The sequence below is a fragment of the Grampus griseus genome, assembly GCF_964374135.1.
Source record: "Grampus griseus genome assembly, chromosome: 1".
NCBI lineage: Eukaryota > Metazoa > Chordata > Mammalia > Artiodactyla > Delphinidae > Grampus > Grampus griseus.
In genome coordinates this window covers 45781411-45853499 of record NC_139017.1, presented here as the reverse complement: position 1 = coordinate 45853499, position 72089 = coordinate 45781411, and the positions used below count along the sequence as shown (strand labels likewise).

The following is a 72089-nucleotide window of genomic DNA, read 5'->3' as shown; positions in this document are numbered from 1 at the left end:
AAAAAAACACTGCAGGGAAGAGACGCAGGAAATGCTAGCAAGCGCGTGTGGGTAGGCAGGACCCTGAGAAGGTAGTATCTGAGCACAGACCCAAAGGAAGCGAGAGTCAGCTACGGGGCTCCCTGGGGGAAAGTATTCCAAACAGAGGGAACAGGAGGTGTAAAGGCCCTAACACCGGAAATGCCTCGTTTATCTGAGGAACAGCAAGGAGGCCAGTGTGGCTGGAGCAGAGTGAAAGAAGCTAAGAGCAGTAGGAGGGAAGGACACAGAAGCCAAGTGGGGCCAGACTAGGTAGGCCTGCAACCCCAATAAGGCAGCCACTGGGCACATGAGGCTGCTGAGCGTATGAAATGTAGCTGGTCCAAACTGCCACGTGCTATGGGCGTGACGTAGTACAAAAAGAACAACGAAATACACATCAAAAATGAAAACAGTTTTGACACACTGGGTTAGATTATTAAAATTAATTTCACCTACTTCCTTTTCCTTTTAAATTTAGCTACCAGAAATTGTTAAATTACACATGTGGTGGTCCTGTGTAATTCATTATATTTCTATTGGACAGTGTTCATAGGCTGCAGGGTCTTTGCAGACCACTCCAACCATGGCTTTCACTGAGTGCGGAAAGAAGCCACAGCAGGGTTTTGAGCGTGGCAGGCATGATGTGACTTATGTCTCGTGGGATCTTTCTGACTACTGTGAGGACTACAGCCTGTAAGGGGCAAAGGAGAAGCAGGCGAGAGATGATGGTGGCTTGGACCGTGGTGATGGCAGTGGAAGCAGTTCTGACTGGTCATAGTCTACGTATATTTTGCAGGTAGAGTCAACAAGATTTTTTTGATGGACTGAATGAAGGACATAGAAGAGAGAAGTGAAGCATGACCATAGGCATTTTGGATGAGCAACGGGAAGGCTGGCATTCTCATAGCCAAGATGGGAGACTGAAGGAAGAAGATATTTGCATCGAAAAATCAGAAGTTCAGTTTTGGGCATGTTAAGTATGAAACGTCTATTAACATTCAAGTTGAAATGTTAAGTAGGCAGACAGACACATAGGACTGTACTTCAGGAGCTTGAGCTGGGCTTGAGAAAAATAACTGGGGGTCATCAGCATGTAGATTTTTTTCTAACTTTTCATTATGGAAAATTTCAAACATAAACACAACTAGAGAGAACAGCAGAATAAACCCCCAGGTATCCACCAGCCAGCTTCAACCATTATCAACTCATGGTCAGTCTTGTTTATCTCGCGGGATTACTCTGAAGTGAATTCTAGACAACATCCATACAGGTGGTATGTAAAGTCATGAGTTGGGAGAGGATCACGAAGACAAAGAAGAAGATAGACAGCAGGTGCCCCAGCCCTTCTAACATTCAGAAGTCAGGGAGACGAGATGCTGAGGAGGGACGGCCAATGAGACAGGTGGAAAACCAGAAATATATATCCTGGAAGTCAAGTGAAGAAAGAGCTTCAAGAAAAAGGGTATGACCAGCTGTGCCAATATCGCTGAAGCTACTTCGATGAAGACCAGGGAGGGGCCACTAGACTTAGTAATATGGAGGTCACCGCTGGCCTTGGCAAGAGCGCTGCTGTCCAGAGTGGCTGGGACTAGCCTGACTGGAGGGGTCTGACAGAGGAAGTGAAGGGAACAAGGACTGGAAACTCTTTGGGGCAGAGAAACGGGCAGCAGCTAGAAGAGGTGAGGTCAAAGAAGGCCTTTTTTAAGATGAGAAAAACAGCAGCATATGGAAATGATCCAGGAGAGAGGGGAGAAATGGTGATGCAAGAAGGAGAGGGAGGTGCTGGAGCGACGTCCTGAATACGTCTCAGGGTGAAATTTAGTGCAAACAAGAGGGGCTCCCACAGGACCATAAGTAGTGCAGACAGAAATACAATACATCCAGCTATTTTTAACTTTTTGTGTTTTGTAATGTATATAATGTATTAGCACGGCGATGCTGTATACATACACGCGCGCACACAAACACACAAGGAAACTTGTTCGAAAGTTTTAACCAACACCGGTGCATAATCAAAATAATTAAAGATTACGTAATTAGAAGAAAATAAAAACATAACACCGAACTCTAAACTATGTAGCCTTCAGTAACAGGACATGTATATCATGACATATTCATATATTCTGTATTATTATCTTAACTATATAATAAAAGACCTAGGAAAGGTGAAAGAATACTAGTCTTTGTATCTGGGAATATACTCATTTTTATTAACTAAGATTTTCTGTTAAAAGGCTCAGACACTATAATCCAGGAACTGCAATATAGCTGCATTTGCACTGGAAAAATACAATAAGAATCACGGACCACTCTCAAAATCAAAAGTCACAGTGTCCAAATAAGTCTGATTATTTATTCACAGAGAAATGCAAATCAGTGAAATGCCTTATTAACAAGACAGGCCTGAATTGTACCATTAGATTCTGCTACTGAGGCGGCAGTCACCCAGTACCGTACTGCTTGGCAAAAATACAGCAGGTCGAGAAAGCAGGCCTAATTAGGCAGGTAGCCTAATCATTATGGGCAAAAGCCCCAAAGCAACCGGAAGTCCACAAACACACAGAAACATCCGGCCTGCTCAAAGAACATGCCAGCACCATGGCATGCGCTGAGCTCTTTAACAGTTCTGAGCACCTTCCAGATGTTTTTACTCAACCCCTCTACAGTCTGCCAGTTAAGCAAGCTCTCCACGTGAACTCGCCTAGTTATGAAGGCTCAAGCCCAAGAGTGTCACATGGACACACGCAAAGTCACTTGGTGACACTGCTAGAATCCGTGGGCACACCTATGAAACAAGGACATGCCACAGAAACCACACCTGGCTTCGCCATCAGTACTGAGGACACCACTTATCAACCACATGAAAGGACAGCATGAGAACATGAATACCAAGCCCTAGGACGCGGCAAACGTGTCAGCACAGAAGTGATGGTCATGGTCACCCGACTTGGCTGGGATGAACATGGGGTGGGGGACAACAAGCAGACCCACAACAGCTCTCACGTGGTCAGACTGTAAGCTCCTTGAGAGCAGGGCCCAGCCTGTCTTTTCACGGCAGTATGCCCAGTGCCTGGTACAGTGCCTGACACATGGGAGGCTCCCGAGAAGTATTTATTGAAGGAAGGTAAAAACGACTAGTTACGTTAAACCACAAAGATGAGGAATAACGAAGAATGCTCAAAAATCACCAAATGGTTCAACAAAACTCAGGAAAGCTTTGGATGGCAGCTGAGTGGAGACAGAGAGGCGGCAGCTAAGTAAATCTAAAAGGTAGAATTGCAAAGCATCATTCTTTTCAGAATGAGCATAATCTTTATTAACAGAGACGCTGAGATCAATCATGAACTAAATGAAACACGGGGATCTTGTTTGGAGGCTGATTCAAACAAAACCAACTATTTAAAAAAAAAAAATGGCAACAAGCAAGGGAAACGTAACTGAATGGATGACTGGTGACATTAAGAGTAACGGTGCTTTTGCAGGGGGTGATACTACTACTGGGATTGTGTTTTTTAAAATGTATTTCGTTTTTAGCGATTCATCATGAAGTATTTAGGGATGAAATATGATGTCTTGGATCTGCTGTAAAATAATCCAAGAAGGGAGTAAGGAATAAGGTCGATGAATGTACAAATGAAACAAAAGGGGCATGTGTTGATTACAAGATAAAACTGAGTGACGGGAACACTGAAGTTTCTCCTACTCTCTCTACCGTCATAGATATGTGAAAATTTCCATAGTAAGAATTTTAGAAAGGAGAATAACCATAATCTCAAACTCCACTTAATTTCCTTGTTTCTGCCCCAGTGCAGGGAAATGTGGTATTCTGGGTCATACCTGGACATGGTCATTTCGGAGGAGACCTGCAGGACAGAGCTGACAGTCACTGTCATCATCTTCACCTGGGACTCACCTGCTTCAGCTCTGCTTCCACCCTGGGCCTGAGACGCCTCCAGGCTTCCTCTCATGCTGGTTTCTGCTCTCCCGACTCAATCTTACCTTCCCTGCCACTGGCTGGCTTCTTTCTTCCCCAGCCCCTGGCTTTACCCAGTGATGTGGGGCTGGTTACCCACCTCTTTGTACCAGGTCATTCTCCTCCTTTCTCATTGTCCTAAGGCCAACGGTGTCTCTCATTCCCACACGGTCAACCGTTCTACATCCTTTCTCCTTAACAGCACTCGCATAACCAGTCCGTCCAGGTATGTCCATCCTTTGCCCAGATTTGTCACACACGCTGCCGTGAGCTCCTCTCTTGCTCCACTTACCTCCTCAGATTCCTCCTGCACATTTCCAGGACACACACCAAACAGGGATGCGTCAGCCAGTTAAACATGTGTGTGCCTGCCATGTGCCGAGCACAGGACCCCACGCGGGGCCACGGCGGTGAACACGACACACACAGATGTGCTCACCTGAAGCTTATGATCTAGCACAGGTTCTACTAAAATTGGTTCAACTGCCCATACACCTTCCAGACCACACTGTGAATCCTTTATTTACCTCTGTATCCTCCAAGCTTCACACAATGCCCAACCCCGAAGAGACCCGTAATAAATCTGTAGTAAACGAGTGTTTCCCCAAGTCAGTGCACTTGTCTAAACATTCGCGTAAACCCGTGCAGTCTGGGGTCACCCTAAACGGAAAGGTATTTAGAAAGGATTTCTGATGAAGACCTTTTTACTTTTTTCTTTGATGAGGACAGTCACAGGCCCGGCCTCTGGGGAGAATGTGTGTAGGGGAGGTGAGAAGTAAGGCCCCTAGAGCCAGGCTTACCATTACTAGCTAAAAGCAGCTCTGGGTGTGCTTAGCTTCTGTCTCCTTTGCTATTCGGGGTCGTCTGCTCCCTCCTCTCGCTGCCAGCCTCCTCCCTTCCAGCTGCAATGGGAATAAACCTCAGTTACCAACCCCCTGCCCCCCTCCTGCATGGCTCTGAGCACGCGGTTTCCTCTTGCTACTTCCTACCTCAGCCCTGAGCAGAAGTGACCCAACTGCTCTTCTGCTACTGTTTTATAAAAGCGAGAGCTTGAAATTCATCCTGTTCCTACCCAGGAGTTTCACCGAGACTCCAGCATGAGGCCCGAGTCAAAAAAGGTAGAGACCAGGACACAAGGGGACTCTGTAAGGTTGGCTGTAAGAATCCTGAGTACTGATTCCAGCCCCAAGCCAACACAGACACACACCCCACAAACCCCAGGCTGCAGGGCCTTATTCCGACAGCGGATGAGTGCCAAGTTCAGGCAGACAAATCAGGCTGGGTTGCAGGCTCTCTCTGCAGATGCATCTCCAGGGCCTTGGAACTAAAGGGCATAGTGAGGCCAGAGGTGACAAGGCAAAGGTATCAAGGGAAATATGCTGCAGGACTTGGCAGAACCAACGAGCCTCTCCTTCTCCTCACCAGACACTGGGTTTGGGTTGGTCCATTCTCCTCTGAATAGGCCTGGGAAATGAGAGGGAGGGTGGCTTGTCACACCAAGGCCACAAGCCTTCCCTGATGAGGAATGTAGGTCTCCGGGCTCAAAGAAGTATACGTGTGAGGGACTGCGGGGACAGGCACCCTCCAGGCTTCAGGAAGACAGATGAAAATGAAAGGGGTTTCCCAGATCCAGGCTCACTATCTTTGGGCTGACTCTAAGAATCTACCATCTCAATTGCCACGTCATCCTGTCATAGGATCACAAAGGAAGGCCCAAGGCAGAATCTTCAAGAACCCTAGGAATCTGGCCATAGTAAGCATCCCCAGTGGTGATCCAAGCACTTTTCTGGTGGTCTAGGACAGAGATTAGCAATTTTTTTTCCTGAAGGGCAAGACAGTAAAGACTTTAGCCTTGTAGTCATACAGCCTCTGTTGCAACTACGCAACTATATCAATGTAGCATGAAAGCAGCCATAGATGTAAACAGTGAACATGTCTGTGTTCCAATAAAACTTTATTTACAAAAGCAGGCATCAGCCCATGCATGGGCTGTAGTTTTCCAACTCCTGGTCACTGGGAAAACCAGCTCTTCTAGCACTCCCAAGCTCCCAAAAGGAACAGGGGCCACCCTCTACTTGGAGGGCTCCCGCCCCCTCTGGAGACAGGGGCCTGCTCTAGGAACCAGGCCTCCATTCCCCCTACTCCCTCCCACAAGACTCCAAAGAAATCTGGGCTGCTGGTTTCAAAAGCCTCACCTGCATCGGAAACCTGAGCAAAAGTGGAAAAAACTTTGGAAATCATATCTGAAGGCTTTAGATCTGGAAGAAACTAGACCCTTAGACTAGACGCTAAGGCCTGGAAAAGGAAGTGACTTGTCCAAGATCAGGTAGTTGGCAAAGGCCTCCTGACTCTGTCCAGGGCTCTTATTCCTCTAGAGTGATGACTGGAAAGGAACCAGAACAAACAGCCTTGCTGGCGGAGGCTAAGGACCTCTGGCACATCTCTTTAGCACATCCCAGGGCCTCTCAGTAATTTATAAGTGAATGGTATAGCAAAGGTCAAGGAGAGAGCTTGGAGAGGTAAATGTATATATCTATCTTTCCAGGACATATCCTCCTGGACATAGCTACTAGCGAGAAGAAAACTTAAACAGAAACCTGAACTTCAAAATGGGGTGTGGTTTGGTAGAAGACGTAGGCGTTCATCAGCAGAAACTGGTCCAGCAGTCTGGGCGGGCCCTGGGATAATAAACAAGTACAAGGCATACAGCCTCACCCAATTCTAGGCCGATGCCCCAGGCCCTGGGATCTCTCTCTACACTACCTTCTCAACAACCTCATACCTTCAAGGCTTCATAATACAATTTCCTCCAAACGTCTTCCCAGAACTGACTTCCATCGCAAATTTCATTTGTCCCAGCATAAACATTTCCATCAAGACACTCTGCCTCTGTCTTGGGCAATATGTCTAAAAGCAAATCAAACATGACTACCCCAAATAAGTATGAACCCTGATGTTTCTATTTCTGTCAATCATTAAGGCTCAAAACGTCAGCGCCTTCTCTTCGCCATGTTCTGTCCCCAAGCCAAAGGGGCTCTCTGAACTACCTCTTCCTCTGCATTCTCCATTCTCACACGCTCCACCCTAATCCATCACCTCCAGTCTGGAATATTGCCAATCTCCTGCCTGGAGTCCCAGATTCTGGGCTTGTAACAATGCCAGCTGCTCTTCCCCCATATACCCATCCTCCTCTCATCTACCATGATCTCTTCAAGGTCAAAGCCCAGTCCTACTTACTTGTGTCTTCCCAGCTCCCAGAACCTTACCTGACATGGTAGGCACACAAAAAGTGCTGAATGAATGAGTTCTAACTTTCCTCAGGACCCACGACCACACCAGAAACCTCAGGGCCTTCCTATTTCCTACCACCACTGCAAGCCCAGACTGCCAGGTTCTGCAGGCCTTCCAGCATCTCACCCACCCTTCCCACCCCAGGTCTTACCATCCCAGGAACAAGCCTCCATCCAGCTGATCAATGCCTGACCCTCCTCATGTGCCAGTCATTCCTGTATCCACAGCTCTGCCCACGCTCTGCTCACCCTGCCCTGCAATGACGTCCATGCCCTTCCCCCTCCATCCAGTCCAACTCCTACGCAACTGCCAATTACTGAGCTCTGGGGGAGACAGGGGATGCAGGAAGGCGGAAGATGACAAAAAATGGGGAAGGGGGGTGCCTGATATGAACACGCTGGGGTCTCTGATCCCTAGAGCCATCACCCTCCCAATAGGTTGCAGACAATTAGAGAAGGAAGAGGCGGGAGGAGGAGCCAGATTTTTCCACTGAACGAAAGGCATGATTTTCATCACTGCTTCTGTTGCCCTGGCAACCAGGGACAGCCCAGTGGAGAGTACAGTAAAAGAACACCATGTTTATCTTTGCTGTCTGATCCACTTCCCTGTACACCCTTCCCTGACCATCCTCTAGCCCTTAGGCCTGCTCCAAATTTCTTAGAATGCTACCGCCATCCCATCCTTCTAGCCACTCTTGCCCAAAACCTCAAAGGCAGAGTTAATTTCTCACTCTCTTTATCCAACCTTATGTACCATGTATTCTTCCACTGCAACATTCTGGGGGTCATCTCACCACACCCATTTGCCGCGCCAGGGGACCTCAAGAACAAAAAACTGGCCTCAGAGCACAAGAATGGCATCCACTCCACCAGAAGGTGCACTGGGCAAGAACATGAGGAAGGCTGCCCAGCCAACCCCTCTTTCTCGGCCCCAGACAGCTGGGGTAGAGTGGGCCCCTGCTCTCCCATTTCCCCCTCCTGCAGTCGGAATCAGGAGAAGGAGCCAGGTTGAAGCTGAGGGCATAGAAGCGTCCACAGATCCTGACTTCCGCACGGACACAGTGTCTGTGTGACCTGAGAGTGGAGACACAGCACTCGCCCTGGGAGATTATATAAGCGTTATATAACATGGTGGCACCAATGAGCACATAGACGCAGTTGTTGAGTGCCAGGGACAGGCCGAGAGAACCAAACCCAAGGGGCCGGAGGTACAGCCCTCTCGCCACCGATGCCAAAGCAACGCCAGCCAGGCCCTGGCTGCCCCAGCCCTGTCTCTACCTGCTCTTTCCACCCCAGAGGACACAGAGGGAGACTTGCCTGGCTCTGCATTCTTCTTCCCACGCTGGGCAGCAGGGAGGGGCCACAGCACCATCACCACCCTGGCCCAAGGCAGCCTCTGTCCAGCTGCCCTTCTCACAGGGGAGCAGCAAGGGGGCCAAGGGCAGGGGAGGGGTGTGGGCCAGCAGCCCCCTGCTCTCTGTCCTTGCACCAGAATGTGTTTGTTTGGGGAACCAGTGCTGCAGCGGCTCCAGGATTGGCTGGGCCAGCCTTGCCTCTGCTCTGTCATTTGCCGTTCCTCTAAAAAACAAAACAAACAGAAAGGGAAAGAAAAAAAAAAAAATTAAGCACATTTGGCAAATGCCGAATCCCACATTTTGGTCTATGGCTACAAACAAAGCTGGAAGGAGGGGGTCCTAAGGACATCACCCTCTTTCCCTACCGCTCCCACCTCCCACCGTATCCTGTCCAACCCAGCACCTATGAACTTAGTCTGCAGGCCTGGAGACTCCCTTTCACCTCCGGACACCGCCCCCTCCACCCCCAAGACCTTCTCCCAGCCCCTATCTCTGCAACTGTCTCTGCTGCTGAAGCTTCTGCAATTCGACGGCAGCCCCCACCCCCAACCTCTGCAGAGCGCTCAATGCAAGCGGCTCCCAGATATGCACGAGAGAGCCAGGCGGCAGGCCTGGGGCAGTTCAACAAACTCCCCCACCCGCACCTCCACACCCACTTTATTAATTTGGGGGGGGGGACTGAACAGAGACATTGCCCAGTGGCATCTCCGGCTGCGCCTGCCTCGCCCGAGCTAAGCCTCTGGCCTTCCCGCCTCCTCCTCCACGCGCACCTCCGCGCCCCCTGAAGAAGGGGGCAGAAAGAAATACGCATTAATATCACGAGCCTCCGCGCACCATCGCTCGCCCCCTCAACCACCTGTCTCTGCGCTCTCCTCCCCCACTGCCTTCCTCAACTCCGGGCACCCCCTCTGCAGCACAGGGGCACCACGCCCACTGCGGAGCTGTGAAACGGAAGGTGAGGAGCGTGCAGGGGCTCCCGGGCCGGGCCCAGGGGGCTGCTCATCCACCTCCCCCGCCCTGCTGGCCCCGGCCCCAGAGCCCAGGGACCGGCCCGGGCTGCTCCCGGCCCGGATCCGCTCCCACCCACGCGGCGAGGGCAGCTGCGCGGGAAGGCCGCGCCGCAGCGGGGGTGGGGGACGACCCGAGCCCGGCGGGCCCGGGGCATCGTCCCCAAGGGGCCCACCCCTGCCCGGGGCTCTCGGAGACTTCCCGCAGGCCTGGCCGCGGCGCCCCCCCCCCCCCACATACACACACCCGCCCGGGGCCCCGCTCTTACCTCCGGCGTCCGCATCCCTCCCAGGGGACCGCACAACCTCCTCGGCGCCCCCTGAGCGCCCCGCGGGAGGCGCGAGATGCGCAGCCGCTGCGGACTCCGGCTCTGCCGTGGCCGCTTCCCGGGTGTGTGAGCTCAGCCCGCCCGCGCGCCCGCACTTCCCACGCTCGGCGCCCGGCGCCGCGCCACCCAGCGGCCACGGCCGGCACCGCACGCTGACGTCCGGGAAGATCTGCCGCAGCACCGCCGACTGGTTTGGAAATTCCCAGAATTTGACCGTGGGTTTGCAGTGGGGCGGAGGACCCCGCAGGCCGTTCTGACCTCCGGCCTTAGGGCGGAAAGGCTCCCACCCACCCCATCTCTGAGGGAGATTCCAGAGTCTTTGCATAAGTCCCTGAGTTTCCCCTCTGCTTCTCTGACCTTGCCTCCCTTATTTCTCTCAGGGCAGTGGAGACTGGTGAGGGTGGTGACTACTCATAAAATGGAGGTGGTGGGATCAAGGGTGGGCAAAGGGAGGGAAGCCCTGTGAGCTAGCATTTCAAGGTCTCCTTGGGCCTGTCTAGAGATCCGAGGTGTGTGCACCGGACAGTTCTTGAAAGAAATAAAAAAATAAAAAAAATAAAATAAACGACAGATGCCTCAACCCACCTGTAAATTCTAATTCGGGAGATTTGGAGTACTGTTTTTTAACATTTTCTCGGCCCTAGATCCTTCAGAGAATTGAAAGAGAGCTGGGCCCCTCTCCAGAAAAGTGCACATTCATGCATAAACATAATTTTGCACCGTCAGGGAATTCTCAGACTTCTCAAAGCTCCATGGACCCCAGCTTAAGGAATCCCTCTCTGCCGTACCCAAGATAGCAAGAGATGGAGCTGGTGATTCCCTGTGCCCGCTGCCATCTTTGCTCATGCTGTTTCTTCCTTCAGGAATACCTACTCCTACCACAGTCCCACATTTATGCCTATAGAAGTTCCACATCTCCTTTAAGACCAGCTTGAATACCACTTCCTCCCTGGTTTTCCCATTCAGAAGTGACCTTGGTCTTCTGGGAGCATGTTCTTTATGCCATTTATGGCTATTAACACTATTCATGTGGACCTGTAGTTATTTTTGTGGTTGGTTGTCCTATCGCTGCTTCTAGATTATAAACTCTTTTAAGAAGAGTTTCCGCTCTGCAACTACGAAGCTGAGGTGGCTTACATGGTATGCCCTTGACAAATAGCTCTTAAATAATCAAAGGGAAGCTGGGATGAGGGAACAAGAGGCCCACTGGAGACCCAGGAAGATGAATGCCCTTGCTCCAGAGGAACCGGATGCCCCTCATACTAGATGTTTCACCATCAACATACATCTGCACCTTGGCACCTGGCAAGCAGAATTCTCAAGTTGGCAGGATCTTTTCATCCATTTCTTCTCCTCTGGGCAAGGCAAACATAATTTAGAGGTCCCTAGGTGAAATTGGGTTACAAGCTCATACAGGATACCCCTGACAAATAGCAGACATTCTACCCCAAGTGTCCCCTTGTTGAATAAGGGACATCACAACCCACCAGTTGCACATGCCAGAAACAAGCTAGCATCATCCTTGACTCCTCCCCCCTCCCTTCCTTTCCTCCATACACATTCCCCATCGATCATCATGTCCTAAATTTATTTCAGAGATTGCCCTTCTCTCCATCCCCATGGCCCCATCCCAAGCTCAGACCACCATTATTTCTTGCTTGAATTTCTGCATCTGTCTCCATCCTAGCTGGCCTACCTGCCTCCAGTCTCACCAGGCTCTGATCCAGTCTCCACATCCCAGCCAGAAGGATCTTCCAAAAATATCAACCACTTCTCTGCTGAAAATGTGTAGGCAGCTCTGCTTTTACTAAGAATGAGGTCCCAACTCCTTCACCCAGCTCTCTCAGCCTCCAAGCTCTGGCCCTCAGCTAACCCTCTGGCCTCCTCTCTTGCCCCTTCCCTCTCTCCCTTTGTGCTTCACTTGTACCAAACAACAAGCTCTTTCCCACTATGAGGTGAGAACCCCCTTGCCTGATTTGTGAGGCTATGCCCTACTCATTCTTCTGGTTTCCCTTCTGTCTCTGTCTCCACGTATGTCACCTTGCCCTTCCCCAGCTGTAACATTCATCACAGAGATTGTTCCTCACTTAGATGATGTCCACTTACCCCGCCACAATAGGAGCGCTGCAGTAGTATCCTCAATGCCGGGCACGATACCTGATAGGAACACAAATGTTTACTGCTTACGAGAGGAATGAAAGCTTTGAACATGACACACACAGGGACTCTGGGACAGATACTGTGGTGCTGCAGGATCTGAAAGTCAGATGTGCTGGGGCCAGGCCCACTGCTTTTGAATAATAGCACCACTCACTGTTCTCTAGTGAATTCCAATCTTTCTGGGTCTTCGATTTCCTCAACTGAAAAATGGGGATAATAATACTCAGGGTGCTCTGAGGGTTGCCAGAGGTATATGTGGAAGCACTTTGTAATTTTGAAGTTCTCTCTATATAATAATAGTATTGTATTAACTTCGTTTAATCCCCACAGTAACATTTTGAGGAAGGTGGCTGACATTCCTTTTGTGGAAATTCCCAGAAATAACTCGAGCGCACTCTAAGAATGTCGACGAAATCACCAAACACGATGTTACAGACATAAAGAATGGAGGTGGTGCCTGGCACATAGTATGGACTCCATGTGTGTTAGTTCCCTAAGAAGTACACACGTCAGCATCAGGGCTTAGTCCCCGTGCTCCAGAGTCTTCTGATAACGCAGCGTTTGCCCTGAGCATGTTTGTTTCTCACTGTATCCAGTGCCCCAGGGAACATGCAGTGCATCTGCCCTTCACAGATCCATGTGTGTGGTTATGGGGTCTTTTCTCTTTAAAGATTAAATCATTTTTTCCCCTTTCTGTTCAACAAAGACAACAGCCTTTTGGTTTTTGATAAACGTTCCCTTCCTACTAGCAGGTAGATTTGCCCCAGGCACTAAGCGTTGTGCTTTTAAAACACACACAAGCCCAGCTGTCTGAATCTGCTATGCACTCCAGTCTTACTTCTCTTATCTCCTGCCCCCCAGGGGGCTTGAGTTTTCTCTGCCTTGCAGGCTGATAACATGTGGAAGGAGGAGAACAGTTTTAATTAACAGACTAATTAAGTGGTATAAGCCTTTAAATGCTGATTATAGGAAAGTCGTTCCCCACCCCCCCAAGTGATTGATTTATTTATTGCCCTTGTGCTGCATTATGGCAAAATAGTCAGCTTCTAATTATCTATCGGTTAGTTCAACAGGTCTTTTCCTTCTCTCCCTTTTCGTGTTTCCGCTTGCTAATGGTGGGCACAGGTAGAATGGGAGACCTCAGACCAGGTGATGAGCAGCTCTGAGCAGATGTAAGTGTTGGGATGCTACTGCCACCCCCATCTTGACAGTGCGAGCTAGAATGGGAATGGGAGGTAGGAGGAAAAAGAAGGCAAGAAAATCCTAGCCATACTTGTAGGTTTACCTCCCCATGACCCCTCCCTCATGACCCCTCCCCCTCATAGGCCATAACTCACACACATGTCTGTTGCATTCAAAAACAGTGCAGTATGGAGTTTTAGAGAATGCTCTGAAATCCGACTGCCTGGGTTCAAACCTTGGCTCTCCCACTGGCTAGCTATGTGGTCTAGGCAAGTCGCTTAACCTCACTGTGCCTCAGCCTCCTCGTTTACAAAGTGGGAAGATAATTGTTCCCCCCTAGGACTGTCACAAGGATTAAATGAAACAAGCCGGGTAAAGCACTTAGCCCACTACCTGGCACACGCTAAGCCCGCATACGTGAAATATGATCATCACTCCTACTGCCTGAAATTATTCAAATTACCTGCTACATAGAAGGAATTTGATAAATGTTTGTAGAATAAATGAATGACTATATCATAATTTTCAAATAGATTGTGAGTCCTTGAAGTTCAAAAGGGTGAAGAAAAGAGGAAATTGTCCATTAAATCATAATAAGAAGCTACCTTTAGTTTAGAGTGCTGATCACAGGTTGGGCTCTGAGCTAATTGCTTTCTGTACATTCTCTCATTTAATCCTTATGTAGGGCTTCCCTGGTGGTGCAGTGGTTGAGAGTCCACCTGCCGATGCAGGGAACACGGGTTCGTGCCCCGGTCCGGGAAGATCCCACGTGCCGCGGAGCGGCTGGGCCCGTGAGCTATGGCCGCTGAGCCTGCGCGTCCGGAGCCTGTGCTCCGCGAAGGGAGAGGCCACAGCAGTGAGAGGCCCGCGTACCGCGGGAAAAAAAAAAAAAAATCCTTATGTAACCTGATTTTTACCAGCCTTCTTAGAACATGTTTTCCTTAAACAGCCCAAGTCCCCGCACCAAATTCTGTGGGATGTCCCTGTTCCCCCCAAGGATTCTTGGGGGATGGGCTGACATTTTCATGTTCCCTTTTTCTTATGAATTCCTGCTCCAGCTGAATTCAAGGTCATTTTCCTGCCTCGTGATAGTGCATCCTCTCGTCCTATTATTCTCACAGCAAGTTAAACTCTTTCCTTCCTTCTGTCCTTAAAGCTCCCAGAACACAGGGTCATTTTGTGTGGAAGACTTTTACTGCAGGTCAGAGGCACGATAGGACAGTTATAGCACCACTTACAGCAAGCAATAGCTGGGAATCACCACAGTAAAGCTCCTCAACTGCCCCGCCCTCCCTGTTGCCCCGCCCTCCGTCCTGGCTGTTTTGCTACCCAGAATCCTGCCTGCAGCCATTTTTCCTTCCTGAGAGCATTCTCCTCCATTTCTCTACCGTTCCCCACCTTCCCCTGAAAATACCAGCTTTCTATAACTTTATCACACGAAGAAATTTAGCTCTTTGTGAACAAATGTCTCCAATCTGGGCTATTCTCAATCTGGGGTCAAAGGAGGAGCTAAGGAGATGGGTGTGTATAGAGTTGCTCAGCTGGTTTTCTCAGCCGCAAAAGTTTATCCCAGTGTTCTCCCCAGCAAATGAGCCGAGCGCCTCTGAGGTGAATCCTGCCTCCCTTAGAATGAAGAAATACGGCAGTAATATTTTTACATAAAAATTGTTTCTTCCTGTTAAACTTGTGGTCATGCTATGAGGTAGATATGATTAAACCCCATTTTTTTTTTTTTCCAGACAAGGAGCCTAGGAATGAAAGAGGTTTAAAAAAAAAAAAAAAAAAAAACCCACTCAAAGTCACATACCTTGTATCAGGGCTGGACTCCCAGGTCAGGCCTATCTGATTCTAAAGCCAGGAGGTGGACCACGACACCGTGTGGTCACTTAATGTAGCTCAAGCAGGTCTGAAGTGGTTCTACTCCTAGGGCGAAGCTTTCCCAGGAAATCTTTCTGTGAGGGAGGCCGTGTGGGTCATGGGAAGGTGAATTGATTGACTGGAGGCCAAAGCCATGAAAACAGATTTAGAGCTAGAAATAGCTACCTATCTATATAGGTTCATGTATGAGACCCAAGAGGAGTTGTTGCTATTAATCACCGCTGAATGATTACTATGATTGCCTCAATTTGTTGATGCTGCAATTGCTGAATTTTGCTGTGCTTTATTCAACCTTGGGTAGGGGCTCTCACTCCAGGAAGATAAAGAAGATTTTCTTCTGCTTGTGGAGTGCTGACTCCATACGTAAAACATCACGTCGGTAGCCCATTCTTGTCTGAGAAGTCTGGCCAGTAGCTGAGGCTCTTACAAAGAGTTCAATAAATAGCTTTGAAATGAATGAAAGAATGGCTCTTCACTAACTTTAATTTGTCAGTTCTCTTCCCAAGGCAGGAGGGGTGAGGCAGGCAGAACCAGAGGAAGGAGCATCCGTCCCAGCTGGGCAGCGGGCTGGGACACCAAAATTGTAATGTTGCAAGAACATCGCTGGAAGTGGGTTGAGGTCACAAAATGGATTTATCGGAACTCTTCCCAGAAAGAGTAATGAATGTAGTTAGAATTCTCTAACAGGCCACTGCAGGCAGGGGCGTACAGATTTTACCGCATAGCAGCAATGTGACCCTGGCTTTCTCATCCCCAAAGTGGGGATTTGGTGTTTATCACAGGGATTTCCCCCCCAATTAAGTGTGATAATGGAAAAATTCTAGCTTTTATCCTTACTTATTCTTCAGTCTATTATAATCTGGTTTCTACCCTTCCACACTCCACTGATTGCTTTCACCAAGGTTACCAATCACCCCTTTGTTGAAAATTCCATTTCTCTACCACTTGGTAGCATTTGACACTGTATAACAGATCTTCCTCCATGAACTATTCTCTTCCCTGGTTCCTTATGATGCCAGTCTCAAAGTTTTCATGTCTCCTTGACCACCCTTCTAAGTCTCCATTTGAGACATCTGTATCAGTTATCTGTTGCTACATAACAAATTACCTCTAAATTTAGCAGTGTAAAACAGCATTGATTATCTTACATAGCTTCTTAGGGTCAGGAATTTGGGAGCAGTTTTGCTGAGTTGTTCTGGCTCAAGATTTCTCATGAGATTGCAGTCTCATTCATTCATTCTTTCATTCATGAAGATTCTCTCCCAAGCTCTTCCAAGCTCGCTTGCATGGCTATGGGCAGGAAGTTTCAGTTCTTCACACATGGACCTCTGTGCAGGGTTGTTCGTGACATGGAGATGGCTTCCCCAGAGTGATTGATCCAAGAAGAATAAGCACATGTGGCCAAGACCTCAGGAGTGCCATACCATCACTTGTCACACAGACCAATACTAGTCCAATGTCGGGGAGGACCACACACCAGTATGAAGCTGAGGAGGCAGCACTGGGGGCCATCCTGGAGGCTGTCTACCATGGTAGCCCTCTTGGCTGACCCTAAAAAGTCAGTGCTCCCCAGGGTTCTATCCTCACACCCCCCTCTTCTCAGTCTCCACACACACCCTTGACACCGTGGTGCTCTCCTTCAAGTACTATCTAGATTTTAAAGTCACCCAAGTCTGCATCTCTAGCCAAGTTCCATCTCAGAAACTTCAGCTTGTACACTACCTATTGGATCCCAAAGGCACTGCTGAGCCCACAGATCCATACTGAACTCATCCTCGCCCCACGAGCCTGTTTCTCCTCCTGTGTTTCCATCTTGAGGATGACAACGTGGTCCACTCTGTTGCCAAAAGAGAAACAGAAAATCATTCTTCACTGCCCTTTTCCCTATCTCTCATATCCAATTGCTGCATTCTTTGTTTTTCATTATTTTCCCCATCTTTTGGCTTCGAAAAATGTCAACCCTCTAGAAAATTTAAGAGTAAAATGATCCCCTATTTACTAGATTACTTCATATAGGTTCACAATTGCTAATATTTCATGCCACATTTGCTTTCTCTCCCCTCCTCCTCTCTCCATAGATATATATTTTTTCATAATAATACAAAGATGCTATTTGCCCTATCACTCTTATTCTCTCACAGATGTACTGTGTGTGTGTGTGTGTGTGTAAAGTTTCCATGTAAATACGGTGGATTTGAAAGTAAGTTGCAGGGAAAAGAATCTGAAAAAGAGTGTATATATGTATATGTATAACTGAATCACTTTGCTGTACACCTGAAACTAACACATCTTTATAAATCAACTATATGCCAATAAAAATTAAACTAAAAAAAGAAAAGTGTAGATAATAAAAGAAAGTTGCAGATATTATGACACTTCATCCCTAAAGAGTTCTGCATGCATCTCCTAAGAATAAGGACATTCATTTCCCTACATAACCACGATGCCAATATTACACCTAAGATTACATCCTCCCATTCTGTCTCCAGTTTAGCCACTTTCCTTCAGGCCACATGTTTCCCTTATCTTCACTAGTGCAGTCACCTCCTAACTAGTTCCTCCTTTGATCCATGCCCCATACTTCTGCCAAAGTGAGCTTTCTAAAATGCAAATCTGATTGAGTCACTTCCCTTCTTCAAACTTGTCAATAGTTCCACATTACCTTCAAAATAAAGAATAGACCTCACATGGCATATAAAGTTTTCATCATCTAGATTCATTTAGAGCAGTACTGCCCAGTAGAAATATGAGTTACATAAGTAACTTTAAATTTACATTTTAAAAGTAGCCACATTTTAAAAAGTTAAAAAAAAAACAGGTGAAATGAATTTTAAAAATGCATTTGATTTAATCCAATATATTCAAAATCTTATCATAGCAACATAAACCCAATATAAAAAATTATTAATGAGATATCTTACTTTAAGAGTTAAAGTGAAATGTATTCCTACAAAAATAACAAGATTATATTTAACAAAAAAAACTATATTGTTCCAGTCTTAAAATATGAATTAATTAAAATTAAATAAAGTGGAAAGTTCTGTTCCTCATTCACACTGGCCACACCTTAAGTGCTCAGTAACCACATAGGCTAGTGTCTCCTGAAAGAGTGAATTCTAAAGCAGCAGTGTCATCCAGGATCTCCTGGGGGTCCCCAAGACATTCCCGAGGGGTAACTAAGGTCAAAATTATTTTCATAATAATATTAAATGTTATTTGCCCTCTTTCACTTTCATTATCCCACAAGTGTAGTACAGTGGAGTGTTCCAGAGGCCACAAGTCATGTACTATGACGACAGATTGAATAAAGAAACATATGAGAGTATCAGCAGTTTTCTATTAAGCCAGATATTGAAGAAATTTACCAAAATGTGAAACAATGCCTCATTTCTCCCTAATTGTTTTCTTTTTTTTTTTTTTGCGGTACGCAGGCCTCTCACCGTTGTGGCCTCTCCCGTTGCGGAGCACAGGCTCCGGACACGCAGGCTCAGCGGCCATGGCTCACGGGCCCAGCCGCTCCGCGGCATGTGGGATCTTCCCAGACCGGGGCACAAACCCGTGTCCCCTGCATCGGCAGGTGGACTCTCAACCACTGCGCCACCAGCGAAGCCCCTAATTTTTTTTTTTTTTTTGGAAAATATAATTATTTTTCATTAAAATGGGTGACATACATTCACTTAAAGAGGTAATTCTTATTTTTAAATGAGTTAATGAATAATTTGAAATGGTCTCAGTTTTACTTTCTGATACAGTAATTATTGATAGATATAATTCTCAAAATCAAAAGTCTTTGAACTTTTGATTACACCTCTCGATGGTGTAAGAGGGCTTTGAGAACAACTGGTCTTGAGCAGGCCTAACTCTCCAGCCTCATGGCTAGTGATTTCCTCTCCTCCCTCATATTTCTTGCATGAATGTCCAGTTCCAGACAAGATGAAGCAGACACACTTCTCCCTATTCCTCTGGCTAAATACTTCTAAAACCAGTGAACATCATATATAAAATAAAAATCTGAAAGGTAAAGAGAAGAAGGTTAGGGACCTCAGGACTCAAGGAGTGACATGTCATCAAGGTAGTATCAGCAGAGACCTAGGGGGGATGCTGAACTTCCACTCTGGTCCAGCAATAATGAGGCACCCAGCACTCCACAAGTGTCAACAGTTGAATGGGGATCCTGGACTTTTACCCGCACCTGGTGGTAACCAGGAGGTACGTCCCACCCAGTGCAGTATGAAAGGGGCCCTGCTGAAACAGATCCAGAGTTTCATAACACAATACCCAAAGTGTCCAGGACACAATTTAAAATCACCCGTAATGCCAAGAACCAGGAAAATCTCAACTTGAATGAGAAAAAATAATTAGCAGATGCCAACACTGAGATGACAGAGATGTTGGAATTATCTGACAAGGATTTAAAAACAACGATTATAAACACGCTTCAATGAGCAATCATAATATGCTTAAAATAAAGGAACAAATAGAAAGTCTCAGTATAGAAATAAAGTTACAAAGAAGAATCATATCCTTTGCTTGGGCCTTAAAAGAACCACTCACATTTCTGGAATGACCAGTCTCACTTTGTGCCTGGGCCAAGGTGCCTACCTCTCCCTGGAACATCCATATCTCCTCTTCTCCTTTTTAAATCCTGCTTGTCCCTCAGGGTCAGCTGAGATGTCACCTCCTCTGGGTAGCCTTGCATGACTTCCATGCCCTTCCTCCTCAAGGCTCCCTACACCACAGCACTCACACTCAATGCTAATTATTCTGTCATCTGTTCCTCCACACCCACCAAGTGTAAAGGCTTGACAGAGGGACTGTGTTTTATCCCAGGCCTTGCATAGTACCTGGCTTAAAATAAGCACTCAAAAAATTTTTGTTGAATAAATGAATAAATCAATGAATAAATGGAAACTCTGCAGTGGCCCTCTCTCTTCTAATGAATAAATCTAAACTCTGTGGTCTGGCATTAAATACTTTAGACAAATAGTGATACATATCTTTCTGGTACCCAGCTTCCCTCCATATATCCTACTTTTCTGCCACACTGGAAAACACAGTGTTTTGAAAGTACTTTTTACATATCTGTATCCCTATCTCCACATACACATATGTATGTACTTCTGTCAGCCTCAAATATCCTCACCCATTTTTTTTTTTAAAGAAGATGTTGGGGGTAGGAGTTTATTAATTAATTAATTTATTTTTGCTGTGTTGGGTCTTCATTTCTGTGCGAGGGCTTTCTCTAGTTGTGGCAAGCAGGGGAGACTCTTCATCGTGGTGCACGGGCCTCTCACTATCGCGGCCTCTCTTGTTGCGGAGCACAGGCTCCAGACGCACAGGTTCAGTAGTTGTGGCTCACGGGCCTAGTTGCTCCACGGCATGTGAGATCCTCCCAGACCAGGGCTCGAACCCGTGTCCCCTGCATTAGCAGGCAGATTCTCAACCACTGCGCCACCAGGGAAGCCCTCCTCACCCATTTTTGCCATCAAATTCTTATCCATGTTTACAACCCCACTCAGATATCACCTCTCCGTGACCCAGCCCCTGATCTCCCCCACTAGAAGGGGTTCTGCCCACCTCTGGATATTAGGCACCTCATTTAGTCTCTTGTGTTATTTCTCACTTTCTGCCTTGCATTCATTTTTGTTGGTTTGTTGGTTTTTTGGTTTGAATGCACTTGTAGTATTCTCTCCAAGATTTAAAAATCTGTGGGGTTGGGACTTCCCTGGCAATCCAGTGATTAAGACTTTCCTCTTCCACTGAGGTGTGGGTTTGATCTCTGGTGGGGAACTAGGATCCCGCGTGCGGCACAGCCAAAAAAAAAAAAAAATCTGTGGGTTCAGGTGAACTCATATTTTGTTCATCTTTGCCTCTGCCACTGAACCCCTAGCACAGTCCCCTGTTACTCTCTGAGTTTCCATTTCTTTTTCTGAGATCATGGTACCTACTTCATAGAATTTAATTTAATTTTTGATACAGCATCTCAATGTTGGTACAGTCAGTACTCAGTAAGGGTTAGCCATTATGATGATGATGATGATGATGATGATGATGATTTGAAGCAATAAATGATGGAGCAAGTCCTATTGGCTCTACCTTGAAAACATCTTTTGAATTCCACTTCATCTCCCCACTTCCACTATTATCGCCCTGATCCCAGCCATGACCATTCCTCTTGATACGATCACTATAGTCTACTTGGTCTCCCTGCTTCCCCTCTCTTGCCTGTCTACCTCTATTCTCTACTTAGCAGCCAGCACAATCCCTTTAAAATATAAATCAGATCATGTTACCTCTCTGCTCAAAATCCTCCAATGGTTTTCCCCATCTGCTAATAAAGCCCAAACTCCTGAGGCCTCAAAGGCCTGATGCGATTTGGCCTGTCACCACTCTTCCCCTCACTCCCTCTGACACAGCCTCAGCCGTCTTCTCGTCCTCCTTCACCTAGAGCTTCTTGCACTTGCCAGAGTTTGCATCACAGGCGCCTGCACTTGCCCTTCCCTCTGCATGGCCTGATCTCTCCCCCACTTCATTCTAATGAACTGTGTTTTCAATTCTTACCTCCTGGAGGGTAACAACCACATGTAGATATCAACCGTTACTCTCAATCTATTTTATACTTTCCATAGCTCTTAATACAACCTGAAAACATATGGATAGATTTGCTTAGATAAATGTGTTTGTTTCTCCTGCACTGGAATTGTAAGCTCCCTGAGGATTTGTTCACTGCTCTGTCCCCAGACTCTAGAATGGTATCTGGCACATGGTAAGTGTTCAGAAGACTTGCTGAATGACTGAATGCTGGCTGTGGGCTTCTTGGGTGTGGGCTGTAGGAATTAGAAGCAGCATCCCGTTGCATTAAATTGCTCAACTGCTACTGGGTTTATGTGAAGAGGAAAGGCGGGATTGTTCCACTTAGAGGAGTTGATGGGGGAGGGGGTGGGGGCAGACCTTTCACAGACAGGAGCACAGTAGCAAACCCCATGGAAGTGGAATTTCCTAACCAAAAGACACTTGCTTGTTTGGTCTGTTTTCTGTAACTTTTGCTAAATACTTTATACGTTTTTAATGCTAAAAAGCTGTGTAAAAAGCTGTGTCTCCTCTAGCATTCCTCACCCCGGTATGAATGTGTTTACTCCACATAGCATATCCTCCCATCCTCTGGCTGCCTAGGTCAGTAAATAAAATCGATGTACTATAATTTATAAGTAACACTGTTGAAACTCTGATCCCTCTGGAGGCTGTAATTTGCCCTTCCCACCCTGTCCCCATTCTCAGCCCACCCCCGTAGTAGCATTTGTGTGTATTCGTGCCGGAAAATTAAATGTTTCAAAGGTTTAAATTTTAAAGGTGTTTGCTATATATAACTGTTCTGCATTATTATAAAGCATTTTCAGCAAAAAAAAAAAGGGCCACTCCATCACCGACCTTTTTATCCAGGCTTAGGGGATCCTCCTCTTTATCCATTAAATGAAAATCTAGCAGAAGATACATCTAGGTATGCTTTTCCATAATGAACTGCGTAAGAGTCCAGGGTCAATTCTCCAGGGCTGACTTCAGGCACAGCAGAGTGAACTAAGGTCCCAGGACCTGCCTGGCTGCCCAGGCCTGGGAGAGCACCCATTGATGAAATGCTCCAGAGGTGAAGCCCCAGACCTATCCTGACACTGTCCTCTCCAGCTTCAGGACATCCAACTGGAGGAACCCTGAGGTCCCAGCAGAAGAGTGGGAAAAGCTTCGGATCAGGACACCTGAATTCTACATGATTTGGGCCAGCTACAGCCCCTCTCAGGGCCTTAGTTTGTCTTTAACTGTACCATAGGGAGTCTAGTTGAAAGTATCTTTCAAGTCTCCTCCAGCAGTGACCGTCTATATTTAAATGAGCTTCAGGTGTGGGGCTGCTTAAGGGCAGGGCAGTAGTGGAGAGAAACCCAACATGGAGGCAGTTGAACTGAAGCTGAGCGGTAGGACCCCAGCATGGCCAGCAGGTGGAGCCATTGCCACACTAGGATGCTCACACCAAAGGTGGGAAAGTTTGCTTTTCTAGAAACCAATGAGTCCTTCAGGGCAAGCTGTCCAGCATGAAAAAGAACCAGTCGCCACCCAACCCTCCCCCCTAACACACACACACACACACACACACACACACACACACACACACACACACACACACACACACACACACACACACACACACACACACACACACACACACACACACACACACACACACACACACACACACACACACACACACACACACACACACACACACACACACACACACACACACACACACACACACACACACACACACCTTCCTCCCAGAGCCTACACACTCTGACAAACTCGGGGCAATATACCCAGCCTCTGGGCCTGAGGCTGAAGGCGTTTCAAAGACCCAGCTGCCTTTTCTCCTCCTCCCTTGTTTCCTGGGAGTCTGTACCCTGTACCACCAGCCTGACCTGGCCAGACTCTCCTCCCGTCCCTCTCACGGCCGGATGTGTGACCAGACAGAGGCCAACCTGACTTCTCTTTCTGATTACCATCTTCCCTTTGACCAACCCCCAGCCATCACCTTCTAGGGAAACCTCAAGATTTCCTCCCTTTGCCTCCCCTGAGTCCTGGGGAGGAACCTCTGGTTAGAACAGTTGGAGAAAAGAAAGGGGGAAATGGGGGTAGGGCTGCTGAGGGAAAAGGTCTGGCTTTGGCCAGATAAGAATCGAAGGATCCTTTGTTTGGCCCCAACTGCTGCCACCACTGTTGACACACTTAGGAGCGTTTCCTGAAGCTTCTGATTGTCCAACAGCTCTCCCTCCCCCACTTCCTATGGTAGGGGCTGGGGGTGGGGTGTCTGGGCGCTGGGGGTAGGGGGGCTTACAGATGGTTTTGCAGTTAGGCTGCTGTCTTAAGGCAGAGGTGGAAAGCATCCCCTCCAGGAGTTGGCAGCCAGATCTCTAGAGAGAAGTTCCCATACTCTCCTTCACTGTTCTGCCCCCAGCTGGGGATGGGGATGGTGTGACTATAATAGAGGGTGCACAGGCCCGGGCTCCTTCTCTTTGTTTGGCATCTTTTACACATGGTGACCAAAATGTGCCTCTATTTCAGAAAGGTGTTCATGAAGGGTACAGCTCCTAAGTCCTCAGCACCCTCCAATCTGAAGACCCCGCTGCATTCTGCCTGCTTTTCTTTCTGCGACTAGAAACATCAGCTTCCCTGAGGGCATCCCTGTCTCCCCCCCAGAGAGGGGAGTAGTTAGTAGGCTTAGACAAAAAGCAGCATCCTGGTTGGTACCTGTGTCCCCTGAGCTGGTCCCACCTCTTCCCTGGCTAGCCCCTCCCTACCGGGTCCCTGCGTAGTCTGGCCAGGTCTCATGGGGAAACCGCTGCTCTGGTCTTCAGGCACACCCGGCTGGGACAGAACCACAGAACAGATATGTTTCAGTATCACTTTAATTACAGTATTTACACACACCATTTTTTATTCAGGAAAAAAAAAAATCCACCCCATCTTCCTAGCTCTGGAAAGTTCTATTTCCAACCGTCATTGAAACCAGGATCCCTTTTCACCCCTCTGGAATAAAACAGAAACAAAAACAGGACCTGGGTCACTCACAGAAAAGGTGGCTTGTGGTGAGGGTCCTCTGAAGACGTGCTGGGGCCCTGACCACATGGGTTGCAGAGCAGTAAAAGGATTAAGGGTTGGGAAGGCAGAGACAGAAAGGAGTCTGCTGGGAGGCTGAGGCCACAGCTCAACCCAGGAGTCAGGGAGAGGAGGGAGGAAGCCGTTGAGACAGAGGTTAAGGTCAGAACCTAGCCTCCGTGCACGAGTCTTCCTCAGAAGCACACAGGTCAAGAGGCACAGCTCAGAGATCTGGTCCCACGGTCCTGTCCACTCTGAGCCACAGGGAGAAGCAGCAGCCCAAGCAGAAGCTCTGCGTGGCCCCGCAGAGATAAGGGCCAAGCTATGTGCCCTCACCCATTTGTGTCCATGTGTGTGCACGTACCCCAAACACACAGACACAGGACATTGTTCTAAAACTTGGAGGTGGGGGCGGGCAGGGCCTGTGGAGCTCAGGGAACTTGGAGAGCAAGAGGGGAGCTGGTGACAGAATCCACAGTGCCTTAGAGGGGGAATGAGGGAGATGGTTTAAGACAACATGATTTTCTGGCTATATCATTACAAAGGAGCAGGTGAAAGGGGTTGCTTTGGTTTCCCTAAAGTAGAGAAAGAAAATATAACGAAGAAAGAGTAAAAGGCAAAGTCTCCTGGGAGGAAATGACAACCCAGAAAAGCCTGTGCTTTCCCCTGGGAGTTCCTATAATGAGGCAGAGAGGATGGGGAGGGAAGGGGCCCCTGTGTGGAAGCTGCAAGCCCTCAACCCCCCCCAAGGAGTTTCTCTGCACCTTGGCTTTCCCTATCACACCTTTACGCAGAGCAGCCCAGAGGCTGGGTGCAGGGAGCTGAATGTGGAAAGGGCAGGAGCTACCTGTCTCTCCCCAAGGTGGTGAGAACCCCTTGGCCTGGAACAGGGCAGGGTCCCAGGAACGGCCTCCGACGGGGTGTGCAGTGGGAAAGGGTGGAGGATAAGGGAGGCTCCCCCAGCAGGGAGACAGCACGTGCTCAGGTGCAGGGAGGGGCTCCTTCCCCAGACTTTGCCCAGTCTCGCCCCGCCCACTCGCCCCCTGTCACAGTTCGGTATCAGCCACCACGTGTTGTCTCGCTGAATGGCCGTTTCTGGAGGTGGCCTGGCCGGTGCCGTTCTCCTGAGCCCCTTGATTCACACTGGCCTTTCCCTGAGCCTCGGGGGAGGCCCCAGGGCCTGAGCTATAGCCCTGGCCTCCACCGTTCTCCGTGTAATAAGGGTCTTCGCCCTAGATGGTGTATAAATAAAGGAGCATTATCTCGTAAGCAGGGCAGCAGGAAGGGGGGGTGGGAGGAAGAGGAAGGGAGTGGGAGGGGAAGATGGAGGTTGCAGCTGCATGTGCAGACTCCTTTCTTCCTGAAGAGCGATCAGGGTTCCAGCTCCTAGAGGAGAAAGGACAGAGGAGAGGCACCACACCGTGCCACGGCAGTTCAAGAGCCAGCTCCCGCCAGAAACTAGGCAGTCCCCAGGGTGCAATAACCTCCCCAGAGAAGGTAAAGGGCCAGAGGCCAAAAGTCAAACCCTGGCCTTGTCCTCTCTCATCCGGAACACGTCAAGAGTAGATTTTCCCTCCATGTGTCCCCTTGTGAGCCACTTGGTGCCCGTGGGCTTTTAACATGCTTGCAAATAAGTGGCTGATTTAGCAGCCTGTTCTGGTTTGTATCCAGCTAAACTATCCCAGGGAAAATAATAAATAGATGACACGAACCATCTGCTACCACAGGGACCAGGGCCCCAGTTAGTGTCCCCTCCCCAATCTGCTATACATTGTTTTGACTTGTCCATGGATACAGTAATGTGAATACACGCATATTCCCTTGTGAGGGCACAGAAGTGCCTTTTCTGGTATTTCTCCTCCCCCTCCATGGCATTCATGGACCTCCCCAGGAGACCTAGTTTCCCATTTTCTTTGCCCTGGACCCTAGAACTGACCAGCCTTTCTCCTGTGGGGCTCCAACTGCGGCGGTTCATCAGGAAATAGCCCGCGGTGCCCAAGACAGCCAGCAGGATCCCCGAGGTGACCAGTGCAATCAAGGTCTTTCGGGAATAGCTCTGGTGGCTCCCGACGTCTTGTTCAGTGAAGTCTTGGATGCCCAGCTTGAAGAGAAGAGACAAAAAAGAGAGCCTGTCATTTGTGGAACATGGGTTCTAGACAAGGAGCCCAGACCATGCTAGACCCTGTGTGTGGCTCAACAGGGAATAAACCCAAGAAGACACGGACCTCAGGGATTTTCTAAACAGGACTTAAGACCGGAATCTCTTAATTAAGCTGCACTGTAACATTCTGTTTCAAACATAGAAGGGAAAAGGACTATTGGAGAAGGGTGGAGAGGTAGGAAGGAAGGGCAGGTCTGGAGAAGATAATTACTTTCTCCCCTGCTCCAGTGAATTCCCCTGAGACCCCTCATCTCACAGAGCTTACCTCTTTCAGGTCAGACTGGTGCTTTTTCAGAAGTTGGAGCTTGCTGGAAAGTTCTAGAATTAGAAACAGAGGTTGCTGGATCTAGAAGCTGGAACAGCTCATCCTGTACTATTCTAGAAGATGCTCTGATGGTGAGGGTCCATCTCAGGGGGGTCTTTCCCAAAGTCAGCATAGCCCTGCTCCCTAGCATCTGTGCTCTCTGAGTGAAGAGGCCTGATTTCTACCCAGGATCCTCTAACCTCAGGAACCCCTCTTCCTCCCTAGAGGAACCCCTCTTCCTCCCTAGACTTCAAGACAGATGTGCCCCTTACCTGTTCTGTTGGCCAAGACCAGCAGCAGGCAGTGAGGCCTCACCTCAGACTGGGCCAGGAGCAAGGAGCACACCCCGGCCCTGGCCTCACCCTGCTGCTTCCCACACAGGACTCGGGTCAGTTCCTCTCCATTGTCCTTCTTAAACTCCTCCTGGGATGACAGGGAGAAACGGTGAGAAGGAGAGGAGGTTACTAGTATACTCTGAACTGCATCTGGAGTCTCAGGCAATAATTCTGATTAAAGTCACACTGCTACCCTCAAAACAAGAAGAATCCTTTTTTTCTAAAATTCCAACTGAAGAAAAAAATCTCGCAAACTTCTTATGTGCAAAAACATAATAAGATAAAAAGTCCAAAATCTTCCAGAACCAAAAGGTGGTCTTAGGTGGCACTGTAAGATGCCCGAGGATGAATTTAGGAAACATCATTTTGCTGAAGGATTGCCCATGTAAACATATACTATTCAAATTAAATTCAGAAGAAATTACCAAAAACAGAAAATATTAATAATGCAATACTAATGAAGAGAAAATCCTCTGTTTCAAGGTTACAATAGCCCCAAATATTGAAGGAAAAGCTAAGGGAGGTGAGGAATAGAGAACAAATTTATGACTATAGACGCAACAGGATCCTCGGTCCCTTCCCTCTTACTCTCCAAGGGGTCTCCCAAAGAGCATGGCTCAACCTCAAGTGGTGTTCTTGTCTAGTCTTCCATTCCCCTTTCCCACTAGAAACATGGAACCCAGTTTTACATGAGGGCGACAGATTGCTCCAGGTTGCCGACATAGGACTCAGGCACTCAGACTCAGAAGACAAACTCTTGATTATTCTTCAATAGTTGAGTCCCAGAAAAGGGATGAATTGGAATCACTGACTGTGCCCCTCCAGCACCCTGTGCTCAGACCTCCAGGATTTATTTCAATAGCCTCCAAAGGGAGTGGCCTCCCCAGCACAGAAAAGGAATCAAAACCAAGACTTTCTCCTCCGTCCAGATGGCAGATGGCAGGGGAGGAAATGCCTGAACGGCTCTGACAGCTTTCCTGTTAGGGGAAAACTGCTGGGGCGTGTGAGGGGCATCAGAACTGAGCCTCCGTGGAGAAGAAAGCTTCCTGTTTGTGGAGCAAGACTGTTCCTCAGGGCAAGGCCAGAGGGCCCTCCCAGCTTGGAAAGCAGCCTGGGTATTTTCCTACTGCTATGGCCCGAGGCAGGAAAACCCAGGCTCCTTTGCTCCTGCACAAGACAAGGTCAAGATTGGCCTCACGGGGCTTCGCTGGTGGCGCAGGGGTTGAGAGTCCGCCTGCCGATGCAGGGGACGCAGGTTCGTGCCCCGGTCCGGGAAGATCCCACATGCCGCGGAGCGGGTGCGCCCGTGAGCCATGGCCGCTGAGCCTGCGCGTCCGGAGCCTGTGCTCCGCAACGGGAGAGGCCACAACAGTGAGAGGCCCGCGTACCGCAAGAAAACACACACAAAAAAAACATTGGCCTCACATCCAGCTTTCTCCTGCCAGCTGGAAATCGAGGCTTTGGGGAGGCCAGAGAGCAGGGCTACCTAACCTCCAGATCACAGAGAGAAGAATCCAACGGTAGCCTCAGAAGTTCCCCAAGAGCCAAGGTTACAGAGAAATGAATTCTCAGGCCACGGCTGCTTCCCCCTCAGGAAAAGGATAGACGATGCAGGTGTCCAAGGAAGTCCTTGGATAGAGGCTCTTCACAACAGCATTTGCTGTGGGGAGTCTGGGCTCCACATTTGATGTGATCAGCCGTCTTCTTCCTTTCTGGGCTCGTGTCCCTTTGGAGAGCCTTGCCTTGCCTCTCCGTGAGCACCTCACCCTCCCCAGCACCGCGCCTTCTGGATGAGGTGGAGGGAAACTCCTGCCTGGATGATTCTGGGCTTCTGAAGTGTCTCTGGTTGACATGTGTCTTGTTCCTGAGAGAGGCAGAGGGACAGGGCTCCTGCATAATCTAAACAAGCCGAACAAGGCGGCACCTCCTCAGTCTGCTGAGTCCTCAACCAGATTCAGCTGTTCTGACAGTGACCACGACCCGAATATGAGACACTGTGTGAAATCCTCTGCGCGTGTGTCAGGTAGGGGGGCGGGGGGGGTACCGGTGTGGCAATGAATTCCACGTGATCAGAGCTCTCACTGTATATGCACGGCCATGAAGATAAACGATGCTTCCTATGTCTCAGGCCCTATTTTAAGTGCTTTATGCATGGTGACTCATTTAGGCCTCACACAACCCTACGAGATGGATACTATTATTCTCCCCATTTTATAGATGAGGAAACTGAGGCACAAAGAGACTAAGAGGCAACAGAGCTAGTTACATGGTAAGAACCCTAAGAAAGGCACAGACAACTGCTATGGACATTCAAAGGAAGGTGAGCATACATCTGGTTTGGGGTTATCAGAAACATCCTGAAGAATGGGTAGCATGTATGCAGGAGAAGCTGGCAGGGAAGGGCCTTGGGAGTGGGGGTAGCACCACAAGGAAGCCCAGGAGTGTGTGAGCCTGCGACCTTCACAACCCTGGTTGCCATGAAGAACATGGCTTTCCCCCTTGGATTCCCATCCTTCAAGACTCAATTCCAACTCACCTACTCAGGGAAGCCAGTCCTATCTTCCCTTAGACTGGGTATCAGCCCCTGTTCTGCTATTAATTAGATTCTTTGCAAGTCATGCAACTCATCTGAGTGTCAGGCTCCTCAGCTGAAGACTCAGTGGGGTGGTGACTGACGAGCTGCTGTATGAAGAGTGCCTGGCAAGGTGCCTGGAACCGAATCGGCACTGGATAAATGGCAGCTGTTACTATTACTATTAATAAGAGCAATACCTCGTAGACTATACTGTCCACACGTCGATGTTTAATCACATTCTGCCTTACCGCTACTGTCATTTCTCTGTGACTAGACTAGAAGACTTCTTAGTGGGCGGAGTGAGTGTACATTACATAATTTTGAACCCAGACTGCACGGAGCATAACACCAAACAAATAAGAACTCAGTGAATTGTTGTTCGTCTTAACATCCCAAGTGGTTTGGCTTCTACACAGGGTTCCTCCACCCCTTGTTTAGTTTCTTGGACTCAATTCAAGGGAATTGAGTGCCCAGCCTCCCTCCCACTCTGCAATCCAACAGCATCAGTGAATTGTGTTTGGGCCTGGAGAGGAGCAGGTGGATCCTGAACAAAGCACAATGCTCCTCCGGATGCTTGAAATAAACATCCTCCCCCAAGGGAGGCTGTGGGCAGACATCATGGGAGAGTAGGCAGGAGGAAGCCACAGCCTCACCATTTTGCTCATGAGAATCAGATTGGTGGACCCCTAACTACATCTGCTTGCACATGTTACTTTGTAAAAATAATAATCATAATAAAACCACCTAACCTTTCTAGAGTAGCATTCTCAAACTTTGCAAAGACTCTTAACATGTTAAAGAAGCATATTAAGTATGGGAGTTGGGAGAGAGAGGGACAGGTATTTTTCTAAACGAACGTTAAGATATTTCCCAATGTTAAGATTCTAGGCTAAATCGCCTCTCTCTGTCCCTCCCACCCTCTCTTTCAATAAATGTATTGACTGTGGTGTGAGTTTGACAATGCAGCTAAAACACCTATTTTCATATAGAGACTGGAGTAATTAAAGGACCTGTTAAAAGTCACACAAGTGGGCAGCTGACCAAAAGTTAGGCTGTCCCAGATCTCAGGCTCTTTCCAGAAGACACACTGTCTTCATCAGTCCTCCGTCTGTAAGTTATTTTTTCTGTATGGAAACTGACCTTTAGTGTTGGGGCAGAGGGCAAGGAAAGCGAGGGCTGGGGATATTATCTGGAGGCTGGAGGCAACCTGCCTCCAATGAAGCAAATGTGACAGAACAAGGGTGATGTGAGCTAGCGGAGAAAATACAACTTCTGCATATAAACATATGTGTTTCTGAAGAAAGGTAGTTCTGAAAAACAAACTGGAGGGCAAAGGACTTGAATAGAGATTTCTCCAAAGAAGATATACAAATGGTTAGTGAGCACACGAAAGGATGCTCAACATCATTAATCGTTAGGAAATGCCAATCAAACACACGTCATGCCCATTAAGATGGCTACTATCACAAAAGCAGAAAATAACAAATATTGGTGAGCATGTGGAGAAACTGGAACTCTTGTGCCCTGTTGCTGGGAATATAAAATGGTGTAGCTATTGTGGAAAACGGTATGGCGATTCCTCAAATTTTAAAAATAGAGCTACCATATGATTCAGCAATTCCATTTCTGGGTATATACCCAAAAGAAATGAAATAAGAGTGTTGAAGAGATATTTGAACAGACATGTTCATAGCAGCATTATTAACAATAGCCAAAAGGTGGAAGCAACCCAGGTGTCCATAGGTGAATGAATGGATAAACAAAATGGGGTATGAACATACAATGGAATATTACTCAGCCTTAAAAAAGAAGAAAATTCTGACACATGCTACAACATGGATGAACCTTGAGGACATTAGGCTAAGTGATATAAGGCAGTCACAAAAAGATAAATACTATATGACTTTACTCATATGAGGTACCTAGAGTAGTCAAATTCATAGAGACAGAAAGTAGAATCATGGTTTCCAGGGGCTGGGAGCAGGGGGGGAATGGGGAGCTGTTTAATGGGTGGAGAGTTTCAGTTCTGGAAGATGAAAAGAGTTCTGAAGATTGATTGTACAACAATGTGAATGTACTTAACACTACTGAACTGTACACTTAAAATGGTAAATTTTTATATTATGTGTATTTTACCACCATTAAAATGATTCTTTGGTAGATTCCCCTGGACCAATAGCTATAGCATAAGAGAATAAAGTAATCTCACGTTTTGGAAATTATGTGGGAAACCACAACCACAAAAACTAAATTAACCTGATATTGCAGCGGAGAGAATGAAAGTCAGACATAGGGTGGCGCGTTCTGCTAATGAAGATTCTGAGATGTGGTAACAGGTGCTTGACAGGAGAGTGGGATTGCCTTCCCTCCCTGTGGCTGAAATAGGTGATTTCTGCCTAGAGGTGAAGTATGAGGAGCAAAAGGAGAGTAGTTGGGATAGAAATGTCTACAGAATGCATGTACAGAAGACAGGCCTAAATAATCCCCATTGCAAGAGCTAACAGGTAGGATACTCACTATGTACCAGTGCAAAATGAGTGTCTGGATAGCTGAGAACAATGCATGCATACTTCTGTTATGGGAATATACTAGATGGAAGAGCATAAGAACATTACATAAGTACTCAAGGATGTGATGTTAGAGGAACCCATGTCTTTCATGCTTCTCATTAGGCCTGAGTTTCCCTTGATTAGAACCGCTGTGGTAAGGCTCTCTGACACCAAAGGTACAAATGCAACCTAAGGAAAATTAGGAGACACTACACCACTTTGGAACAGATTGATTATCAGACAAGCATGCAGTAGGACTCAAGGAAAAGGAATCTGGGACACAATCAGGAGCTGTGGCCCCAAATTCTGGAACAAGGACTGCTGACTGAGGAAAATTACCTTGGGAGGCAATGCTGCTTGGGGGCTGGGGAAGAGGAACCCTTAGGAAGACAGGGGTATCGACGGTGGTGGAAGGAAAAGGAAAACAATAGCACTACACAGGTGCTGCCATAGAGTTGATTCATCATGGGCAGTGCAGAAGCCTTCTTTAGGATATTGGAGGAATTGCTATCTTTTCACATCCCTACTTGCAGATCCTCTCCAAACTGAGTAGAGTGCAGACCTTAGCTGTGGCACAGAATAGAGTAGACAGTAAAGACCTCAGAGAGAAACAGACTGCAGCACAGAAAGAGAAGTTATTTCTGGAGTAGCAGTAAGTTTCTGGCACTTGTCTTGTACAATGACCCTCGTTAAATGTGAACTTTGAAGAGCAGTGGACAGACATTTAGAATGAATCCTCTGCAGTTAGCTCTAAATCGTTCGTACAAGGAATTAGCATTCTGGCACAGACCGCTGTGATGCACAAGAAAATAAGTGCTCAACCAAGATGATACAAAAAGAGAGAGAGAAGATGGTCATTTTTCTTGGCTATAATTAGCAAAGTGTTGGGCAAAAATTTTTTTTTAAATGACTAGAGCTGAAAATCAGCGTCAGAAACACACAGAATGTTACTTGTACGTTGTATATTCATGCTTAACTATTTTGCAGATTGCACTTAGTTATTCCATTGTGTGAACCTATGTCTTCAAAATTTGTGGTGTTTTTTAAAATTGTAAGTTAAATAATTTTCTTAGGTATTATTTTAAAAGAGCTGTGAGTCACAATGACCCAACTGATAATCATGAATAAGATACCGATAGTCAGAGTGGACAAAATAAGTAACTTAATGCCCTCTACAGACTACAGTATTTGCTCAGGCTCTTTCCAATCTATGCACGTCACACATCATATATATGGTTCCCTTAAATGGATTCCCACCTTGTAAGAAAACGTTTTTTTTTTCTATGAGTAAATACCACTCTTCCTGTCATCTTATCCTTCATCCAGGAAATTGTTACTGTCAGGAAATTGGATTTACTGAAACAAAGCAAGGAGGTCTGCTATCATCATTAAAAATTAACACCATGCTGTACAGTTTACCAATGCAATAAGACATGAAACTGAAAGAAGAGGCATAACTACTAAAAAGGAGAAAAGCAACATATTATGAGAAATAACACAATAGCTTATGTTAAAAATGAAAAATAATCAGCTAAAAAGCTCCTGGAATTAATAAACAAGTTAAAGAAAATGACTAGACCCAAGATAAATATTAAAAACTCAACGAACTTTCCAATATACCAGAAAAATCAATTGGAATATATCATGGAAAAATCTATATTATAAATAAACCTTAAGAAATCCATAAAACCTAAGGAAAAAACATTTTAAAAACTAAAAAAAGAAGATACTCAACAATACCAAAGAAAACCAGAAAAAAATAGAGGGATTTTAGAGCAGTTCCAATTAAAATTTTAATGGTTTTGTGTTTTTTTTGAATCTTGAATAGGTGTTGCTATAGCTTTTCTAAAAGAATAGATGAAAAATGCCTTTCATTTTTATAGTGTAATAAGCAAAGACCTGCTTGACTGGATATTAAAAGTGCCATAATATAAAAGTATAATAATTAAAAAATTTAAAACAGGCCCCCAAAAAAGACAAACTAAACATATAAAATCTCTCTGAAGAACATGCCCTAGGACATATAAAAACTTAATACAAACTAAAGGAAGCATTCCAATCAATAAAGGAGAGGAATAATAATAATTATAGGGGAAATGGTTATATGGAGAATGCAGCGTTTACAGCAAAAAAATTCTTTGTATATTAAAGAGTTATATGAAAATAATAATAAATAAATTGATATTTTAGGTGACTAGTTTATATTTCATGAAGAATTTCTTAACATAAAAGCAAACTTAAATCTGAATATATATATATATATATATATATATATATATATATATATAATGTACAATAGAGGAGGGAAAAAAGTAAATTTAAATAAAATTGTCTTTGCCTTCTTTGTCCACCAGATGGGGCCTCTCACTCCTTAAATCCAGAGCTCAGTATTCAAAGTAGCCTGTCCATGTTAAACTCCCCCACCCTCTCCCAAGTCCCTCAGTCCAAGACTTGCCTTCAGGACATTCAGAAGGAATTTTGGGAAGAGAGGGAGGGGTAAGGAATTGGGGATGGAGGTGGGGGTTTTGACTTACACAGCTGGAGGTCTCATTTAGCTCCAGGCAGATACCTTGGGTCAATTTCACTTCTTTGACTCTGGAACATTTTATTTCTCCCTGTATTTAAAAAAAAAAAAAAAGTAAATAAGCCAGTATCTTTGCCCGGCATTTCTTCCCCACCTCTTTTCTGGTTTGATTTCTGTGAGATACTCTTTAAAGAGGCTTTAAAGAAAGGGAATTTAAACATTTTGTTAGGAGACTAGGAATTTATGTCATATTCTTCTTTTACCTCACTTCCTAACTCATCAGATAATCAAAACTTTTGTTACTAGCCTGGGCTTGCAGACAAGTAGCTATTTGTGACCTTGGTAAACATTTGCTTGGATGGCGCAGAAATGGAAGAGGGGAGGATCTTTTCCCCTTTGAGCTGTTTTCCCTCCAGTGAATTACACACTTGCAGCGAAACAGGTAATGAGGTGGCCAGGCAGATCCTGGTGACACTCATTTTCCTCCTGGTCCCTTAGAACTCTCCAGATTTCTATTCTGGCTCCTTTAAAAACAGAAACCAGGCAGATCCCCCATGCCTGCCCCCAGGCTCCATGCCCTCACATTTTCTACTCTTCCTGCTGAAAGCTGTTGATAGCCACAGGCCCAAAGGCTGAGAAAGGCAGGTTGAGCTCAACACCCCTGTTCTGCCTAGTTCCTCACTGCCTCTCTTCTCCTGGCATACCACCAAACCCTCTTGCATAGAGGAAATGGTATTTGCCCTAAACATTTTGGGAAAAGCAGCGCCATTAAGTAGAAGATGGTTTCCAAATATGCCCAAAGGCGAGTGGTACCCTAGTCAAAGATTGGACCAAGAGGTACTGGAAAGAACCACAGAGAATTAGATGGATTTCTGAGAATCCTCTTTACTCTCTACTTCCTAGAAATATAGTACCCACGGCACAGATCAGCCTTGCTACCCAACACTACCCCTCTCCTCCCTTTTCTATCCCTTCCAGCAATATTTATGCTGCACATTTTTCACGCTAACTCCTATACGACCCAAATTCATTGGTTGGGATAAGCAGAGGTTAAGGGGAAGAGAGAGCTTGCATACATATGAAGTGAGGGGGCAATTTGTCATTTTTGGCCTGATTCACCCACCTTGATGGTACTTGGGATAGGAGAAAATGATGTATAGGGGTTAGTGGGAGATGTCACAGGGCTGGTACTATTGTATGGGGAATCTGAGATATTTCCAGGTAACATGCTGGGCTGCAAGGTCATCTCTGAAGTTGTAAAGTTGATGGTGGTAGAAGACACTGTGGTGGCTAAAGAGGTCTGTGACTGGACAGAAGAGTTCATGGTTCCAGGGACTGGGGTGATCCCAGAGGTAGATGTGAAATTGACTGTAGGCTCTGGAATTGACCAAAACAGAAGTGTGAATATATGCGCATTGGCATAAACACACACACACACACACACACACACACACACACACAAACACATCTCAGTTCATTGACACAGGCACGGACTTCAACCCAGAAAAGGGAATTTGGGGAGTTAAGAGTTACTTCATGTCTTAACCCTTACCAACTCATTTCCAGCCAGCTGTTGGAACCATAGCTATAATCATAGAATGTATTAGAGATGCCCTCAGGACTCTGAAACTGAACTGGAAACTGGTCCACCCTAGAGATGTCAAAGACCCCCAGTTTGAACCTGTACACAGTCTGTGCACTTAGAAGAGCTCAGAGATCTCTACAGAGTCCTCATCAGATTTTTATTTTATCACTAAGCTGAACTCAAAGGGTGCAAGGAGCATTATGAATCAGGATCAGCTGCCAGGGTGTTGAGAAAGCTGTCACTACAGGAAGAACTGTCTAGCGCTTACCTCAGGGTACCCTAAGCACGATACTCAAGCCACTATTAAAAGGGGCTTGTATGTTTCCATCTGTGGTGGGAACTAGAGGGTGGGGGTATTTGCAAATAACCTAATGCTTTACCCTAGTGCCAGCAGCATCCTTCTGGGGCCCGAGACGAACACTCTTTACCTGAGATGGCTGCTGTGTTCCCATTGCTGTCCTGAGAGACAGTGTAGAGGCTGATGTTTCCAAAAGTACTTGATATTGTGCTTTCCTGGTTGGGTATAGTTGTAGGGACAGTTGAAGATATTCCTGGGGTAGATGTCTTTGTGGCAGTAGTAGTCAAGTTCTCTGTATTTGTGAACCCAGAGGCTATAGAGAAACAAAGAAGAAATATCAGAACTCAAATCATCCTGGAGCCTCATGGCATCACCTGATTCAATTTCTTGACTTTAGGTAGAATCCATCTAGAACATCCCCTGCCACCCCTGGCAACAGAGCAGAACAAGGACATCCTCCTGGACATGTGACTAATTTCTCACTAGATTTTTCCTAAGGAAAGAGAGAAGGAAAAGTTTGCGTGCACCAAACATCTAGTATAGTATTATTTATAGAAGGGAAAAGTTGCAAGCAACTAAATGAATTACAATAGGATAGATGTTATATGCACTTAACATACAATAATCATTGCAAATAAAAAAATGCAAAAACTATAGCAGCATAAGAATATGAGGCAATGCTCATAACATGCTAAGTAAAATATTAAAATTTCAAATTACACCTGAATAAGTATTGCCGAGATCTAAAATGTGGGAAAAGATGTGCCTCTATTTCCTTTTTAATGTATCCTTCTCTTCAGCCAATGTATTAACTCTTGGAATAATCACTAGATTGACACCATTTCTATGTAATCCTTTAAAAATCTTCTATCCTCCCTAGATTCCCCCATTCCCCAAATCCTTTCATTCTTTCCTTTTATTGAGGAACTGCAGCTAGCAACCACAAGATTTCTTTCGGGAAGCTCCGACCTAGGAATCTAGCTGATGGACTAGAGAGCATAAGGCTTGGTTCCTCAACAAATGTCCTGGGAACAGAGAGCTTAGTCCTGGCTCTGTCAATAACTCTGTAATTTAATGTGTGTGTGTCTCAGTTTACTAATTTTTAAAGTGAGGGGTTATTGGGAAAATCAATGAGATAACAAATGTTAAATTGCTATAGTATAATGTTCCTGGAACTAGTTATTCTCTGAAAATTTTCCTGCAGGTTCTTACCCTTCCATGTTTCCTGTGGTACCCAGCAGTGCCATCCTTAGACCCAGAAAGGAGAAGCTACCTGTCTGGACCCTGCACTTCAGAGCCTACACTCTGTTCCTCTTCCTGCCCTCCCCGTCCCCAAGCTACGAGGAGTCCATGGGGCCAACAGAGGTGTACCCTCTCTTCTAGATCATGTGTTGGGACCAGAAGTCCTAGAACTTCTTGCCCAAATGGCTCTTTGCTCACTTAAGGACCTGCATGGGTCTGTTCTCCCAGTCCCTCCTTCCAAGGGTGAACTGCAGCACCAGGGTGTGTGCCTCCAAGGCCCAAGGGTGGCCAATGGGTGGCTGTTTGCAGGGAGAAGGGTTAGAGCTTAAGATCTAACCCCACCTTGTAGGTGGGGTGTCCCTTGCCTGCATGCAAGATTCCTTACAGTATGGACCAGAGCCATGAGCAAGAAGAAGAGAAGAGGGTAGGCAAGGGCCAAGGACCACCTCTTCCTGCTAAGCCACATTGTGGCATTGAATTCCAAGGCTCTGAGAGTCCTAAATTCAAATCTGGCCTTCCAGGTGGCCATGAAGGTAAGTTTTTCAAGGTAAGAGGATAGACGATATTTTATTTACCATATGGTTGGCCTGATTTATAACTTTGAAGTATTTAAAACCTATAATATGTGGGCCTCCATTGTATTCTTAGCTTGAGCCCTGTAAGTATTAGGGGTAGACTTGGTATTCAGAGCTCATACCCGGCAGTAGCATCCTCAAGGAAAGGCACCTGAGGGTCCCAGGCCACCCTAAAGCTTGTCTCTAACTTTACTGATTGAAACCTAGGCCTGTATTTTACAGAAGTTTCCGGGTAAATAGCAGTGCAAAATGACACCTCTTCTTTTCCTCAGCATCAAGGCGGATGTTAGGCATTAGTTTCAAGGCAATGAACCTGAGGCCAAAAGTCTCCCCTAAAGGTGGTGGCAAGTCTCACTCTCCCTCATCTGCCTCTCTTCCCAGCCTGCTGCAGGTAGGTTGATACTCATGGTGAGTACAAAACTCATATCTCAAAATTATAGGGCAAGTGTGCAGGAGGAACAAGTGATATTACTATCTCCATTTTAGAGAGAAAAGTTTTGGCCAAGAAGGAAGGCCATCATTCAGGCAGGGCAAGGAGCAATGGGGCCACTGAGGTTTAGCTGACTCTTGAGTAGAAGTAGCAAGAGGGTCAGGGGATCCAAACTGCCAAAGATCAGGATGCATCTTCCATATTTTGGAGAGAAAAGTATGGGCTCCTCTCTGGCTGGGATAGGGGGCAGTAGCGGGGAGGGGGGAGTGGATTTATCAAAATAAAATAGGTGGGGAAGCAGATCCAGTCTTCTTTTGTCCATAAATAAGTCCCTCTCAGCAATCTGACCCTAAGGTATGAGTTCAGTTCAGGGGGCAGGTGGTGGGAACATTTGGACACTGAATTGAAGGACCATCCTCTCAAGGTACCATATTCCAAGGCACCACCGGAACTCCCCCTTGACATCACTCTTCCTGCCCACCCTTTTTTCTTCTTCCCACCAATACATCAATTCTTGGGAATCCCATCTGGCCCAACCTGGCCCAGCCCTCTTCTCTCCCCAGAGAAAGCTGGGCCTGGCTGAGGTGATGTCATGCTTTTGAACCCCCTCCCCCAGGGCCTCCTTCACCCAGACAAACAGTTTTGAACTTTTCCAGATGTGAAGAGAGACCTGCTGCTAGCTCTGAGGACAGACGTGCCTGTTCCAGATGAGTGAAGCAATCCTGGACCCAGGCCAGCTACTGAGCCACTAGGGTCAGGCTCCCGGCTGCGGCTGCCCCCTCCCACCCATCCCGCAGCCAAGAACTGAGGAACAGGTTTCAGGATCCGTCTGCAAATGGAAAGGGAACCCCAATCTCAGATTTATGTGCTGAGCCCAGGGTGAGTGGGGAAGCCTCTGAGACCCTAGAGAAACAGGACAAAAAGGGAAGGCAGAAAGGCAAGGCTGAGCAATGGGGTACATATGAGCTGGTGTAGGGCAAGGGGACACCTTGGCAGAACCCTGGGGGCCCATCCTGACCTACACTGCAGCACAGAGGCTGTCAGTAGAGACTGGAGTCTCTTGTTCTCACAGTCTCTAGGGCTCCCTTTCTCGTGCTCCCATGAAGAGATGGGTCTTGGAGGAATGACATTTATAAGAATCAAGACTGACCACAGATTTGTTCTTATCCTATATTGCCCCCCACACCCATGGCATTAAACCATCCAATACTGATCTTTCTTTATCTGAGCTTCTTATCCCCAACTCTGTATGGAAGTCATAGCAGCCTACCAGCCAGGTCCAAGAGACAAGCGATGAAACCTCCACCCCATTCCACTCTAGACTGGAAGAACAGCCCTTACCCCCAACCCAACAGAGCATTATACTACAATTTAAATTTGAATGAAAGGCTATCTTCTGTTGTTTACTTCTCACTCCATCTTTATTAACTGCGTCTCCCTAAGTACCCTATTTGCCCCTACCTACCCTACTTGATCTCAACCCATGAACTTGGGACAAAAGGGGACAAGGTATCAGGAAGTTAGCAAAATGAGGATTCCAAGAAGCCAAATAGATGTCACAAAATTCATGTTGTAAAAGTCATGCATTTAACTTACAGGTACTTATTTCAGAGGCAATTATTCTTGTTTTACACACAATTCTAACAAACTTGTTTATCTGATATCCTAGCTAAAGCTAAAAATTAGAAAGAGAAGCAAACAATAAGGAGAAGCAACAGTTGAAAATGAATAAGCAGCAATAAATGAAAAACAGACATGAGTATCAAAAACCACGCTAGTCTGGAACCATTTATGGTAGGAGTAAATGAAAATATACACCTTCGTAGGCATTAATGATGCCACTGAGTTGCACCATAACCGAATTATTTTCATGATACAACTGAGTCTGAAGGTTAAAGCCCTTTTTTTCCTGATACACTAAGAAAGCAGAAACATAGGTAATATGTTTTTAAAAGATTTCTACCTACAATTAGTAAATTAAAGATTCTTTTAGTCTTTAAAGGGGGTTTACAAATCCTCAGAGATCCAGAAAGTTCTGCTAACTAAGTTACTAAATTCCTGTACTTTAGGAGAAGGTTTTTTCCCCCTATATTTGGTCTTGTTTTTCACAGACCCTCTGAGTTTTAGTTTGTGCTGGTGCTGTTTTCTTATCTCTCAGTCAGTCAGCACCGTTCTACCCATCCTTTCAAATTCTAGCACCTGGCCCAAGAGGAATTTCTTGGAGGAGATCCTGGGTAACTTAGATGCAGTACTAGGAAGAAGGGACAAGCTGGCCTCTGCTGGGAGCCCACAGCCTGCGTTGATGGTTGATGAGAAGACAGGAAAGCCTCAAAACAAAGAGCTCGGGCTCTGTAATTGGACCCTGTTGAAAGGCTCCTCTACCGAGTTCTAGTTGCATGGCCTTGGGAAGCTTCTTCACCTCTCTACACCTCACCTGTAAAATGGAGATAAAAATAGTGCCTACCTCCTTGTTCGCAGGAATAAAGGAGATGGGGGTGTAAAGCAGTTGCCTGTCTGGTAAATGCTCAAGAAACAGTGGTTATCTTTAGGACAGGTCCCTTTTTTCCTGCTTCTCAGAGACCTTAAGACACATATCTCCATGAGTTATCTGGCCCAAGATCATATATGCTGTTTCCTGAGTATAGGTCTTGTCACCTTGGTTACATCATAGGTTTCCTGAGTGCTGGAACCATCTCTCATACTTGTCTGTATTACTCAGGGCACTGAGCACAATCCTCTGAGTTCACAATAAGCACTTGGGTTGAATGGCAACTGCACCAGGAGTGTTCACACTGACCACCTCTATGTAGAACAGTGTTCACACTGACCACCTCTATGTAGTACCATGCCATTCAATGCTATATTTTAAGAGGGAATTTATTTAATTAAGGGAGTGCCCATGAGATGATAACCAGAATTAGGAAAGTTCTAGAAACCAAGTCATATGGTTGAGGGTTTAGTGCTATTTCATCTGGATCAAGGGTTGGCAAGTATAGCTGGTGGACCAAATCCAACCCATGGGCTGTGTGCTGTTTGGCCAGTGAGCTAAGAATGGCTTCTACATGTTTAAAGTGTTGTAAAATAAAACAAAACAGAGTATGCATCAGAGACCACATATGGACTCCAGAGCCTAAAATATTTACTATCTGGCCCTTTACAGAAAAAATTTGCTGATTTTTGATATAGAAAGGAAGAATTTAGGGAGAAAGAATAAATACCTTTCTTCAAGATTCATTTCACTCATTCATTCATTCTTATCTTCCCGAAGCGCCACCAAACAGCATTGTGCGAGCACAAGCTAAGAGAAGATACCTTTCTACTGCTCGGTGTTAGTGTCACTAGAATTTAAATAAATCCCTGCCCTCAAGGAGCTTATAATCTAGTGGAGCAGACGAGAAAGGTTGTTAAGGATTGTCATGAAGAAAGATCAGATTAATTCTGTGAGAGTTTAAGGAATAGAATTGCAGTTAATGATCAGAAGCTATATAAAGGCTAATTCACTGCAGTACAGAAAAAGCTAATAATCATGGGATTTTTTTTTTTTTTAATAGAATGAACTACTCTGGGAGATAGTGAGCCACCCATCTTTCCTGGGAGCATTCAGGAAGCATCCCTGCTATGGGTCTCGGTGGGTTTGGGTCATGTTGAACTAGATCAAAGAACTGGGCTGATGCCTTCCTACACTGCAGAGGCTAAACTGAGGTGTGAGCATAAAAAAGTGTCTGTGGCCTGAGTGTTCCCAGGGTACTGAGACTCCCCTTTAATATTCAAATAGCATGTCTTGGCCGACATCCACTTCCTGTGGGACCCCAATATCTTGAGCTTTCCCTGGGGGCTACGTCTCTCCCAGTCACCTCTTTCTCCATTTTCCTAATTGCCACCGACCCCTGTCTCACAGCTCTGTGCCTCTCTGTCCTCAGGCTGCAGGAGTTCTCGTTCTACACTACTGCACCATGGGCTTGCCAAACACCCATTCCTTTATTCCCCCCACCCCACCCCAGAGCACCACTAACAGTGTTACAAGGCCAGTGCGTGTTTACTGAAGGTTTGAGATCATGGAGGGAGATTACAGCACAGCCCAGAAGAGACAAAGGTATAATCTTGAAATCCTAGGCTAGACATTCCTATGCTAAACAGCCGGGCCACACCATAAGGAATTTTCCCAGCCAGGTCTTTTCCACCTTCCACTCACTACTGTTCCCTACTGCTCCCAGCACCTCCCCTCCTCTCTCTATGTTCTCCTGGCCTCTGGAGTCCTTTAGCCTTTTGTCTCTAGGGCCCATCAAATACAAAGTTCTACTTTATTTTATCATGCTCAGCAATTCAGCCTCCTGTCTGCCACTGCACATCAAAGGTTTGTGCAGGAGTCTAGGTTTTTTCACCCAAAGACTCATTAAGGCGTTTTCTTAAATAATGGAGCTGGCTACCTAGAGATGCTGCTCTGCTAAGAAGGTATCAGTGGTGGGTTCTTTGGGTTATTTTTCCTCTTAAACCAGGAGCAAACTTCCCAATCAAGCCAGAGGTTTTTCCTTTGTATTCCAAAGGGAAGTGATTCATTTCAGTGGTCTCCAGAGTGTAGGTCCTAGGAAGTACACCCTGGTATACATCCCTATTTATTTGTATCACATTCTCTCAAGATGCACGCGTCTTTCTCCTTAGCAAAGTCTAGGGCCTTCGGGACTAAAAATCGTAGATACTGTGTTTTTATTTCTTAGCTGAGGAAGGAAGAGAATGTTCTCATTAGGGAAGTCAAAGCCCAGAAAAATATGGAAATTCTGCCCTGGCGACTCCAAGCATTTTCTTTTGGAGGGTGTGTTTTATTCTTTTTCCACACCTTCACATTTTCAGTTCCTCACACTCGGGGCCATTTAGTGACATCCAGCAAAGTCAGTGGGAGCAGGAGGCCCAGGCACCCTGAGGGTGGAACTGGGTAACCATCCAGCTCTGAAAGTAAGTCCAGGCCCTCCTGCCCAGGATCTAAAGGAAATCAGGCAGTGAGATGGTAAGAAGCGGAATTTGTGGCTCCTTTGGATTTGTTTTTGTAAGACTCTGAGCCTGAGTTTATCTGTTGCACTTTGGCACTTCTTGCCCTGAGCTTTTGGAGACAAAGACTCAGAGAAGGAAGGAGATGAGAACTAGTGAATGAACAGGCCCAGGAGGTGGAGCCAAAGGGATAAGAAAAAGATGCCCAGGCTCGTTTTATCAGTCAAACAGGAATGTTGCCGAAGATTTGCATTTGCAAAGGCTATGCCAGCTGGGCTGGCCCTACAAGGGGGAGAACTGGGGACCACGGAATTAGTCAGAGGTCCCAAGGCTGCTCCTTCTTGGTCGCCATGTGGCAGAGAGTCAAAGGGTGGAGTCCTCTCCCCTCCGGAAAATATCTGATAAAATTCTTTTCCTTTTTCTTTTTTCCCCTCTTACACGTAGCCCCAGACAGGATATGGGTGTGGGGTCAGCAGACACGAAGGACCCAAAGGAAGGAGAGGAATGTGAAGGGTGGTACTTGTTAGGGAAAAAGGAAGGACAGCCTTGGAGGGCTTGGAGGAAACAGATACCCTGGGGCTGACAAATGGGGTTCCCTGATTACCTGAAAGATTTCTCTTTCCAGCTGGTGGTGCGGCAGTGCTACCTGGTGGCCTCTCAGCGCCCACCCTGACTCTGGTCACCACCCAGAGCCACCCCATCTACAACAGAGAAAGTCCACTTTTGGTTGGCTGCTGTACCCAAGCCCAGGCCAAGTTCTCACAGCAACAGAAAAAAGACCTTCCCAGAACAAAGCTCTTTGTCAGGGTCAGTGAGGAGAAAACCACAGAACCCTCTTCTGCCCTAAAGTTCACAGTAACAATAGCACAGAGTTTCTGCAATGCTCCTTTGTTAGCATTTCAAGGTACAGTCACTCACTCATTCCAGTCACCCCACAGTATAATAGAAAATGACTCCTAGTATTATATAAAAACAAACGCTAGAAAGCTCTTGGGGAATGCATAAAGCTACACACTGGCCTTAGCAGGCTGGCAAGATTGAGCATAGGGACCCAGGCCCCACCGCTCATCCCCAAAGCAGAGACAATGAAATTCTCAGCATATCTGCCCAAGGTTTTGCAGAGGTTAAAATCGCCCTCCCCGTCCCCACTGCTGCAGGCCAAGGCGAGACTGAGACTGGCCAGCTGAGGAAATAAGAAAAGGGTGGGCCTCACTGGGCCCAGGACCAGGTCATCATGAGCTGTGAAGCCAAAGGAGAGTGGAGCATGTGATAGGAATCTGAGCCGCTGGTCAACTCACCCCATTGTGAGGTGGAGCCAGCCCTCAGGGCAGTTCCCCATTCTAGGGCTTCAACGGACACCTTACTGACAGCTTTTTCCCTGCCCCGAAGGGCATGTCTGGGGCTGTCAAACAGGTCAACCCAGAGCCTAGCTTAGAGCTTTCTCCAGCCTGGAGTCTCTCTCCAACTGGGTGGACCCAAAGGGGGACAGCAGAGGAGACTGAGAGCAAAGAGGCCTAGCTGGCTGGCCCAGGTCACTCTGGGGGGCCATGGTGGGTGGCCTTTAGGATGCAATAAGAGTAGGGAATTGGGAGTCCTAGAGGCCTGGAAGCAGAATCTGGAGCCAAAGGGAGAATAACTTACAATGTTTAAATCCTTCTAAGTGCAGTGAGATGAGATGGAGAATGTTATCCCCAAATGAAAGCAATTAGGAATAAATATTTATTGAGCGCCTACTAATTTTTCTTTTTAACCAAAGTGAGTGCAAGAGCTTAAGAAGTCAGGGCGGATGTGGATAAGCCAAGGAGTGTCCACCAGTTTGCTGATCTGTCCACTAGTTTTAGAACTTGGAGAAGAAGGGCAGGGGAAGAAAACTCCGAAATGTAACAAGTTTGAGTTTGTGCCAGGGTGAGGGGTTGCAGTGGGGAGAGGAAAGCAGGGCACAGAACAAACTCCATCTACCCTGTGCCTTCTCTCCAGTGGCATGGAGAAGAGGGTGTCAGAAGACGGAGTGTAACTTAGCTTTGCGATCTTAAATGCAAGAATATTTTCACGGACTGTTCTTCATTCCAAACTCCCCATGTCACAAACTCCCCATGTCACCTAACTCAGCCTGCCTCCTGGGCCTCTGGACCTCGGACCTGGGGCCTCATCCCAGGTTGGCTTCGCTCCGGTTCCTTGAATGTCCAATTCTGACTCCTCCTGTCCTAGTGGTCGGTGGGCACCAACGCTCTCTTCCCAGGAACCGGCTCAGGCCGCAGCTTTCTGAATCAACCGTCAGTCACGAAACTTTCCTGCTTCTCTCCTCCCCTCTCTCCTGGTTCTGGCTCCAACTCTGCACTCTGCACCTTTGGCAACGCGAAAGGACACTGGCATCTTCAAAGAGCTTTACTTTAGAGACACCTCGAGAGAGCCTCATTGACTCTGGGAAGCCTCCGGCGCGACCTCCGATTTACACCTGGGCTAGTTCACGCTCACAGTGTGGTCGCCTTCCCGGCGCGTCCCACCCCCACCCATTCCCAGCGGAGGCACCAGTGCCCTTTGGGCTCTGTTCAAGCGGCCCCGGTCCCACCAAGCCAGGAGCAGCCGTGGGCGTGGGGGCACGGGGTAGGGCAGGGGTCCCTTCGCTCCGCCTAACTCGGCTGTGCGCGCTCTGCCTCCGGGAGAGCGTCGACCCTCCCCGCCACCAAGTTGGCCGGGCCGGGCGCGCGGCCCATACTCACGCAGCAAACTCAGCAAACAGAGCGCGGTCCAGCCCCGCGGCATCCCGCGCCCCGCGCGCGCGCCCCTACGGACGAGCATCCTTCCCGCGCCGCTCCCGAAGAGATGCACAGAGCCCGAGACGCTGCTTGGCCAGGCCCGGACGCGCAGCTCCCGCCCCTCCGCCCGAGCGTGGGGTGGGCGAAACTTGCTTTTTCCCCTCCCCTCCCTCTTTAGTCCTGGCACGGCCAACCCCTCTCCTTGGCTGCCACTAACGTGAGCTTCCCGCTTGGTCCCAAAGGCGGAGGACGTCAGGAGGCAGGCTGGGGTTGCCGCTGTCGAGGCCAAAAAAGGTTTTGTGAGGGCCCCAGACGTCTTGTTCAACTTTATATAGAGGCCCCATCTTCTTAAAGCTCGACTTCACTTAACTTTAACCCCTTTGTGTCAGCCTTGCCGGTGTCCAGGGCAGGGGGCAAGTTTCCTCTGATTTTTTTTTCCATTTCCTTTCCTTTTTGCTTTTCTTTTAAGTTTTAAGCTGAGAACAATCTTGCAGATGGAATCTACCAGTTAGGACCTGAGTTTACAAGTGTGAGCATTTTGCTAATCAGGTACAATTTAGCACATGTCAAATCTGAGGCATTTAGTGATACTCTACCAGAGACTATGCTGTGTGTTAATGATGCAGAAAGCCTGAGCAGGACATATAAATGACAGTAATTATTCACTTTCTTTTAATTATTTTTCTTACAAGATCTATTTATTTTAATTTGGAGGGTTATTTCCTGTTACTGTCCCTATTTTCGCACATAGTTTGATCCTGTCACCATCATCATAAAGACAAAGGACTCCCCTAGCACCTGGGGTGCCTTCTCTCCAGTCCTGGGGCTGAGACTCTAGGGGCTTCCTCCTGCTCTCTTATCAGAAAAAAAGACTTCCCCTGACTCCACCCTCTTCTACCTAATTGATCCTGGAGCTGTGTACTCCTCGTGAGTTGTTCTGGTTGTTGGTAAACTGAATTACAGAAACTTTGAACTGGGCAGTCAGCCTAGTCAAGGACTGGATTGGGGAGATGGATACTGGAAGACAGAGGAGCCAGGAGGAGCAGATGACGGCACCAGGTGGGGGCGGGGGCGGGTAAGAGAAGGCACAGTCTTGGAGACTATGCCCTGAGATCCTGAGTGGGATCACATGATTACAAATACCCAGTCCAGTCTCTTCCATGATGTCTGTTCCACAGAGCCAAAAGGGAGAGAGAGGAAAGCCCAGCACTGCTCTTTTCTGATTTACTTCTCCGCAGACCCCCTAGCATTATGAAAGTAGAAGGGTGTCCAGGTCTGAAAGCAACCCGAAACTCCCATTCTGATCATGCTGCCTAACTTTCCTTTGCAGAGGAAACAAAGCCTTTCATCACATAATGAAACCAAAGGCTTCTGATGCAGATTTGGTAGAACATGGTGGTATGGTATGTATCTGTTTCAAAGTGCAAATGGTGATTCAGATCTGACCACACTGTGATCTCAAGGGCCTGCAGATGGGGACGGAAAGGGTTACAAGATACATTTTTAAAATCAGGCTTCTGTCCTTGGAACTCCCAATTAACAGAGAAAAAGAGTTGCCCTCCGCCGACCCCCAGCTCTCTCAGCTCCAGGAGCTGGATCTGCTTAACCCCCAATGAGAGGTTGTGAACAAAATGTGGGGTTGGAAACTCCATACGAAAACCAATTTGGCCCTCTCGGCTCTTCCTTCATTCTTAGTAAATTCGTCTGGTTACTTCAAATGCCCTTTGTCTGCCCTAGCTGGAGCACGAACTTGTCCCTAGCACCTGAATTTCTTAACTAGCTTTGGGGGCAGAGGAGTCAACGATCCTATGGAACTGAGCTTCTCAAAGCATGGTCTACAGAGAATCAAGGGTAAGGTCTGGGGATCTGCGCTTTTAATAGGCACTCTCTTCTATACACGCTAGTTTAAGAAGCCCTGGTATAGAACAAAGACAGGTTAGGTACAAAGTGGATGGCAGACTTCAGGGAGGGAAATAGGAGTAGGAGGCACTGGAGGCTGACAAATCACTTCCTCTGGGAAACCAGAGCTGTTCTTCTCTGGCCTACAAGACTATAGATGACACCAGAACCATGACACTAGGTGATAACTGACCACTCTTTCTATTTTCCAGGGCCACTGAGACTCATGACTCCAAGCACACATGACCTTGCCCTGGCCACCCACAAACTCAGGTTCTGGCCATTGGACACATGTCTGCCCTGGGGCCCCAGCCTTACGTTTCCTCACAGGCCACATAGAGCTGAGCTAGCAAGGGTCTTCAAAGCTCTAGCCTTTTCTGGCTACTCCTCAATGTTTCTGCTCCCCTACTTTGTCACATGAGCTGTTGCTGAAAGAGGATGTTAACTACACCACGCAGGGACTTCCCTGGCGGTCTAGTGGTTAAGACTTCGCCTTCCAACACAGGGGGTGCGTGTTTGATCCCTGGTTGGGGAGCTAAGATCCCACATACCTCACAGCCAGAACATAAAAAAGAAGCAATATGGTAATAAATTCAATAAAAACTTTAAAAAAATGGTCCACATCAAAAAAAAATCTTTAGAAAATAAAAATAAACCTACACCACACTCCGTGTCAGATGCAGCAGAAATCTATAGAGTGAGAGGCTCTGTTGGGCCCTGATAGACTTCTAGGTCATGGCCACCCTTACCATTGAACATCCCCCACCCCAGCCCCAAAACACACACATGTCGTATCAATCCATTTAAAATAGACCCTCATCCCATGTCAAATATAACTACTTTGGTGTAAAAAAAATAAGGGAAATTATTTACAATTTTTTTGAGTTTTATGATATATTCTGCCTTTTGTTCTTGTGGTTCAAGCTTTATTACATTTATATACTGATATAAGTGCTAAAGAGTTGAATTGCAGTTTACAAGTTGGCTGAGTTTACCTTTTAGAGGCATTTAATAAAACATTTGTTCATTTTGATTTTCCATTTTTGTATTTTGGAAACAAGACGTTTTTCCCACATTGCTAACTTGTCTTGGGTCTTTGAAAGCTTTCAGGGTTCGGAGCCCAGTTTGGCAAGAAGGGATGCTTGGTGGTGGAGGTGTACAGATATTAGAGGGAGGCGATGAGAACCTGAGGTCAGAAGTAAGCCCTTTCTGTCCCCTTCCCATCTGCCAGTCTCTCTCCAGTGCTTCCTCTTGGCAGAACGTAACCAGAAACCAGCTGACAAGGGAACCTGGGAGATGTGGCATATAGATTCCCAGCCCTAGGGTCTTGTGGGAAATTGGCTGCATGCAGTGGAAACCTCCAGTGTGCTCTAGGCAGGCTACAGAGGCCACAGACCAAGAAGGCTCAGACCAAATTATGGTAATCAAATCACGAAGGTTACTGAATCTATTTAAAACATACAGCTAGAACCAAGAGGAAAGAGTTGGGGTAAGTTAACCCACTTGCGATGGGTACAAGCAGGGTAAAAGGACCACACATTCTCTGAATCTTGTGTTTTGCTCCAGTAGTGCAGTTTTGAGGACCAGCATTGAGGTTAAAGGATCAGTAGGTGGAAGATGCTTGCAACCAACATATACTTGCTCTATTGGGAGATGCAAGGGCAAGTTGGTCGGGTGGCAGGTTTATGCACACAGCTCGTAAGTGTTCTTCTGGGCAGCCATCCCTTTTGTCAGCGTTTATGGGGCAGAGCATACAGGGGCCAGAATAATGTCTACCAATAGGTAGACAACTTAGGGATGACCTGGCTGTCAGCCCGAGGAGGCATGCTCTTTACACTTGGTGACTCATGACTTGATTTTTCTATTCCTTTCTACCTGTAAGTAACACTTTTGTTTGGTCCCTTCTTTTTATAATATATTCAATTTATTCTATTTTTGCATGTCTCACAGATTACAAATTTGCTCCTACTTTTAGCACATGTGACTTCTGCCTATGTCTCACAAACCACTTGCTTACTTATCCCCTATAAATAGTACATCTGATGAAATTCACCCATTCTGTCTGCTTTCCTTGTCCTCTGTAGCAGAACTGAATATTCTCACATAATAGAGCAAACACACATTATAACCTGCATTCTAGAGAAGAGTATAGAAGAGTGGGGTTGGTACTGAGAGATGCAGGGTGAATAACTGTCACTAATCCAGTTTCATGTATTTTTTTATACAGAGAAACGCTTGCCCAGCTCTATTTACTGCATAGTCTATCCTTTCCTTACTCATCTGGAATGCCATTTCTGTTATGTGTCAACACTTCATATATATGTGCCTGTTTCTGGGCTCCCTATTCATTGGTCACCATATGGATCCCGGGGCCTTTAGCATTGCCTCATTTACTGCAGCTTCAAATAAGTCCTGATATGGTTAGGTCAAGTGAAAACTCAAATTTTTCTCAGAAAAGTGGCCTGGCTATTCTCGGCTCTTTACTCTTCCATATAGATTAGAATTTGCTTATCAGATTCCTCCCCAAAATAACCTTTTGGATTTTGATAAAAATTTCCCTGTAGATTAATTTGGAGAGAATGGAATCTTTCATTCAGTGAAGTTGGCATAGCTCTCCATTGTTTGGTTCTTCTTTAAAGTTTATGATCTTCCCTGTAGTGGTTTTAATTCATCTTTTGTTAGATTTATTCCTAGGTAATTGACGTCCTCTAATACTGTTGTAAATAGTATCTTCTATTTAATTATTTTTGTTGCTGGTGTGTGAAATGACAGTTCATTGTTTTATATTAATCCTCTATTGAGCTACCTTGTTAAATTCTATTATTTCTAAGTATTTGTAGATTCTTTGGGGTTTTCTATGTAAATGATCATATCAACTACAAATAGTGATAATTTTATTTTTTCTTCTCCCTTTGAATTCCTTTTTCTTAAGTTAATGTACTGGCAAGAACATCTGCTACAAGAATGAAAGATGGGTGATCTTATACATTCTTACCTCATTTCAGATTTTAAAGGGTAATGTTATAATGTTTCCCCACTGAGGACTACATTTGCTTAATTTTTTTATATGTGCTATTTATATCATGCTAAAGAAATTCCCTTCTATTCCTAATTTATTAAAAGAGTTCTTTTTAAAATAATGAATGTATGATGTTTTAAAAATATCTACATCTAATTGAAGAGAAGTATAGCTTTTCCTCTTTTAATATGGGAGTTTAGTGAATTACCTTTATAGGCTTTTGAACATTAAACCAACTTTGCATTAAACCCAACTTTGTCGTGGCTTATCAGTTTTATACACTGTAGAATTTAAGTTGCTAATGCAGTCTTCTATTTATGGCTTTTGTTTCTATATTCATAAATGAAATGGGTCTGTATTTCTTTCTTCATCATTGTGTCATTGTCTGATTTTGGTATTGAGGTTATGAAGTCCTTATAAAGTGAGTTGGAGAATATTTTCTTTTTTTATAGTCCCAGGAAGAGTTTTTGTAAGATGGGGATGATCACATTTTTAAAGATTTGTTAGAACTTTCCTATGAAATCACTTGGGCCTGATATTTAGTGTGGGACCGTTGAAAAATACTATTTCCATTTTTTCTAATTGTTATGAGAGTTCTCAGTTTTAAAACGTTTCCTCTTGAGTAAGCTGTTATTTTACTAGGAATTTATTTATTTACTAAAGTTTTCAAATTATTATGGATAAAATTCCTTTTATCTTGTTAATCTATACTTTAATATTTAGAGTGTATCTTCTTTCTCGTTCATATCATCACTTTGTGAATAATTTGTTACAAAAATTTAAATTACAAAAGTTTTCAAATTGCATATATATATATATATATATATATATATATATATATATTTCAAGTGGGGTTGGAGAGTATTCTTATGTTGGGATAACATCCCTCTCTTGCACTTGAGTAGGTGAGGCTGTTCCTTAGAGGGGAGTGAGCTTGGGCTCATCAACCAGTGCAAGCGCCCAAGATAATCTGTTGGCATCTTTCATAGGCCCCTTGGGATATCATTAAAGGCAAAACTGTAATGATGTTCAGTAAAGAAGCATAAAATGCAGTGCTTTGTTTCTCCCTTCCTTCGACGTTGGCCCAGGACTGCCATCCCAATTTTGTTTCCTGAGAGACAGGCTTCTCAGTAAGAGAGAAGGACATGGTGTTTCATCTAGACTTGCACATAATCCACAGCTTTTCTGTGCATTGCTATAGCTATTAAGAGCTGGTGATGTGACATGTAAGTGAGGAAAAAGCACATCACGGTGTGTTGCTATTTTGTTGTGGGAAGGAAAAAAGGTCAGGGTGTGAGGGGATAACATGCATCACATCATACTCAATGATCATCTCTGGGTGGTAGAGTTAGGGGCAAATGTCACTTTTTCTTCACGTCTGTGTGCAGCATGGACCTTATTTTATTTTACAATACCTGTGCGTTACTTTTACAAACAAAAATAACAAATAAAGCTATTTTCATTGTGAAAAGGAAAAAGCTGTGGCAATTATTAATTATTATAGTTCTTGTCTTAAGATTTGTTACGACCTGCATCGTCTGAGGGAGCGGGCACGTGATAGCTGAAAACAGCTTAGCTAAAAGAGTGGATATGTCAGTGACGAGGGCAACTTGGGTAAAGAATTTTTAAGCCCTGGGAAGCAGCTTTCTGAGAATGGGTCAGAAATCCATGGTCTGTGAATGTGAGTGTGTCTGTACTTCTGATATTGCCTCTGCTTATTTCCCTTCTGTCTCTTCTAGACTTTCAATAAATCTTCCTGCAAGTGCAGGCCTATCTCAGCTTCGCTCATGAGTGCTACCAGACAACATTTATATTTCCATTAAAGCCAGAGTACCAAAGCGGGTCCAGGCTACCCTGGGGGTTGGGGTGTAATGGATTCAAGGAAATTCCAACATGAAGGATTTATTTGGAGTAACAAAAGTGGAGCTACTTGGCAAACTGTGCTTCCTCATTTGGAAATTCTCTCTCCGGTGCTACCTAAAGGTAGGAGCAGGGAAGTAATTTCCTTCACTAGAGGGTCCAAGAATTGCCTCAAGGGGCTGGAATCATCTTGCACCCGATACTGCATGTAGTTCATGGGCCAACAGGCTGTAAAATCCAGGAACCTATCAGTCTTTGTCTTTGGAAACCCAAATGGACGGTTTTAATGACATACATTTGATGGAGGCCAAAACAGAGAGGGTGGTTATTTTTAACCTGGGGCAGGAAAATGTGGCTGGAAAGGAAACATCTGTCCCAAACTATTGACTGTTGCCCTTTATATAGAGGTCTTTTCTGTCTTGAAATCATCACCTAAAGTAAGGTGGTTGGTCGGGGTCTGACTCTGGGAACATTCCTGCCTTCTCCCTTTTCCCACTGCTTATCTTCTGAGTGAGGCTTATGCCTCGAAGAGACCACCTTGGAGGCAGAAGGTGGGGGAGTGGGTCAAGGACTGCCCAATTCCTGTGAATTTTTTGGACCCCTCCTAGTCTGACATCTTCATGCAAGATGGCCTGCCCTTTAGGGTATACATTTTGCAGACTCCCCAGTTGGGGGGTCACTGGAGGTCTTGCGCTGTGAGAATCAGACCTCTGAGTGCCAGAGCACTTTCCTTGGCAGTTCTGACTTCTGGTCTCTGAGCAGAGAAGTCGTTCTTTCTTCCAGGTCAGCAAAATCATTCCCTTTCGTTCAAGACATGGCAGCCTCCTGTGTGTCTGGCTGGGGAAGGAAAGGGGCAAGTGTGCCCACAAAGTTGCAGGGACATATTGTCGTCTCAGCAGAAGCATTTTCCATCATTTCTGAGCACACAGAGCAAGGCTGAATGTACCCACAGAGCCTCAGGGTGGATTATGTGATGGGGGCAGAGGGGCAACATGTAGTGCTCTGGTCGAGCACTGCACGGACCAGCAGCGCTGTTTACACAGACCGTGGGGGCGTAAATGGCTCCTCCAGGAGTGGCTGGCAGTGGAGAAGGGGAGGAGCAAGACCAAGTGTGTAGTTGGTTGAGGGGTTCCCAGCCTTCGGTCTTGGAAAACTAACCAGAATAGTGCTGCTGTGTTCTTTCGGTCCCTCCTCTCTCTGTCTCTGTCTGTCTCTCTCAATTCCTTCCTGTTTTCAGCCAAAGACTGGACCTGGAGAGAAACAATTGTGTTTTCCAGATCGAGTAGACAGTTGCCAGGAGAAATGACAAGGGAAGAACAAGAATAAAAGAGCCTACATGAATCCACTCCTTCCCTCTGCTGGTGCAGTCCCAGCAGAGCAGTGTCGGAGCAGCAGGGCTTGGAGGGTGTGAAACAGGATTGCCAAATTGCATGAGTCTCTAAAAAGATCCATATGTCTGGGCTGCACCAAGCTTCTGAGCTCAGGGAGGGGCCGATAACATCATCTGCTGGATGGGTGTACAGTTCCCTTCCTTTGGGGAGGATTGGATGTCAGCTTGACTAGATGCTGTTAGACTCGTCATGACCCAGGTTGGGAACTCGGGGTGCAAGTGTTTGGGGTGAGGAGGAAGGGAGAGGGCCAGATAATAGAATAAATAGGAAAGGTAAAGTTTCTAAGCTAGAGTCTGTGAAACATTTAGTAGGAAAAGAGTTTGGAAACCCCAGCATATTGATTTTTCTTTAAAATTTTTTCTCATGCCAGGCGAGTTTTGGGGGAGCCACTGTGCAGACGGATGTCAGGTCATTTGCCTGCTTTGTGGGAAGTCTAGATGCTTATTCCCACAACTCACCCTCCAGAGCCAAGGAAGAGTCACTCTCTTCCTCCTCACGTCTTTAACCTCCAGACTATAGCTTCCTTTGGGGTTGGGGGTAGCAGATGGTACACAGCTGTGGGATGCATCTGGTCTTGCAGGGATCAGAGGAAGGCACAAAGGACAGTTGGAATCCCGGTGGCTACCCTGGAGGCAAGGCTCCAAACATTTGGGGTGGTACCCCGACACTCTACCCAGATCCCATCTTGGACAGACTTCATGTTTTTCCTTAGACCTCCACGCCTATTCCCCACTCTGGCTTCAACTGCCTCAGACAGAGATGATTTTGTGAGAGTGGCCAGGCAGCTGCTTCCCAGATGTGTGTTTTCTCCAGAGATGGCCATATCCAAATGGAAGAACTTTGAGAAGATTCGATGGGGACAGTAGGGTTGGGGCCTGGGAGATTCCTCTGAGCATGTATTGACCTAGGAGAGCTAGCCCAGCAACCATCTGAAGACTCCAGAGTGAAGCCAGAGGATTAGAACTGGAGAAAGAGTGAGAAGGTCCTGAAGTGTTGGTGATCTTACCCTAATTTTCTTCAGTTTACTGAGGGCTGGTGAAAATGTCACAGAGGGCCCACGTCTTCTGACTGGTATCTGGAAACCTTAGCCCAATCTCATAGCTCCTACAGCCTATGACCCCACCCAACACTGGTTAGATGTTCAGACCCTAAACATCCAGGTGGACCTGAACGAATCCCTGTCCCTCTGTGGGGCTCAGTCCTGGCATCTGTAGAGTGATAGGGGTCAGTGAAGGAACCAAGGCACCTCCTGGCTCTAACTGTACCCAGAAGCTTCCCTCTAAGAGGGAGGCTGAGCCATGTCTGCTGCTGAGGGGACTGAGGGGGTGGCTGGTGTCTGAGCCGTAAGCTGCTGTCGGGTAGGGGGAGCGTGGGGGTCGTTTCCTTGTGTGAGGGGCAGCCAAGGGAGAGAGGGGAAGCAGCCGGAGTGGGTGGCCAGTTCCTGTCTCTGACCCTTGGGGCAGAGTCTGAAGCTCCTGCCAGGCTCCCACACCTTGGCTAAGAATAGTGCAGCTCCTTCCTGCTGGCCTTCAGGCCTCCGGAGCCCAGAGGAAAGAGAGCTGGACTATATAACCTCAGGCTGGGCTGTCCCTTCCGGTGATTCTCTCTGGAGATCAAAGGGCCGCTGGGATTGCAGTTCTAGTTTCTGATGCTACTACCTAATAATAGAGCTCTGGTGTGTGGGGAAGGTGGTAGTCAGGCCACCGCTGAAGGCTGGTGGGAAGCAGGAGGTCTGGAACCTGAAAACTAACAATTCTAGGTGCACAGGGTTGGAAGGATGTGCACTTGGGGGCACAGAAGGTTATCAGGGGTCTTCAAGGTGAACTAAGGTTACAGTAGAGAGTGTCTTAAGTGTCTTAGAGTGACTAAGACCCTGAGGGAAAAGGCCTCCTGGTTCTGAGTGACGAGGACCAAGGTGGGCCCTGGACACCCACGTGGATACCCAGCTCCAAATCTGGCTGAAGCAGTTGACCTGAAGACCACACTTTGAGAAACAACCAATGACCGATGGCTTACCAGTCCAGAAAGCAGCTCCCTGCATGACGGGCTGGCCCTGTTTGGGCTCCTGAAGTAACTTTAGGACCACCACTAGGTCCCAATGACTAGGGGGACCATATAATTTAGCATCCAAACATGAGTGTTTCTGACAGTGAAAGAGGATGTTGTTAATAACTACGCCAGGTGAGCAAGCATAATGGAAACTGTCCCTCAAAAAGCAGACATCTGGTTGCTCTAACCACCAGACATTGCTGTGTCTCCATGCTCTTCTCTCTCTAGATTTCTCAATAAGAAGAGTTGAGATGGAATACATAAAAGAGAACTTTAGAAACTGAGGGACCACAGAAATCTAGGGATTATGATCAAGCTTCTCTGTGTTTCACAGGTCCCGTCCTTCATAAATCATGTGGAGGTTAATTATAGCCACAGAGAAGCTGGGCTCTGAAGCTGGGAAAGAAAGGAGAACTTTCTCAGGAAGTCCATTGCTTGGCTGGGGCGGGGGGCTGCCTGGATGGAGAGATAAGCTTCACCAACAAGCCAAGAGCAGCAGCTTTGTGCTTTGGTTTTCTGCAGCTGAAACCCTGGGCTTGTAGCAAACCCCAGAGAAAACCCTTGCATCTTCTTTTACTGAAAAATAACTTCAGCTTCCAGTTAAGTGTCCATAATCTATACAACTCACTTGAATAGACAGGTCCATTTGTTGATTCATTAATGAGCATGTAAGGAACAAATCGTATGTTACATGCCAGCTTCTGTGTTAGTTTCTAGAGATGTAAAAACAGAGCAGTAGTCCCACCTCTTAAGGAACTCTCAATCTAGCAGGGGAAACAGAGGGCCAAATAATTTGCGGAGTGATGGACTAATACTGCTTTGGTAGAGAAACCTGTCCTAAGAGCAGAGCCTCTTTCTCAGAGTCACTGAAGACTTTCACAACCTCCCTTTAAACAGATAGCAAAATCCTTGCTAATACGATGATGAAATTTACTGAGGGGCATTTTGGAGCATTTGTTAAGGGCGCAGGTTTTGGAGCCAGTCAAACTTGGATTTGGATTCTGCCTCTGCTAACTCACAAATTATGCACTCTTCAGCAAGTTTCTCCAGGCAGATAGCAGCAGTGCCTACTTCATCAAACAGTAGGTCTAAAACTTTAACGTGTACACGAACCACCTGGGGGACGTGTTAAAATGTACATTCACATTCAAGAGGCCCGGGCTGGGGCCCGAGATTCTGCATTTGTAATAAGCTCCCAGGTGATGTTGATGCTGCTGAGTTGAGACCCACACGCTGAGTGGCAAGAGCATAGAATGCTGAAAGATCAAATAAGTGCGGAGCACAGTGCTGACGAATGGTAAGTGCTCAAGAAATGTGCCCTATTTCTATTCAAGTGAAATACTAAAATGTTCATGGATCTCCATTTAGATATCTCCCCATATATGACATATTATCATAGTCTCAAAGAAAATTTCTTAAGTCAGGGAAACACTCCTTGTTCTATCTCTTGGGTCCCACACGAGGCCAGTCCTTTACACAGTCTATGCCAATGGGAAAATTCCAGAAGAGAGGAATGGAAGATTTAGAATTTGTTTCTACTATCATCCCCAAATCCTCCTGATGTGAAGGGCGATGGGAAATCTTGTGGAGCTCTCTCCTGCAGAATGGATCTAACTATGGATACTGCAAAGGTATCACTTTCAGACCCGATACTAACAGTAAAGAGAGAAACAAGCATGCAGATATCAAAAACATGATTAAAGTCTAGACATTTTTATGAACTTTGGTGGTTTTAAGATATGCCCCCAAATTTGTTGACACTCCTACCATTGAGAGCAGACTCTATGTCCCCTCCCATTAAAGCTGAGCTAGCTTGTGACTCCTTCCACCAACAGAGTATGATGGAATGGCTGCTGTGTGACTTCTGAGACTGGATCAGAAAGGGCCCTGCAGCTTCCTCCTGTTTCTCTGGGTTGCTTGCTCTCCTGACATTCTCCCTCTCTTGGAAGCCAGCTACCACAAGCTGCAAAGAGAGGCCCGATCTAGGCTCTCTGGTTGACAGCCCCTGTGGAGCCCCGCCTGTCGGTCAGGCACCAGATCTATAAATGAAGGAGTGTCCAGACACTCCAGTCTTCCCAACTGAGGCCCCAGGCCTGGTGGAGCAGAGACAAGACCTTTGGGCTGAGCCCTGACCCACAGAATTCACGAATATAATAAAATACTTGTTTTATGCCAATGCGTTCTGGGGCAATAAATAATTTCAACTATATATATATATATATTTTAATTAATTTATTTTTTTGGCTGTGTTGGGTCTTCATTGCTGCATGTGGGCTTTCTCCAGGTGTGGCGAGCGGGAGCTACTCTTCGTTGCGGTGCGCGGGCTTCTCATTGCGGTGGATTCTCTTTGTTGTGGAGCACGGGCTCTAGGTGCACGGGCTTCAGTAGTTGTGGCTCATGGGCTCAGTAGTTGTGGCTCGCGGGCTCTAGAGCACAGGCTCAGTAATTATGGCGCATGGGCTTTGTGGCTCCGTGGCATGTGGGATCTTCCTGGACCAGGGCACGAAACTGTGTCCCCTGCATTGGCAGGTGGATTCTTAACCACTGCAACACCAGGGAAGCCCTTAAAAAATATTTTTATTTAGAATAAGAAAATATAGATAAGGTGTTTAAAAAAATTAAAGTTTATCTTGAACACTTATTTACAGGTAGTAAATATTTTTTTCTATAAAGTTAATAATTCATTTGGTTTTAAAAAGTAAACATCAAATCTCTAACAAATTAAATTTAAATCCCATGATTAACTATTATGTCACTAGACGAGGAAGAGTAAATAGTGGGAAAAAAAATCATGCTTTGGAATCTGGATTTGAATTCCAAATTAAAAACTTGCCAGTTGTGTGGAAGACAGATAGGTTTACTTTTCTATGTCTCATATCAATAATATATTAAATATTTATATCACTTAATAATATAGTAAGTGGGATAATAATAAAATGAGAAACTAAGCAATCTGTGGTGGGGAAGACAGGAAGGTTTCTGATGAAACTGCCCCCTAAGTTAATCCTTAAAATGAGTAAGAAGGGCTTCCCTGGTGGCTCAGTGGTTGAGAGTCCGCCTGCCGATGCAGGGGACACGGGTTTGAGCCCCGGTCTGGGAAGATCCCACATGCCACGGAGCGGCTGGGCCCATGAGCCATGGCCGCTAACCCTGTGCGTCCGGAGCCTGTGCTCTGCAACGGGAGAGGCCACGACAGTGAGAGGCCCGCGTACCGCCAAAAAAAAAAAAAAAAAAAGAGAATAACTAGGTTAGATATTCTCAGACTTTAGAATTTCAAAAATTTCTGAAAAATTTTGGGGTAGATTTAGGAGGCAAAAGACTTCAAAAAAAGCAGTATTCTAAAATGTGTGTGAAAATTTGAAGAGGCAATAATAGCCAAGCCAATCTTAAAGAGAAATAAAGCTGGAGACCTTATGTTAGTCTAGATCAAGATGAATTATAAAGATACAGTAATTAAGATAGTGTGGTTTTGGACCAAGGATAGACAAACTGATGAACGGAACAGATAGAGAGTTCAGAAATACTCCCACATGCATTTGGTCTCCTGATTTATAACAAAGGTGACAACTCAGAGGTTGTGAAGAATACAGCAGCAGAACAGAGAGGTGTGAGAACCAGGAAAGTAGAGCATCACAGAATCAAGGGATGAAAGAGCTTCAGGGAGAAGGAAGAGATCAGCAGCGTCAAGGACAGCAGAGGTCTATTAAACTGGAAGGTTATTTTGAATTTGACTTTTAAGCAATTGTTGAGACCAGAGTGTGAGCTCTTCTGCCAAAGTGGACAGGAACCGGATTGCAGTGGTTTGCAGAGTGAGGGGAAGTGATGGGTTAAAAGAAAGGAAGTACAGGCTGCTCTTCCAAGAACTCTGGTAAGAGGGGAGGCAAGGAATTCACAGCAGGTAACTGTGATAGGAATTCATTTTTTAATTTATTAAGGATAGCGGAGGCTTGAGTATGTTTGTAAGCTAAGGAGACTGTGAAAGTTGAGAGGAAAAATTAGAACATACATCCCACTGAAGATATATTACATTGATAGAGGAAATTCAGTGTATTTCTGGGGAGAAAAGAAGATTAAGAGTTGAGAATAACACATGGATATACTACATTTTATGAGTCTTTAAATGTCTCCAGAAACTATTACATTAACATTTCAGTTTAAAATAGGCCAATTCTTGGACATCCTCAGTTATATCTCAAAGGCCTTTTAGCTGCTTAAAAATATATTTTGAAATATTTCAGGCATAAAAAAGGCTATAAAAAGTAATGTAAGGAACTTGTGAGCCTCCACTCACCCTAGGAAATAGAACATTATTAATACAGTTGAAGACCCCCTTTTGTACCATTTGTGTGTATGTGTATGTGTGAATGTAACTGTGAGTTTTAATACATTGCTGGCTTCTGTTTGCTAGCATTTTGCCTTGAATTTTGCACCTCTGTTTAGCAATAGGTTAATATGTTATTATTCTTTTTCTTACTGTCCTGGTATACTTTTGCTTTAAAGTTGTATTAAAAATATATAGTAAGTTGGTTAGTATTGCTGCCTCTTTGTTTGTTATCTGGAAGTGTTTGTATAAAATTAGAACTTTTTGCTTCTTAACTGTTCTATAGAACTCACCACTAAAATGTCTGAGTCTCGTGAGTGATACTGAGTATGTACGGGGGTCAATTTTTAATGATTCATTCAATTTACTTAATAGTTAGAGTCGTGTGCCGATTTCCTATTTCTTCTTGAGTCAGTTTTGGTATGTAATATTGTCCTTTTCATCTGTTTTTAAACTTAAAGAGATATAATTGTTCTTATTATTCTCTTAATATTTTAAATTATCTCATATCTATAGTTATGAATGATTTTTAAATCCTAATATTATTTTCCTTCTTTCTTTTTTAAAAAATAAATCTAATCAGTTTTAAGATTTTCAGAAATACCCACTTTTGGCTTTGTGTGCATTCTGTTGTTTTTTTGTAATTTTTTAAGACTCTTAGCTCATTAATTTCCATTCTTTCTTATTTTCTAAATAAACATAAAAATCTGTAAAATTCTCACTAATAACAACTTTGCTCCTTACATATATCTTGATATATGCTATTTTATTGTCCTTTGAATTTATGCATTTTCCAATTTCTACCTTGGTTTGTTTTTTGATCCATTGAATTTTCAGAAGTTTGTTTTAGAATTTTTCAAACATATTGGGTTTGTTATGTTATTTGAAAAATAATACACGTAATTCCATTTCAGTCAGAAAACATAGTGTCAATGATATGACAGCTTTCCCACTTATAGAGACTTGCTTACCAGCCTAATGATACAAATTTAATTTTCATAAGTGTTCCATGTGTGCTTGAGCACAATGTGTATTTGCCAAGGGTTGGATTCAGAGTTCTATATACAGCCTTTGGAATAAGTGTGTTAATTATGTCATTCAATTCTTTTATTTCTAGCTAATTTTCTTACTGCTTGATTATTTTTGGAGGGAATTGTACTAAAATTTTCCACTGGGTAGGTGAATTTTGCTCTTTTTGTAGTTCTATCAGTTTTTGCTTTATATATTTGAAATTGTATTATTAGATATAGAAAAGAATAGAATTTTTATATTTTCATGGTGAATAAAACATTTAATCTATTTAATCTTTAGTAATGCTTTTTGTATTGAAGTGTGTTTTGCCTGATATTAATGTAGCTACATGAGCTTTCTTTCTATTAATATTTGCCTGAAAGATTTTTCTTCATCCTTTTACTTTTGACATTTCTCTGTCTTTACTTTAAGATGTGCCTTTTGTAAACAGTATAAAGTTGAATTTTCTTAAGTCCATTTTAATAACCTCTGCCCTTTAGTTGGTAAGTTTTCAGTCCACTTACATTTATTATGATTTATTTCTATCATCTTATTTTATGTTTTCTATTTGTACTACTTTTTCTTTTTTTTTTCTCATTCTTTTAGATTGGTCGTTTTTCTTAATTCCACTTTTTTTTTTTTTTTTTTTTTTACTAATCCTAAACTTGAATCTGCTCCTGTCTGGACTGGCTGTCCCCAGTGCCTGAAGCACAGCTCTCCTACTAGGCTCTCCCTTCACCGTCACCCCAGGGATTCTCTTGTCCTCTCCTGTGCTGGATTCCCTGTTTCCTGTGCCCCATCTCCCTCTTTCTTAGTTTACTCCCTCATTTGTAACAGGCACATTCTTCACCAACTTTCTGAGAATCGACATACTAGAGGCAAACTTTTTCATACCTTATATGTTTGAAATTGTCATTATTCCACTTTCACACTTAGTTTAGCTACAGATAGAATTATTGATTGTAAACTGGTTTCCTTTATAATTTTGAAGGCACTGCTCCATTGACATTTAGCTCCCAGCGTTGCAGTTAAGAAATTCAAAGCTATTCCAATTCCCGATCTTCGGATGTAACATGTTTTCTCCCTGGAAACTTGTAGGATATTTTCTTCATTCCTTAGTACACTGAGAAGCCTTAATGTACCTTTTGTGGGCTATGTTCAGCTATAATGTTGGGTTCTCAGTAAGTCCTTTCTCTCTGGAAACATGTAACATCCATTTGGGGAAAATATCTTGAATTATTTTGTTCTTTCGATGTTGGACTTTAAAACAAGTCCTCTGGCTTTATCCTTTCAATAATATTTTCCATCTCGTGTTTTTAATCCATTCTGGGTGATTTTCAACTCTTTTATTACATTTTTAATTTCTACTAGAATTTTTTTTTTCCAGTGTACTTTTTAATTTGTTTTCTAAATGTTGTTTCTTTTTTTCTTTTTGTTTTTTGGCATTTTATTTTTGTTTTATGGGCATAATGTCTTCTCTTATTTCTCTGAGGATATAGGGGATTGTTCTTTTTTATTTTTTTAAATTTTCTTCTTCCTGCATGGTCTCCATTTCCTCCAAGTTGCTTTTTCTTCTTCTTCTTCTTCCTGTTTGTTTATTTGCTTTTTTGTTTTGGTTTATGTCATTCATGACAGAGGCTTTCTTTGCTATCTGATATGAGTGGGGCACCAGCAAGCTGATTGTAAGCTGTGAGAGAGAGGGTTTGGTTTGTCACCTGTGGTCTCTACTGTGGGAGTGCTCTGGCTGGGATGTATCTTTGGAGAACCCAAAAGATACTGGCATCAGTAGCGTCAGACCTTCCCTCTTGTGTTTGTCAGAGGCCCCAGAAGATTTTCCATCCTCCTGCCTAGAGTGTTTAATCCTAGCTACCTGCAACCTGGGAATTAATGGGAGAAGTGAGCTGGGTGAGCATTCCACCATTCAATTCATGCCCCTATTTTCAGAATGATTCACTTGTCCTGAACAAGGGCTGGTGTCTGACAGTCTAGAGACTCTTTGTTTTATATCCTTCAGTCACCAAATCTCCAGGCATCTTGCTGTGGTTTAGAAGGGGCAGTCTCTCATGGTATGGTAGGATGGGACAAGGGGGGCAGGATAAAAATTTGGGAATCTTCAAATTTGGGGTTGCTTCTTCAACCAAATTGATCTTCAACCAATCATTTCATTTTTAAAAACTGTATTTTATGTATAGTAGTTTGTATTTGTTAACCCCATACTGCTAATTTGTCCCTCCTCCCTCCCTCCCTCTCCCCTTTGGTAACCATAAGTTTGTTTTCTGTGTCTGTGAGTCTGTTTCTGTTTTGTATATACATTCATTTGTACTATTTTTTTAGAGTCCATATATGAGCAATATCATATAGTATTTGTCTTTCTCTGTCTGACTTATTTCACTAAGCATAATATTCTCTAGGTCCATCCACATTGCTGAAATGGAAATATTTCATTATTTTTTATGGCTGAGTAATATTCCATTGTGTATATATACATATAACACATCTTCTTAATCCAGTCATCTGTTGATGGGCACTTGGGCTGCTTCCATGTCTTGGCTATAGTAAAGAGTGCTGCTATGAATATTGGGGTGCATGTATCTTTTCAATTAGAGTTTTTGCTTTTTGCAGGAGTGGGATTGCTGGATTGTATGTTAGTTCTATTTTTGTTTTTTTAAATAAACCTCCATACTGTTTTCCATAGTGGCTACATCAATTTGCATTCCCATTAGCAGTGTACAAGAGTTCCTTTTCCTCCACATCCTCTCCAACATTTGTTATTTTTAGACTTTTTGATGATAGCCATTCTGACAGATGTGAGGTGATACCTCATTGTGGTTTTGATTTGTGTTTTTCTAATGATTAATGATGTTGAGTATCTTTTCATGTGCCTGTTAACCATCTATATTTCTTCTTTGGAAAAAATGTTTCTCTTCAAGTCTTCTGCCCTTTTTTGATTGGATTACTTGCTTTTTTGATGTTGAGTTGTATGAGCTGTTTATATATTTTGGATGTCAACCCCTTGTCGGTCACATCGTTTGGAAATATTTTCTCCCAGTCTGTAGGTTGTCTTTTTGTTTTGTTGATGGTTTTCTTTGCTGTGCAAAAGTTTTTAAGTTTAATTAGGTCCCACTTGTTTATCTTTGCCTTTATTTCTTTTGCCTTGGGAGCCTGACCTATGAAAATATTGCTACAATTTATGTCAAAGACTGTTTCACCTATGTTTTATGGTGTAATATCTTACATTTTGAGTTTATTTTTGTATATGGTGTGAGGGAATGTTCTAATTTCAGTGTTTTATGTGTAGCTGTTTAGCTTTCCCATTTGTTAAAGAGACTGTCTTTTCTCCTTTGTATATTCTTGCCTCCTTTGTTGTAGATTAATTGACTATAGGTGTGTGGGTTTATTTCTGGGCTGTCTATTCTGTTCCATTGATCTATGAGTTTCTTTTTGTGCCAATATCACACTGTTTTGATTACTGTAGCTTTGTAGTATAGTCTGAAGTCTGGGAGGATTATACCTCCAGCTTCGCTCTTTTTTCTCAGGATTGCTTCAGCAATTTGGGGTCTTTTGTGTTTCCATATAAATTTTAAGATTTTTATTCTAGTTCTGAGAAAAATATCCTGAGTATTTTGATAGGGATTGCATTAAATCTGCAGATTGCTTTGGGTAGTATGACCATTTTAATAATATTGATTCTTCCAGTCCAAGAGCATGGGATAGCTTTCCATTTCTTTGAATCATCTTCAGTTTCCTTTATTAATGTTTTATGATTTTCAGCGTATAGATATTTACCTCACTGGTTAAGTTTATTCCTAGATATTTTTAAGTTCTACTTTGCCCTGCACTTCCTAGAGATTTTGCACACCAATTCTGAGCTTTTGGAGGCTTTTTGAAGTAAAAATTCTGTTGTTTCTCAGTTTTCCTTAAGGCTGGTTTAGGACTCAGTCTTCTAAGGATCTCCTAGTCAATTGCCACCTTTCCATATGTTTGCAAACTTCCAATATTTTACCATTACTGATTCTTTCCTTCACTCATTGTTCTTGTAGTTTGTTCATTAAAAATTCTCTTTGTTCTAGTTTTAGTTGAGCTTCAGAAAGGTTACCAGTAAATGATGTATTCGTCCTCCATATACACCCAGGAGTAGAGTACATTTTTTCTGATTCTCCTTCACCAAGAAAATAGTCTTTATGTTTCCACCAACAGTGCTTTCCAGGGGTCTCATTTCCAGTCCCACATTGAGGGGAGACTTGGCAATGTGGTGGGAACTTGATGATTGGAAAGAAACATTTCAATCCAACATGAAAAGAAATGGGAAGTTGATGTTTCCTCAGCCAGAAGCTATTACAATTAAATAGTGTTTTGCTAGAAAATTCTGAGAGCTTTGTGCTGACCACTGGAACAGGGAGGGATAGGGATAACTAGAGATAAAGAAACCAGCTAGGAACAACCACAATGGTCCATGGACCAGCTATGGCTTCCACACTCAATTTTTTTTCTTTTAGGGAGAGAAGAGTTTGTAAAGATATCAAAAATTTCAAATGTATTTAAAAAAAATTATTTAGGATTCCAACTTTATTTCAACATCACAGGACTGCTTTGAAGTTCTGTTTGGAAATTATCTAGAGTCATATATTTGCCAAATATCTCTAAATAACATAAAAATATTAAGTTCTTTGTAGTTTAAAAGACCTTTCTAGATAAGAAAACTCTAAAACAGATTTGTTCATAACACCATCTAATTCTGTTTTCACTCTGTGACCTCAGGCATGCTGTGTTAAAAAACACAATTTATTCCTGAAAATATTTTGGATATTGAATTTCAAATAGCTTGAGCCCATATTTTATGATTTTTAAGTGAGAAAAAATTTTAAAAGCATTTCCTGAAACCCCAACCAGTTTCCCCCATTTACCCCTAAAACCCTCTTAGAAATCTATATAATAATCCATGGAGGATTTCTGAAATATAAAGATAAAGGATTTAAAGCAAAAATTGCATTTAATGAACTCATTAGTGAGTATAGACTAACACTCTGCAACCATGTTGTTCAATAGCCAATACGTATTATGTTTTCCTTTCTACATGCTTAAGTTTTCTATTCATTCTCTTTCTCTCAAAATGCTTTTTCACTCTCAACTCTCTTTTTAGTGATTGGGTTTTTCTAGGCCTCTTTGGTTCATGTACTTGGTTCACAGGCTTTTCCACTTTCTTAGAAGGCATTTTCACTTAACAGTGTGGGGAAGATGATGGCAATAACACACAAGTTTAAACAATGCAATCAACTGTGCAAGCAGGAGAGAAATGTCTTTCAGAGGAAACAGCTAAGATAGACTGCAGGGCATCCTGAGTCCTCTTGCCCAGACTTGTGTCCAAATGATGAGTTTTTACTGGCCCCAGCATGCAAATACTTTATAGAAGGTTTTCAATTAGAGTAATGTATGTAGGGTAAAAATGGTTCCAAGTCATTACAGGGAATATTTGGAGAGTGAGAATTCAGGTAATAAATGCAATGTCTGTATTATGTCCTGTGTACCCACTGTCTTTTCTAAAAAAAAAAAAGGCCTAACAGTAAAAAGGTTTTTATAATTAAGAAAACAAATTCAAACACAATACAAAAATACACAAAAATAAAACCAATTGTATTTATTTAATTTTTCATGGTTTGCATTCTGTCTTCTGATTAGACAACAAACCTCTTTGTGGAAATGACCTCATTTTATAATTCAATCCAACAAATGATGCTAGCTACCTACATGGTGGCAGGCACTGCGCTAGGCAGAGAACTGATTATGACACAGACAGAGCACCATGGCTGAGTGTGTAAACTTGCTCAGAAAGTATTTGTTTCCTCCCGGTTTCCATGTGCATATTCTATGTATCTTCCACCAGGTAAATGGGTTATTTCTCCATAGAACCCTACCTCCCCAAACAAACAAAACCTTTTCCTAACCATGCCAAAGTGGCAAACAATCTGATCATTTATGCTGATATTCCTCCAAAATGTGATTATTAAAATAAGAGCATGAATTATTAGGTCATGACTAAAATCACTAATCATGGTGTATGATTCTTGTATATTTGAGAGAAAAATAGAAAGAAATAAAAAATACACAAGGGCAAATTAAATATCCTTCTCCTATTAAACTTCAATTTTAATCCTAATCACTTCTTCACCTAACCCCACTTTTCTTATTTTGCAAAAACAACCTTTTACTTTCTTAGATGAAGTTTCCAGTGTTAAAAAGGGTCTGAGAAGCTCAGAGTTTCTCCCTTTCTCTGCTTCAGGGCTTCTGACAGATCTGGGGTCAAAAAGCCTGTAGCGATTTACTCACACTAACTAGGGTAAGAGCATTCTATTTCACTCCTTGGGTCTCTGAATAGACTCTGACGTATTTTAACTGGCCAGATAGACTTCCAGAGGAAATCTGGCTTTAAGCTTCCAGAACTGACCTTCCTCTTTCTTTTCTTTTTGTGGTTAGAAGAGGAAAGAGCAGAAAGACAATGGCAAACACTGACAAACGCTATATACCCAACAGGGCAAAAAGTTCTCCCAGTAGTCAGGGGACCTGTAATTCACCCAGGCTGACTCCCTCCCCTCCTCGCCTTTGAGGCACCTAAGTGCAGTATTTATTGAGGAGGCAGTTTGCAGACTCCCCCGGGCCACCACTGCCTGATAGAAATGTATTGTAAGTCACATATGTAATTTAAAACTTTCTCGTAGCCACATTAAAAAAGTAAAAATAAGCAGGTAAATTAATTTTGATAACATACTTTATATAACACAATATACTCAATCATATAATCCATATAAAACATATTAATGAGATATTTTAGTTTTTTCTCTTCTTACTAAGTGTACTTTACACTTATAGCACACCAAATTTTGATGCTCAGTTTTTATGAGGAATAGGTGAAGTGTATGATTTTATGTAATTCACAGTTGGAAAAATATATTTACATATTTAAGGTGTTCCAAACATAATTAAATTTTTCCCTTAACTGAAAAATCATTGTCCTTTTATACTTGCAACCACATTGACAAAACTGGTCTATCTTTTTAAAAGTAATTGCTTTGACTTCAAAGCAAAAGATATCCATTTCAGATTTATGTCTAAGTTTAGTAAATTCATTAACTCTTGTGTTAGCTCAGTATTTTTAACATTAAACTCAAAATGGTATTGACAGATTGAAAAGCAAGTCTTTATCAGTATTGAGTTCTTCACGTTTTTCTCATAGTGCTGTAGTCAATTTACACCTAATGCTATCAATTACAATTAAAATTGTCTTCATATTTACGCATATAAGAAAACTGTAAAATCATTATTAATTAATCATATGATGAAAAGTTTCAATTTCAACTTAAAATCTTGTATTGCTCTAGCTAGCTCACAGATAAGCTTTTCTTTTTCTTGGAACTTCAAATTTAGCTCATTCATATGCAGTGTGATATTAGTGTGAGAATGTAAATCACACTGCTGTTTTTTCTTTCTTTGATTATTGGATATTTGGCAAATATTCCTTTATTTTCAAGAAAATATTGAATTAAAGTTAACAGCACAACAAAACTCTCACAACTCGACCAAAGAACATTGGCAAAGAAGTCATGAGACCATTACATTCACTGTCTTTTATTTCTTTCAACAGTTCTATTCGGTTGTAATGATTCATTGTATTAGCATATATACACTGAATAATTTTAACAGCTGTATCCATGACAAATTTCATGCAGTCTGCTTCAGAAAATTGAGCACAAGTATTTGTAAGATGTATCATACAGTGAAACAAAGACTTAAAGGAAACATCATTTCCTTTTTAAAAATTCCAATAAACTGGGTTTTTGGCCTAACACAGGTGAAAAACTGTTTGTTGTGTTAGAAACTAATTTTTTAATATCTAGCCAAAATTCTTCTTTGACATATGTAAAATATTAAAAAATATGTATACCATGAGTTTGATATTTTAGGCCATGAATGGACAATATTTCTTGTAAATTAAAAAATCTTTGGAGACATAACATACCCAAAGTACTAATTGGACAGTGTTTTTTATATCTTGTGATATAAAGCTATAAAGCTAACCCTACCTTCCAAAAATTTTTTTTGCAATTTTTCAGATTTTGAATCAATTGATCTTTGATATTGTTAAAAAGATCTTGTATTTTATAAGCAATAGTTTTGGTAGCTTAATTGAAGTTCTTACTTTTCATGAAATATCTTTTTAGTATTTTCCTCTTAACTTTCTAACAAAAATTTCTCTAATTGAAAAAATAGTTTCTTTTACCATCTCTCCATCTAAAAATTTATGTGTATGTGTATATGAAAATCAAAGCAATTTTATATCTGGTCAAAGTGACAAGCTCAGATTCTATTAAAAGTCTTAAAAATTTGGGACAACATAGATAGATCTGGAAGACATTATGCTAAGTGAAATAAGTCAGTCACTGCATGATTCTACTTATATGAGATATCTAAACTAATCAAACTTGTAGAAGTAGAAAATAGAATGTTGGTTGCCGGAGGGTGGGAGGAGAGGAAAATGGGGAGTTGCTGTTCAACTCATATAAATTTACAGTTATACAAGACAGATAAGTTGTGGAGATCTGCTATCCAACATAATGCCTATAGTTAGCAACATGGTATTGTGCACTTAAAAAACTTTGTTAAGAGGGTAGATCTTGTTGTGTTCTTACACACACACACACACACACACACACACACAAAGGGACACAGCGAAACTTTTGGAGGTTATAGACATGTTTATTACCTTCATTGTAGTGATGGTATCGCAGGTATGTATACATATGTCCAAACTCAACAAATTGAGTACATTAAATATGTGCAGTTTTTTTGTCTTAGATATTTAATTCTGATTTCAGGTAAATAATTTCATCAATTCTTTTTCAAATATTAGAGGAAATGTATCTAATTCAGTATGTATTTTCTGAAAAGTCTCTTAACATCATATACTTTATTATCTCTAAAATTTTTTGTATAACAATCTTTCTTATTTTGCTCCATGTCAACAAATTACAATGGTCAGTCATTGTGAAATTTACAATATACATTTACCAATCTTTTTTTAGAGTTCCCATGAAAGTACCAGCTCTTGCACCTGTATGCAATTCTGCATCAGTAATCCGCCATCATTTTGAATTAAAAAACTTGCTCTTTCTTATTTTTTTAACTAGAAAAATAACTTAATTGTGTTACAATTAAAATAATAATATTTGATTTAATCACCAATTATGACTTATATAGGTATCACTGGAACTTGTGCTGTCCGTATGAAACATTCAAATAAACACATTAAAATTGTACTATGGTGTATAGAAAAAAAATCACTGGAACTGAAATCAGCGCATAGACACTAACTCTGTCAGTGAAGTGTTTACAT

At 44.3% G+C, this 72089-nt stretch overlaps 1 protein-coding gene across 2 annotated transcripts; it reads right to left on the bottom strand.

The window, feature by feature from the left end:
• Positions 1-24633: 24633 nt before the first annotated feature.
• CD34 (CD34 molecule) lies at positions 24634-47249 on the bottom strand. Of its 2 annotated transcripts, none has more exons than XM_082664193.1 (8): positions 47119-47249; positions 37299-37481; positions 36409-36662; positions 35296-35376; positions 27575-27725; positions 27264-27316; positions 26774-26938; positions 24634-26069 (listed from the first exon to the last, which is right to left on the bottom strand). In XM_082664193.1, the coding sequence occupies exons 1-8, from the start codon at positions 47195-47197 to the stop codon at positions 25884-25886; spliced, it is 1152 nt and encodes a 383-aa protein (XP_082520319.1). In that variant the 5' UTR covers positions 47198-47249; the 3' UTR covers positions 24634-25883. The 2 variants fall into 2 exon arrangements, with proteins under 2 accessions (XP_082520319.1, XP_082520320.1); XM_082664194.1 differs by lacking the exon at positions 24634-26069 and adding an exon at positions 26080-26223.
• Between the last annotated feature and the right edge of the window lie 24840 nt (positions 47250-72089).

Bases quoted from the DNA above. Each gene is read 5' to 3' on its own strand.
- CD34 (XM_082664193.1), bottom strand. From the start codon at position 47,197: ATGCTCGTCCGTAGGGGCGCGCGCGCGGGGCGCGGGATGCCGCGGGGC. The intron at 36,663-37,298 runs GTAAAGAGTGTT...GGTCAATTCCAG, and splicing joins GAACACAGCAGCCATCTCAG to AGCCTACAGTCAATTTCACA. The intron at 26,939-27,263 runs GTAAGCTCTGTG...CTTCTCTTCAAG, and splicing joins ACCAGTCTGACCTGAAAGAG to CTGGGCATCCAAGACTTCAC.